General features: G+C 36.0%; 2 protein-coding genes across 5 annotated transcripts; both read left to right on the plus strand.

Moving 5' to 3' along the window:
- The first annotated feature begins 7013 nt into the window (after positions 1-7013).
- LOC136225898 (probable sodium/metabolite cotransporter BASS4, chloroplastic) lies at positions 7014-33638 on the plus strand. Of its 3 annotated transcripts, none has more exons than XM_066014055.1 (14): positions 7014-7297; positions 7425-7530; positions 7653-7760; positions 7870-7937; positions 8684-8762; positions 10958-11016; positions 23018-23086; positions 25444-25557; positions 26698-26743; positions 27681-27748; positions 32631-32716; positions 32854-32983; positions 33151-33252; positions 33342-33638. In XM_066014055.1, exons 1-14 carry the CDS (start codon positions 7118-7120, stop codon positions 33414-33416), a joined length of 1290 nt encoding a protein of 429 aa, XP_065870127.1. In that variant the 5' UTR covers positions 7014-7117; the 3' UTR covers positions 33417-33638. The 3 variants fall into 3 exon arrangements, with proteins under 3 accessions (XP_065870127.1, XP_065870128.1, XP_065870129.1); XM_066014056.1 differs by having other exon boundaries at positions 7015-7297; positions 26698-26719; XM_066014057.1 differs by lacking the exons at positions 26698-26743; positions 27681-27748 and having other exon boundaries at positions 7015-7297.
- A 19307-nt stretch (positions 33639-52945) lies between these two features.
- LOC136227639 (uncharacterized) lies at positions 52946-56856 on the plus strand. Of its 2 annotated transcripts, none has more exons than XM_066016351.1 (4): positions 52946-53103; positions 55481-55753; positions 55836-56312; positions 56407-56856. In XM_066016351.1, exons 2-4 carry the CDS (start codon positions 55493-55495, stop codon positions 56704-56706), a joined length of 1038 nt encoding a protein of 345 aa, XP_065872423.1. In that variant the 5' UTR covers positions 52946-53103; positions 55481-55492; the 3' UTR covers positions 56707-56856. The 2 variants fall into 2 exon arrangements, with proteins under 2 accessions (XP_065872423.1, XP_065872424.1); XM_066016352.1 differs by lacking the exon at positions 52946-53103 and adding an exon at positions 53206-53310.
- Positions 56857-72089: the final 15233 nt, after the last annotated feature.

Genomic DNA, 72089 nt, shown 5'->3' on the forward strand with positions numbered 1-72089 from the left:
CTTTTAGGTACCCAATTCTTTTTGGGTCCTTGCTTGTTAGGTTCAACAGGTAAAGCATCATATTTCATTTTATGATGACATACTTGGACAGTATGTCCATTCTTTCCACAGAAGTCACAACTGACCTTCCGTTTAGGATGTCTCACTGACTGGTCAGCACCCCAGTGCTGAGCATGCCAGCACACCTTTGTGGTGTGTCCTTTCTTCCCACAGAAGTCACACTGGACATTCCGCTGAGGATTCCATCTCTGCTGACTAGTACTACGGTACTCAGTGTTCAGAGGAATATTTCTTTTATTCGGAACCTTAAGTTGGTTCTGAATTGATGTGACATCCTTTCTCAGTTTCTTAGAATCTGATTGGACCTCAGAGACAAACTTTTGCATAATTTCTACATTACTATGCAAAATTGAGGTGTCCTGGAGAATATATCGAAGGTCACTCAGTTTGACCTCCTCAACCTCGTCACATCGCCTGCTGAATGCTCTAACCTTTTTATTACACTTTTTGACAAGTGTGTAGAGGTCACTCAGGGCATTAACCATTTCATTTCTGAGCAAGGGTAGTGATAATACCTCAGTTGAGTGTTCCTCATCGTCAGATGCAATGGAGGGGCCAGCGTGTTCAGAAACACATGGCTCAGCAAGTTCGTCAGCCATGAAACAAATCTTTGCTGACTCAGTGGCATCAGCTTCTGATGAAGAAGACTCATCACTGTCGCTCCAAGTTGCCACCATTGCCTTCTTGTTGTTCTTTCTTTCTTTCCTCAGCGTGGGACATCTTGACTTGATATGGCCAGTTTGATGACATTCAAAGCATGTAATGGGCTTTGAGCTGCCCTTCTTGTACTTGCTGTCGCTGGACTCAGCTTTGTACTTATCAAACTTCTTGTAAGGCTTCTTAGAATATTTGTCATTCTTTCTGAACAGCCTTTTCATCTTTCTAGTGAACATAGCCATTTCTTCATCGTCTGTTGAGCTCCCATCAGTGGAGTCAGCTTTCATGATAAGAGACTTTTGCTTCTTGTCTTCAGACTTTTCCTTCACCTCGAAGTTCTTCATTGATATCTCGTGGGTCAGCAGCGAGCCAATGAGTTCATCATACTTGTAGGTGGTTAAGTCTTGAGCTTCATCAACAGCAGTTTTCTTTGCTTGCCAGCTTTTAGGAAGACTCCTAAGAATCTTCTTGACTTGCTCTTCCTCAATGAAGATCTTTCCAAGTCTCTTGAGCTCGTTGATTATGTTTGTGAACCTTGCGTTCATGTCAGAGATTCCTTCATCATCATTCATTTCAAACAGCTCGTACAACCCCATGTGCTGGTTGAGCTTGGATTCCTTCATAGGTGACCTCCAGCTTCTTCCAAATCTCCTGCGCTGACTCACAACCTGAAATCTTGTTGTATTCTGCAGCATCTAAAGCACAGTGAAGCATGTTTATAGCCGAAGCATGATTTTGCAGCTTCTTGAGATCATCCTCTGTCCATCTAGTCTCAGCTTTGACAACCGTTTGGCCATCAATAGTTTCAACAGGAACAAATGGGCCTTGGACTATAGATAGCCATGCACTCATATTTGTTGCCTGAATGAAATTTTTCATTCTATTCTTCCAAAAGGTATAGTTAGACCCGAAGAATAGAGGAGGCCGAGTTATGGACAGACCCTCAGGTAAAATCTGATTGTCAGATTTCCTGGGAGAAACCGAGTGCTGTTCTCAGCCATAGTGGGGATCAGCTCAAGGTAGTTAAACCTTGCACAGTGAGCTTTTAAGCTCTGATACCACTTGTTGGTCCCTTATAACGTGACAAGTTAGTTCCAAGGGGGGGATATGAACTATTTAAAATTTTGTCCGTTAAGGCTGACTTCTTTTCTTATGAAAAGGTTTACACAGCGTCACTAAGTAGATTCAAGACACAAGCTTAGTCAACTTGTGACTAAGTCTGCTTCTTTAATTGAGTCAGGAAATAGCACTTAGAGTCTATTCCTGAACTCAGCTTCTTAGTAGACTTAACTCAGCGTGAGTTCTTTACTTAGTCAGTTTTATAGCAAGCAATATATATTAAAGGAGTTTAAGGGTTAGAAAGATATTACTCAGCAGACTTATCCTGGTTCAGCCTCTCCGCCTACGTCCAGTCCCCGGAACTCGTTCCGAGCTTTTTGAATTCTCTACTGAGCTCTTTAAAGGTAGAGCATGAAACCTTTTACAGATAGAAGTTGAGTATAACAAGAGTACCTTCCTCTATACCTCTACTTACTCCTATATCTACGCTGAGTACTATAACCGAGTACTCAGCCTCCCCTTTCTATTCTTCTAGAAATGATAAAGTGTTTGTCCTAAACAACAATTGCTAAGACACTTTAGATGATTGAAAATCACTCTAGACTTTTACACAATAATATGAAAATTGGTGTAAGGTATTTGCTTTGCTTTTCTCACAGAAACTTCAAGTATGAATTTGGTCAGCGTTTCGACTAATTGAAGATCTGCATCGATTGAAGCAAATGGATGGCCTTTATATAGTGACACTTGAGGCACCTGGTCATTTCTAATTTCGAAATAACCGTTGGAGGGAAACGGCTTCCTGTCGTTGTCACTCTAGGCGTGCTCAACGTCGTTGGCCAATAGGATTCATGCATCTTCTGTCCACGGTAACTTTTCGTCCTTGAAACAGAATGTTTCGACATTTAAGGCAAAGTCCACGAGACAGCTTCCTGCGCCTTCTGAACTTTACCCAAAGTAGAATTACTTTGTCTGGAAGTTGATCGTTGTCTGCCGCTGTCCAGACTGCATTGTCGTCCAACTCAGCAGCTTCCACTTGAAGCTTTTGCTTCAAAGGCTTCTCGATCCTTCTTTCGCTGAGTCGTTGTTTTACTTGATACGACTTCGTTTTGAACTCTTTGGCCGAATGGTCTTGATGTGTTGACTTGGGCTTGACTTTCACTTTAAGGGCCTTTGGGCTTTTTAATCTTAATGTCTTGTAAACAATTAAACTCAACATTGAACAAACACATTAGTGTAACAAATCAAAGCATTTAAATTTAATGTGTTAGAATATTTTTATCGTTACTTAAATAATTTTGTCAAATCAAAATCATGTGGAAAGGTGTTTCAACACTTTGGACATCTCATTTACCGATGGATTTGATCCTAATTAGGGATGGAACTTGCCCAGGAAAAATATCTCCACATGGCAGGCAGAGAGAGGAGTGAGAGAGAGAAATGGTAGAGAGAGAAGGATTGAAGGAAGAAGATGAGGGTAATTTAGTAAATTTATAAGGGATAAGGCTATTTTAGTAATTCTATAAAGAGTGGGTCTCATTTTTTTAATGCTATAATAAAAAATGATGATGTGGCAACTTTGACCAGCGTTGACCGGTCATAAAAACCGGTTGTACACTTTAGTGTGAGGTCACCTGAAGTTCGTACAGTTTAGTGTGACAAAATTTTGGTTGTACACCAAAGTGTGATTTAGGGTAAAAGTTGTACACCACATATGTAATTTACCCAATTAATCAGGTTGAATTAATTCAAATAAATATATACGGCTAGTAGTAGTAAGAACCTAACGGGTCGCATATGAGACTTGGAACCGGAGGACGAAATTGTAATTTAGAGGGACTTATCTATATGGGCCGAAATTTATAATTAAATAGGGATTAGATAATTTAATTAATAATTGTAATTGGATTATAATTGTAAATTAAATTATATGATTATGTGATAATGTTAATTAGAAGTTTTAATGTGATTACAACTCTAATTAATTATCCTTAACTTAAATTAATATCTAATTGGATTAGAATTATTATCTAATTATATTAGGATATGATTAAGATAATAATAAGTATTTATTTAATTATCTAATTAGTAATCCTATTCCGAATTGGATTCTAATAAATTAATTAAACTAATACAACTAGGGTTAAGATTTGAGGAGACTATAAATAGCCCTTCACCCTAGGAATTTTGGCCGACACAAAAGATTGGAGGCTAGAAGTTCTTCCGAGATCATCACGTCTTAATTACTCTTTCGTTTACTCTCTCTTTGATCTAAATAGCCCCTCACCCTAGGAATTTTGGCCGACACAAAAGATTGGAGGCTAGAAGTTCTTCCGAGATCATCACGTCTTAATTACTCTTTCGTTTACTCTCTCTTTGATCTGGTGTCGATTCCTTTAAAGGCAATCAATTTAGATTGCTATTCATTGGTTGATTACTAATCGTTTTTTTCTTTTCTGTTGTCATCATTGTTTGTGATACATGGATTAAGAGTTATGGGCACTTCGTTTGCAACTGTAGATAGATCATCAATAAAGGTATTTCGCTCCATCCCTCTTTATATGAAATAACGATTAACGGATCTTGGGAAAAGGAAAATAGATAAAATAGATAAAATTTTATAATTCCGATATGCCTAGACTTGTTTATTTTCCCTTCAGCATATCCAGTGCCGGTTTTCAGAATGAAAGTCACGCAATCCTCAAAATTATGGATGGTAAGTGAGTGAAGAGCGCGAAAGACCCGCGGTGTGATGGACATGTCAAGACCATTCACAAAGTAGGCGTCACAAAGCATGTCCATCCACCCATTAGGGTGCAGCTGGCCAATGGGGATATCATACGATCTCAGAATATCCCCAATAACTTTTGGTAGCGGATACTCAATACTGATATCTATGTGGCTGGTGTATATGGTAAAGTAACCCCTAGACGGATGTGCCGCACGATGTTCTGGCCTCGGGAACATACACTCTAATTTTCTCAGCCAAGGATGAATCCCTTTCAGGACATCAATCATTGCCTGAGTAACAGTGGAGGGTCAACTCCATTTTAGGAATTTTTATACTTTGATTTTTAGGTACTGAGGAACTGGCCTCTTCCTCTTCCCTAGAAACATGAAGATTTATGGGCTTAATAAAAAGATTTTTGGGTTCAATGGGGGGATTATCAGACTCAGTAGAAGAAGAACTAAAGGAAATGGGCTCTAATTCGTGGGTGCATTCGTTACTCATTCTAGAAAAGAAAAACCCAGAAAACAATTTTACCAAAAAAAGAAAGATGCAAAAACGAAAAAGAGAGTAAAAGTAGAAGAAATTTACATGAAAGCAGTTGATGGTTGCCTGGAGAGAAAAAAGCAAGCAAGAATGGAGGAGGGAATTTCCAGAAGAAAGCGTAAAGAAGAAGAAGGGGAAAGACCCCTTATAAAAGAATCGACGTCTCCAAAGCTCCTGCATCGAGACATTGCAATTGACGTGGCAACCTCAGGTTGGTATGAGAAAATGCACCCAGCAGGTAATAAATGCCCTACGATATGATGGGAAGCTAGAAGGTCCTAAAGGACATATTTATCCTTTTTAGGGGGGCTTCTGATAACATCCAAAAATTACCTTTAGGGACAATCTTAAGAAATCCATAGACACAAGGACCAAATGGCATAAAGGTACAACTTTGAAGCGATGTCCGCCAAAGTCAAGACATGACGTATATCAAAAGCTGATCTCAGTAGTGGATCTTGCTACATAGATACGCCACGTAGGATCCGACATAATATAAAGGGTTTATATCCGCCATTCAAGGTAGATACGCCTGCGCCGCCATGCAAACGTTTTTCTAGAAAACGGTGATAATCAAGTGACATTAATCAGTCCATTGTAACAATCGAACATAAAGGATGTATACTTAATACATTAAAAGGCATTAAATGCAAGACTGTTCATTCCCCACTCCGATTGTTATGGAAATCATGTATAAATACCCCCACCTAGAGGTATTCAAGGTACACATTCTAATTCCCTATTTTGTGCTTATAGTTTATTCTCAGAATTATTGCTAACTTAAGTATCAGAGTATCTCCGGCTAAACCCAACGACGCCTTGCGGGGAAGAGCTCTTGTTGAAGATTTTGCGCAAGTTGTCACTACTCTTTATTACTTTTGTCCTTAAAATCACACATCTTTTTATAGTTCGGTAAAAAAGGATGCCTTAGCCAGGCTAAATAACAAAATTAAAAAAAATAAAATATAATGCTTCAAAAAAATAAAATAAAGGGCTAATTACAAATCTAGCCCAATTAAGAGGGACCATTTACATATCTAACCCACCTTGCTTCTATCTTACCAAATTAAGCACTTTCAACCACTTTGGACAAAATTACCCTTAGTTCTATTCAATCTTCTTCTTCTTCTTCTTCTTCTTCTTCTTCTTCTTCTTCTTCTTCTTCTTCTTCTTCTTCTTCTTCTTCTTCTTCTTCTTCAATTTCTGATACCCATCATTAGCGATTTTTGAGATTATTGACGTATTATGTTCACTTTCCCGTAGAAATGATATGTTTTTAGCTTATACGCATGCTTTTCTCATTGTTATTGACTCTTTCTTCATCTGTAATGGTATGGTTTCAATTTCCTTTATTTTCCATAATTTTTCTCAATTTTCCTCCATTGTTGTCGCATTTCGTCGCAAATGCAACAATTCTTGTCGCATTTTCGCATTTCATCACAAATGCGACAAGAGTTGTCGCATCTGCGACAAGAGTTATCAGATTTGCGGCGAAATGCGGCAACTGTTGTCGCATTTGTGTCGAAATGCGACAAATTTCGTCACAAATGCGACAACAATGGAGGAAAATGGAGAAAAATTGTGGAAAATAGAGGAAATTGAAACGATACCATTGCAGATGAAGAAAGAGGCAAGACCAATGAGAAAAGCAGACGTATAAGCTAAAAACATACAATTTCTACGGGAAATTGAATATAATACGTCAATAATCTAAAAAATTGCTAACGATTGGTATGAGGAGGAAGAAGAAGATTGAATAGAACTAAGGGTAATTTTGTCCAAAGTGGTTGAAAGTGCCTAATTTGATAAGATAGAAGCAATGTGAGTTAGATATGTAAATAACCTCTCTTAGTTGGGCTAGATTTGTAATTAGCTCTAAAATAAAAGACCAATTGCCAAAGACTGTACACCTTTTTTTTTGAAAGAACAAATACTGTACACCTAAACATTAATAAATTGGTAAAAGGAAAAAGCTATAAACGACTTTGCTCCTTCTAGTTTCCCTGCTTCCAGTCTGACTGTTAGTTTTGAGCACAGGGAATCAGAGATTTCCCCAATTTGCTTTCAATGTCGGGAATTAGTCAGACCCTATTCTTCACATCTCCCTCACCTCAATGGCTGTCATCACGGAACTTAACCCCAACTTTTCAGCCTATTTACAGCCCCTACTCTGCCCGCTCCATCTCCTTCAGTTGCACCACTGCTTCAATTCCCATTAGAATCAGAGCTTGCAACCCGCCTCATCAGGTTCTCCCTTTTTTCTATTTCTCTATTCATATCCACCAATTTTGTTCTTACTTATGGGTGTTCTACTCTGATTTGTTGCAACTGTCATCTCGGATTTTTGTTTTGATGTATGCTTGTTGAATTATAGGTAAATGGCAGTGGAAGTGGTGCTGCTAAAGGTTCGAGTTTGTCTAAGGGGTTGAATTGGGGAAAACCGCTGTTGAATTTTGTGGACACTAATTTCCTTCCACTAGGTAATGGTGTTTGTTCATGGGTGTTAGTTAACACACACACACACACATATATATATATATATATAAAGTCTGCAGCTGAACCAACTTATCTCTTGATTTGGATCTATTGTTTTTGTTTGCAGCTCTTATTGGTGGAGTGGCCGTAGGACTTGCAAATCCCACTTTTGGTTGTCTTGCTGATAAATATTCTCTTTCAAAAGTTAGCACATTTGGGATATTTTTCATCTCAGGTCAGAAAATCAAGTGGTTTCCTGTATTGAGGTTTTGAGTTGCTATGCAGTACAACTTTTACATTGTAGTACTTATTATTTCCTTTGTAATTCATGGTACATTATACAGGTTTGACATTGAGAAATGGCGAAATTGGTGCTGCGGTAAAAGCTTGGCTTGTGGGAGTTTTTGGGCTTGTATGACCTTGAATTTCTTTGTGCCATATGCATTTCGTAGGTTCAATCTCCACCTATTATTTGTCCCTTGTCTAAAATTCTTGTTTAGTTTTTTTTTTCTATTTGATTGACAATTCTTGTACTTTACACGAGTTGAACATTTATTTAAGAATACTCAAACTTTGAACTTCCTCCATATAAGGAGAGATGCCCTTGCCACCAGGAGGCAACTAGATGGGCTATTTCACTATATATTTGTTCATGCCTTTGTGTAGAACTAGTTGAGATACTTGTTACGAAAGGATCCATATGATAGAATAGATTCGGTAGGAGAGTAGGAACATTCGTCCTTTGATTTTCTTGAACTTTTGTATAAGTGTTTTCCTAGAAACCTAACTATTATTATGAGCAGCAGGGGAAGCTGCACTTCCTTCTTTAACATGAATGTTTTCTTTTCTTTTTTCATCCAAAAGGATAAAAATTCCAAAACTAAGGAAAATGGTTTATTAGTAAAAAGTGGAGGCCTTTTTATAAAACGAGAAATGGGCGAGCTACTGATCCACAGAGACAGAGTTGTGTTGTGTGTATTTTTTGTGCCTTAAGCTCCTCTTTTGAGTAATAATTGTGAAAGCATTTCGATTTTTCGTGGCAATTACTTGCATCTTTGAATCATCATCTTAGATGTTCTATGATTTATTTCTGTCACTTAGAGTGCTGTTATTTTTATTGTAGTTTGGATTGCTGATCATAATCTTGTTGAAATGCAGTGCTCCATCCTATTGTTCACACCATACATTTCAAAGATAATATTGCAAGTTCAGCTTCAGCCTCAGGAATTCATAACAGGTTTTGCAGTTGGAAATGTTTGCATAAATATGTATTTGATTTTTTTTTGGTTCTTAGGACTGCAATTTTCTTAATTTTGTTTTGTGAAATTAGTTTGGCTTCTTTCATTAATGATTGATTTAATTATAATTATATTTATCAATTATTATTTAAGCATATAAGCACTGAACGTTTATCTTTGAAGTGAAATAGATCTGCTGACTTTTTAGGTTCAGTTCAGTGTTATATGATATCTACTTATATTTGTGGTTAGTTGTCTGCAGAGACAAGCTTTCAAAATGTCTAACTGAATTAACACTCTAAAGTTAAAAACATATTTGTATGCACAACTAAAACTAAGGGTCTTATAATTTGATATATTCCCAACTATGGTTTGGGATTTGGAACTGGAGAACCTTCTTTGCTGTTGTCAGTATCTCCATTAGACATGAATAATGTGGATCTTATTCTTAATCACACGTGCCTAGCATCATTTCAAGCTTTCATCTGAATTATCACCTATTTGTCGGGCTCTTATATTGAGATGGTAGAACAAAGGAACTTTTTCCTTTTAACGTAGCTTTATCCGCTGATTGAGAATCCATTTTACCTATGAAGCACGGAAACGTTCTTCAGCCAATGTTTCAGCATTTCCACAAGATTTGGGAAACGGAAACGCCCGGAAACGGAAACGAAACGTTTCCGGGCACGTTTCTGTAATTACGTAAAATTTGAAACCCGTTTCCAGACCGTGAACATGTTTCTCTGTCAAAACTCAAACGGTTAGTACCTATGTCGATTCTGAGGAAAAGCAAAACTGAAATTGGTTCATGTATTAACATCTTCTTAATACTCAAATGCAAACTCTGATTTCTTTTCTTTGATTTCTTCTTCGTCTTCTTGTCTGTTGATTTCTTCTTCTTCTTCGACTGGTCTGGAAAATCAGAAGACCAAAGCTCAAATTGAAGTTCTTTCTTCTTGTTGGTTTATTTTCAATTTTTCTGTTTTTTTTGTGTCTTCTTGAATGCTTGGTGGGATGCTTCTGGAATGTTATAGTTGGACCTTTTATGTTGTTGATGAATGTAATTAAGCTGTATTCTTTATTCTTTTTTTATTTTTTATTTTTTTAACATAAAGAATTTAGTTTTAAAGACCATCATGATAAATGTTAAACTTTTTGTATTCATGTAAAAAAATTGTACATTTTTTTATAATACATTTTTTTCCTTGAATTTGAAATAATTGATTGTTTCCTATATTTTTATGTTTTATCAATAATTATTTTATGTATCTATAATTTATAATTTTTTTTATGTTTATTATATTTTTTAATATTTATAAATATGCCTCTATATTTCTAATATTTACACGTTTCCCCCCACGTTTCCGTTTCCTATGTTTTTTAGAAATTCCATTTCCCTGTTTCCGTTTCCGTGCATCATAGCATTTTACATTTATGATGCTAAAAGTTTCACTCTTAGTAGGTTTATTTTAAAGTTCTATGGTTTTATGCTATGTTCCTGACCTGGTCAGGCTGTCTTAAAAATAACCTCTTCTTTCATTAATAGATGGATGAATAGGCCATGTTTTTGTTGTTGTGCCGCCGTCACAAATAGGTTTGGCAATAGTGTTGTTTTATTTTATTTATTTAGGGAGTAATGCTTTACAGCAGTAGCTGTGGGTTTAGTTTCTCTATTTAGGCAATTGTATTTTATTTTAATTAGTCTTTCTAGATGTAGTTCCTAATTAGGACTCTTCGTTATTGTAATCGATTTGTCTCCTGTAAGAGGCATGTTCTTCCAATAAAATTAATCATGAGTTTTCCAGTAAAAATAAGAGAATAGGGAGGTGATCTCTTACAGATCACCATTGAGTCTCAAAAATAGGTTACTCGAAGAACAAGAAAAGCAAGGGAAATCAAACATTTTCTTATGAAAAGACTTGTGATGACTGATGAAATCCTGTTTGCGGGCCCATAATAGTTTTCATAGCACGTGTTTGTCTGGCTGTATAAGTGGTGCATATGCACTTTTATTTCTGGGTGCATGCAGATATAAGTATGGGTAAAATTCATAAATTCGCAAGTTAGGCTGTTGGAATATACTATTCCCTAGTTCTGAGGTTGGAATATTGAAGATGTTGGGTCTTTTGAAACAACAATTAGTTAGTTTTTGGCTTTGTAGTACACTGCCTAATATTGTCAATGTTTCTTACAGGACTGGCTTTGTTTTGCTGCATGCCAACTACTTTGTCCAGTGGGGTGGCACTAACTCAGGTTCGTTAGCTTCAAAACTCTTAGTAGTTGCTTATTTAATTAATGTTACCATAGAGAAGATGAGAGAATTGTACACTTTCTATTATGAACAATGCATATATATACATGTGTGTAGATAGAGGTATGCTAAACCAGGAAAGCAATAAAATGATTTTAATGCAATCCTTATGATCAAGGGATCTGATTTCTTTTATCAAGAATTGCTAGTTGTACAATCTTGTAACACTCCCTCTCAAGCTGGAGAACATATATTAATCATGCCCAGCTTGGTACAAATATAGTTGGCCTAATTCCCTGGTAATGCTTTTGTGAACACATCTATTAATTGGCTTCCTGTTCTGACATGTGGAGTTTCGAATGTACCATCTTATAGCTTTTCTCGGCTAAAATGACAATCAACTTTTATGTGCTTGGTTCTTTCATTAAATACATGGTTATTGGCAAAATAAACAACTACTTCTGTTATGTGCCCGCAAATAGGATCTCGTCACAGGTCTTTTCACCGGGAAATTCCCTCGATTTCCCTTGCTGCTCTTGGTAGAACCTATTTTGAAAACTCAGTAGCGATTTGTAAGAGATCGCTTAACTCCCTGTATTGGTTTCTTATTTAAAATTCTCGAAAATCCCCTTTTACAGAGGTACAGTGATTCTTGATCAATAAGGTATCCTTTCCCAACTAGGATTCTACCCAAAATAGGATTCTAACTGATAAATACTAAAGACATTCCTAAATAATAAAACTCCTAAATAACAAAACACCTTTAAATAATAATAAAAACAAGTAAATCTGCCTAATTAATAAAAGACTCCTAAATAATAAAGACTCTTAAGTAATAAAAATCCATAAATAATAGAACATAAAACCAACGATCACTTACTTTTCCAAGATACGAGGTTGCCACCAACAAATACACAATAACCTATAGGTCTATATACAAGATCTCTCGCATAATTGACATCTTTGAAACTTTCTACGTGTGATAGTCATGTTGTTGATAAAAGATATCACGTCTAGAGATAACATGAACTAGCTTACAACACTCCCCTGAAAGACAATATGAGGACAAATAATTGTAAGGTAGCCCAACTTCTTAAGAATTCTTCTATACTTTTTTAGGATTCTAACTAAGTCATCATCTTCGGCTTTCAACTTCACATTGGTACCATAGGCGCATCACAAGTCTTTCTCTTAATTAAACCAACATCATTTAATAAGTATAGATGATGTGCAAGGTGTGTTTGAAAAAAATACTTGGAGGAGGGTGACAAGGCATTATAATAGACAACAGAAGAAATTGGGTAAGTATATGTGCGTTTACCTTTAGGAAGAGCATAGGAAGGTTAAGGCTAATGTCAACCATCCAGACTCCCATTGTTGCATACATGCCCTTTTTCTCACCCCAATTTCTCTTTCAGCTACCAAAGTCTTCAAATCCAATTTATCATTTTTGTTTCTACCCAAATTTTCCACTTCTTGTGACGCAGCTAGCACAACGGTGTCAACCGCTAAAATATCTCATCCTTGTGGTGCCACTTGCAAATTAACCCAAATTCCATTAGTTTCTATCCTCTGAGCATCAAAATTTGGAAGAGATTTCTTCCTTGGGCTTAATTCAGTAACATGGTGGTTTTTACTCAAGTAGCTTCCGTTCGCCTGAGTCTCAATTATCAGAACCACCGCAGCATCTGGTCCGTCTTTTCTCAGTGTTGAACTGTACTTAATAAATGGATAATCCTCAGAAATATTGAAGGACCCAGTTTCGTCTCCCTTGGGTTCAAAATGCCCAATTCTTTTAATGATTTTAAAATATTGACCAGTGTCGCTGTAGAGAGATTTTGAAAAGGTTGACACGTCTTGCTGCGGCTGCGGGAGTACCTACAACTCACGAATTGATGGCTCACATTCTACATTGAAGTCTGTTTCAATGGGAATAAACACATGAAGATTATCTTCATGTCAAAGGTGTATGGAAGTAATGGGTGTCTTCGTCCCATTCGTTATCGCTTCCCCTGGCTCATCTTGCACTTCCGGTTTCAATGGAACCAATGGAACTAAGGAGTCTAGCTCTTCCGTCATATTTTATTGATCCTCCCTAACCTTGACAACTGTATCCATATTTATTTCCATGGCAGTGCTCCCTTCATTGACCATTACATCTCCGTTGCTTGAGGGTTTGGTGTGAGTGATAATCGTTAAATCCTCATCCCGAGTTTCCAGACCTCCAAAACTTTCCATGAAATCCTACTTAAGTCGGGACCAAGTTAAATGAGGATTAGATCCAAGTGAATGGTAGGCCAATATTATGCCGTATCTTTCATGCACTTCTTGATTAGAGAGAATCTACTTACTGAAAGTGTTTGATGAACCCTAAAGTATGTTTCGATTTTTCTTAACCGTTCTTGTGGATTCTTGCTAGAGAAATTTGGCAACTTCATTTGCACTTCTCTAGAGGATTTCGTGTGGCTAGAAGAGTTTCATCTTCTACATAGCGTTTCCCTTGCTGTTTAACCCAATTCATCATGAAAGTTCGAAACACCTCCTGTTTAAATTTCTCCTTGACATCTGTAATTCTTGAATCTGCTCTTCATGAACATCAAATCGAGCTTGGGTGAGTGTTGCCATCGAAAAATCAATGTTTCCCATTCAATAGATCCGGCAGGTCGGACCAATGATGAAACCTCAACAGTGGCTCACCGAACACAATAAATAAACACTCAAACAAGAAAGTATGGAATAGTAGACTTGTATTGATGAACTAGAAAGTAATGGAAAACATAAATCTGTGTGGAAGCACAGCCCATGGAATGATCCCTTTCTCCTAGCAGAAATCTAAGAGACCCAAAATACCCAAAATGAAATATCCAAAAAGCTCCCTCTCTCCTTTCATAAAGCAACTATATATACTACTCACACTAACCCCTAATATCTTTTATTCCTTTATTACCCTTAATTCCCATAAAGTATTATCTGTCACATTCTATATCAGTAGATACGATAAATATCCTTTAGCATTATCGCTCCTCAAAATCCAAATGGATTTGTTAAATTGGGTTTTAATTTCATGTAAAGCACAGAATCTAGTAAATAATTCTGAAGGAAACTTCGTAGGATAAAGCTAATTAGCTCGAGAATAGTCATCTACAAATGCCATAAATTAACGAAAAGCGCAGATTTTGATAAAATAGGACAAGGACCCCATACATCAGTATTTACCAAATAAAAAGAAGACTAGACACATTTATTCATTCTAGGAGAATAAGCGACTTTATGGTGTTTAGCAAATTGGTAAGCTTGACACTCTAAAGTAGATTCTTGTTTAAGATCAGGACAAAACTTTTGTAAAAGAGATGGATGACCAAATTTGTAGCGAATGTCACATACAAAAGGAGTAAGAAATTAGGGGACTAATTTGGATATTATCCGAATAGTCTGCAGTTATTAATTATTCTGTTTTGTTATTTTTCTGCTGTAATTATGTTATTGCTTTTGTATGCATTTTCCCTAAAAGGCTAGAAAGGTAGTGAGTTAGCTATTTTGTTGCTTAGTGCAAGCTGTAAAGGTTGTGTAACAGATTTTGTCTTTACTCTATATAGAGAAGGACATTTCTGCAGTGGGGGATCATCTTGAAAATTAATGAAATCATTCCTTTCTCCTCTTCCCTTCTCTCTCCTATTTTCTATTTTTCTTCCTATCTCATCTCCCTAAATTCCTTCTAATTCTTAAGCCAAAACTTAGGTTTCGACATTGGTATCAGAGATTCTTTCCTCCAGCCTTTACCTGTATGGTAAATAACGCAGAAAAGAAAACACGAGCAGCCATTAAAGCACAGAACGCAGCTATGGGAGGTTTGGAACAGCAGTTCAAGGCTATGCAGACCCAACTCAAGGGTGTAACTGAGTCCACTGCAGCCCAGATACAAGTTCTGCAAACCCAGATGCTGGACATAAAAACATCTCAACAGCAGCAATGGGTAGCTGTACATCACGAACAAGCCGAATCTCGACATATTCAAGAGCAAGCTCATCAAGAGCAAGTTCAAATGCAGCAAACGTTGGTAGAACTCAGTAAGTCAGTTTCTACTATAGCCAAACTTATCCAAACCCCACAAACTTCCTCCCATTCTTCATCTTCTGGTACACTCAATACTAGCAAGGGCATCTTACAAACACCTCAAACCCACTTAATCACCCACGAACCACCACCCAACAAGATGCTACCAAAATGTGATTTACCTTCTTTTGAAGGAACTGATGTTGAGAACTGGGTCAGTAAGTGCCAGAAGTATTTCCAGCTTTTTGAAGTTGTTCCTGAGAAGAAGAAGGACTTGGCAGGTCTTTATTTGCAAGGGAAGGCTGATTCCTGGTACAAAAATTGGAACCAAGTTAATCCAGAGGCTAGTTGGGAAGAATTCATTGAAGAATTAACTAAAAGGTTCCAAGATACGGAGATCAAAGATGTAGTGGGGGAAATGGCGAATCTCAAACAAACTTCTACAGTTTTGCAATACCAGGAAGAGTTTGAAACTCTAAAACTGAAAATGGAAAAAAGGTTCCCTACCATTATTTCCTCTTTCTATGTGAGTAGCTTCATTTCAGGGCTTAAGCCTGAAATTAGATCCACTATTAGTCCTGACCAACATTCTGAGATCTATTCTGCCATTAAAGCAGCTAAACTGGAAGAAGTCCACATCAAGGAATTGATTGAGGCAATTAAACCCAAAACCCAATTTAAACCTTCACCATCTACAAAACCTTGGAACCCTACACCATTAGCTACCTATAAACCCTGAAGTTCTTCCAATACTTCAACTGCTATTGTAGCTAAACCTCCCGAATCCAAACCAGTTACTAGTGTCCAGACTTATAGAAGGACTCCTGGGGCGTGTTATAAGTGCGGTGAAAGGTACTTTCCAGGGCATCAATGCACTGCAAAGAAATTAAATGTCATTAACCTGGAGACAGATGTAGATGAGGCAGGTGAAATCCAGGAGATAGAAGAGGGACAAGGTAGTGAAGAAGCCACCCCTGAGGCCCTAGAGCCTATTTCACTATAGTGAATGCTTTAGACGGAGGAATCACTCACAACACCATTAGATTGAAAGGGGTGGTCAACAAACGAGCAATCATGATTCTGATTGACTCGGGCAGCACCCACAGCTTTGTGGACCAACGACTAGCAGTGGAAGCTAAATTACCCCTGCTTCAAGTCAAGCCTGCTGCTGTAGCGGTTGCTGATGGGAGACAATTGATTGTAAGTACAAAGTGTGATAGTTTTTTATGGTCTATAAAGAATTCTAAGTTCCAATTTCCTGTTAGGGTGTTAGAATTGGGGGATTATGATCTAATACTTAGGGTTGACTGGATGAGAAATCATACCCCTGTTACCTTTGACTTTGAGGCTAATAAGCTTATTATTCAGAAAAATCAGCAACCTTTAGAACTGCATGGACGTACTGGTGAGGTGAAACTCAAAGCTATATCCCTTAAGTCAGTAAATCAACTAGTGTCAAAGGGTTGGAAGGGAGTTACCTCAAGACTATTTTTAATATCTATTCATGAAACAGAAACAAATCCTTCCCCTGAACTCAACCTCCCTACTGTCCCTGGACCCTATCAAACACTCATACGCACTTACAAAGACTTATTCCTTCCACCTACTACATTACCTCCTCAAAGATCCCATGATCATGCCATTCCCCTTAAACCAGGCACTGAGCCAATCAATGTCCAGGCTTACGGGTACTCCCATCACCAAAAAAATGAGATTGAAAAACTCGTAACTGAAATGATGAACAATGGTGTTATCCAACCTAGCCATAGCCCTTATGCATCTCCTGTTCTCTTGGTTAAGAAGAAGGAGGGCACTTGGAGATTCTGTGTTGACTACAGAGAATTAAACAAAGCCACAATCAAACACAAATTTCCTATACCAGTTATCCAATAGCTAATAGATGAATTACAAGGGGCTAAAGTATTTTCTAAGATTGATTTGAGAGCGGGGTACCATCAAATTAGAATGAAGCCTGAGGATATTCCTAAAACCGCCTTTAGGACACACACAGGACATTATGACTTCTTAGTCATGCCTTTTGGCCTCACAAATGCCCCAGCCACCTTTCAATCCCTAATGAACACAATATTTGCTCCTTATCTAAGGAAATGTGTCCTTGTTTTCTTTGATGATATTTTGGTCTATAGTGATAGTGAATCAGATCACCTGGTGCATCTTGAACTAGTTTTTCAGCTCCTCAAACGACATCAATTGTATGCAAAGGGCTCTAAATGTGATTTTGGGGTCTCTCATGTAGCCTATTTGGGACACATCATCTCTGCTGAAGGAGTGGCAACAGACCCTGCTAAGATTGCTGTAATGCAAGACTGGCCAATTCCAAGATCTCTTAAGCAACTAAGGGGTTTCTTAGGTCTTACTGGCTACTACAGAAGGTTCATTAAGGGGTATGGAACTATAAGTAGACCCTTGACTGATTTACTCAAGAAAGATAACTTTCACTGGAATCCTGATGCACAGGAAGCATTTCTCAAGTTAAAGATTCTCATGACCCAAGCACCTGTCTTTGCCTTGCCAGATTTCACAAGGCCTTTTGTGATTGAGTGTGATGCTAGTGGAACTGGGATTGGGGCTGTACTAATGCAACAGGGCAAGCCTCTGTGTTACTTATCTAAAATGCTAAGCCCTAGGAATAAAAGGTTGTCTGCATATGAGAGGGAGCTCCTTGCCATCTTACAGGCTTGCACTACTTGGAGACACTACTTAGAAAATGCAGTGTTCATCATCAAGACTGATCATGAGAGCATTAAGCACTTATTGGAGCAGAAGCTACACAGTTATTTACAACATAAGGGCATCTCTAAGCTGCTTGGTTTAGACTATACTATTCAGTACAAGAAGGGAAGTGAAAACAGGGTTGCAGATGCCCTATCTAGACAACATGAAGACAGGCCAGTTGAGGAATCAAATTTGATGGCCATCACTATGGTGCTTCCCACATGGCTAGAGGAGGTTATAAATTCTTGTAAAAGGGATTCCCAAGCAGAATCACTGATTCAACAGTTGTCAGGGTTTACTTACTCTAATGTATGTTGGACTCAGGTATCACTCTAAATTGTATGTTGGAACTGCTACTGATCTTAGGGACAAGATAATTGCGGAAAGCCACAATTCTCCCATTGGAGGGCACTCTGGCATCAAAGGGACCTTGACCAGAGTCCAACATCATTTCTATTGGCCTCAATTGTCTAAAACAGTCACCACTTGGGTATCAAACTGTGACACCTGCTTGCGTTGCAAAGTGGATCATTCAGCCTATCCAGGCCTCCTCCAACCACTGCCCATACCAGCAGGAGCTTGGCAAGATATATCTATGGACTTTATAGAGAAACTACTTAAGTCTTGTGGTTATGATACAATTTTGGTAGTGGTGGATAGGTTCTCTAAGGGAGGACACTTTCTTAAGTTATCTCATCCCTTCACTGCAGCAACAGTGGCTCAAGTATTCTTTGATAACATCTTTAAGCTACATGGCATGCCCTGATCCATTGTCTTTGACAGAGAGAGGATTTTCACTAGCATTTTTTGGAAGGAATTGATTACACTACTTGGCACCAAACTACAATTTAGCAGTGCCTACCATCCACAGTCAGATGGTCAATCTGAAAGGCTTAATCAGTGTTTAGAAAATTACCTCAGGGGCATGTGTTTCCTCAAACCTAAGGCCTGGTCTAAGTGGCTAAGTCTAGTAGAGTACTGGTATAACTCTTCTTACCACAGTTCAATCAAAATGTCTCCATTTCAAGCTCTTTATGGAGTCACTCCTCAACTTCCAATTCTGCCTCAAACACATTCGAATGTAGCTGCAGTCTCAGATTTACTTAATGCAAGGAAGTAATGAATGCACACCTACATCAATGCCTAACTTCAACTCAAAACAGGATGAAACAAAATGCAAATTTGCATCGTACTGATAGAGAGTTTGTGGTAGGGGACTGGGTATTTCTTAAATTTCAACCTTACAGACTAGTCTCAGTAGCCCTATGCAGTTCTATGAAGCTCAGTGCTCGTTATTTTGGGCCTTTTCAAATCCTCGAACGAGTTGGGAAGGTTGCATATAAACTTCAGCTACCTACTACTTGCAGAATACACAATGTATTTCATATCTCTCTCCTCAAGAAAAGGCTCCCTGCCATTGTTACCCCTCTCACTACTCTTCCTCCAACAGTTGATGGGGAATTTATCATTCAACCACTCAAGGTCCTTAACACCAGAAATGCTATCATCAATGATCAAGCTATTCCTCAACTCCTTATTCAATGGGAAGGAATGCCTCTCATAGACACTACTTGGGAAGACAAAGCTACAGTTGCAGCACAGTTTCCCGCCTTTTTTCATTCTTGGGGACAAGAATGCATTAAAGGAGAGGGTATTGTGACATACAAAAGGAGTAAGAAGTTAGGGGACTAATTTGGATATCATCCGAATAGTCTGCAGTTATCAATTATTCTGTTTTGTTATTTTTCTGCTGTAATTCTGTTACTGCTTTTGTATGCATTTTCCCTAAAAGGCTAGAAAGGTAGTGAGTTAGCTATTTTGTTGCTTAGTGCCAGCTGTAAAGGTTGTGTAACAGATTTTGTCTTTACTCTATATAGAGAAGGACATTTCTGCAGTGGGGGATCATCTTGAAAATTAATGAAATCATTCCTTTCTCCTCTTCCTTTCTCCTCTTCCCTTCTCTCTCATATTTTTTCTATCTTCTTCCTCTTCCCTTCTCTCTCCTATTTTCTATTTTTCTTCCTATCTCATCTCCCTAAATTCCTTCTAATTCTTAAGCCAAAACTTAGGTTTTGACAGTGAAGTTGTGGAAGAGTCGAGCTTGTGTAGGCAATTGATGGTGGCATTAGTTCATAAATCAAAACAAGTATTTACAAGCCATTCACCAGACACCCTCTAGTAATAATTTGCTTTGTCCCAAGATCCTGAAAAACACAATAATGGGGATAGGAAACAACACAACAATCAAGAATTTTGGTAAGTTTGCTAACAAATAAGAAGTTAAATGGAAATTGGAATAAACATAAAAGATATGATTATAGGAGCGTGTTTGTTGGGTATGCTGTCCATGTCCAATTACATAAGCTTTAGATCTATTGGCTAAAGTAACAATAGGAAATTGGTAGAAGATTCAAAAGAAGAAAGAATACTCCATGTTGTCAGTCATATGATCAGTAGCATTTGAGTCAACAACCCAATTACAAAATGAGGTGGATAACAAGGCAACATGATTACTTGTATTAGCCAAGATGTGTTTTGATCACACGTGCCAGTTAGTTGACGAGAACGAGCATACTCATCAGTTGAGATGGTGACAGGAGGTGAGGATGACTGAGGAAGTGGTAGGATGCCATCTTGATTAGCCCTGTGTGAGTACTTTGGAACCTTACTATGCAATTTCCAACATAGTTGTTAAATGTGCGCCTAAGGCTCCAAGCTCACAAGACATTAGGTTGAGCGCCATAGCACTCCCATAGGCGCGCACTGTTGCCAAGGTGTTGGCAAGGCATGCCTTTGTGCGCTTGGCTGTGGAGGGAGAGAATTTGTGTCGCTGACACGACTTGATTTCACGGTTTTATATGATGGTTCATGTTAGCCGACCCCGAATCATTTCGGGACTAAGGCTTTGTTGTTGTTGTTGTTGTTGTTTAATCTTCATAATTGGATTAGATATATCTAGTGTCCAAAATCAACAACAAAAAAAGAAAGACTTTGAAGAGAAACAGATACACGACGGAAAATTGACTTTGTAGATGAGGATGATGAGAATGAAGAGGATCCGATCTGATGATGTTGGGGATGAGGACCGTGATAGTGATGAGTGATAGTGATGGTTGATTTTTTTTTTTTTTTTTAAAGTTGTGCGCAATGCACTTACATTAAAGAAAGGAAGATTACATTAAAGAGAAAGGAAAAAACCCCACAACCCACCCCACCCATGTGATTCGAACCCATGACCTATACAGTCATAGGTAAGCTCTCAACCAACAGGCTAAGAGCTTCACCACGAGTGATGGTTGATGAATTTTGAGGCTTTTGATGAGAAAGGGCTATTAGTTAACTTAAGATTTACTATTTAGTTGAACACTTAACTTTAAAAATATGATGTTTATTGCATGTAGAGTGTATGACGAAATATATTATCATGAATTAGTATTTATTGCATTTTGATTTTATAATTTATCATTTCTTATATTTTGAATATCATCATTTATGATTTTATATATTATTACTCTCGGATCCCCTTGTGCCTTAGTGCATTATGTAACTATATTTCCAACAATTCTTCTTGATATGCCCCTTGGCCCAACAATGATGACATGTATGGGGGTGCTACGGTTCACAACAACTGAACCACTGTTGTTTCCACTCTTGGCACTACAATCAGCATTTGAGACATTACTAACCAACGCCACGGTCATTGGACAACATGCGAGAAGTCATGTCACCATCTGTATAAACTTGAAGCAAACAAGCATAGACTTTTGTAGATGAAGTGTCCCACTAGTTAACAATTGTGTTCGTGCCACGTCATATTCAGGACCCGACCCAGCTAAGAAACATTGAAACCACAGTTTGCTCCCTTTGTTCTTGCATTTGCTTTATGTCAGCAACAATAGGAGACGTAGCCCGCTCTTCTTCAAAAGCTCGTTTCACTTCAATATAATTTTGAAACAAAGAGCGCCTTTTTTGTTTCGCTCAATAAATCTTTAACAGTTAAGTATGAATTGGGATATTTCTTGTTTGCAAGCATTAAAAAATTCCAAATATTCCCATAGTTCTTTGATGGTGTAACAATGAGTCACAATATGATCAAGACTGGGGTCTAGGTTGTTCTGTATTTGATTAAACAATTTATAATCCTTCATTGACCATTACTTTCGAACATCAACATTAGTCTTAGGTGGTAGATTATTAGTTTTTTTTTTTCCTTTTTTGATAAAGGCAGATTATTAGTTAAATGATCCTCCAAATCAACACTAGTAAAAAGTTTACGAACAATCCTCTGTATTGTGCATAATTCTTATTGCCAATTAATTTCCCATCCGTAATTTCAGATAAGCCTAAGGTGATTTTAGTAACAATTTTTTTCACTATCTCCCATTTTAAACAGTCTCAAATTCCCAATAGTTCAATAATCTGATGCAACAAGAAGGCAAACACAAAGCCACTACCAACACAAGCCCACACAAAGTAACAGATCATGATAAAGGAAAGGAGAAGGATGCTAACTTCAATAGCAGAACTAGTGAATAACAGATCCAGAGACAAGCACGTCAGAGAGGACTGTCAACCCACACCAACACGAATCATAAGGACCTAGACTCAATTGGCCAGATAATCAGACAGGGTCTGATGACGCTGGAGAAAGAAGCCTCTTTGGAGGATGTCTGAAATTGTGGCAGCACATGGGAGTCACGTTGAGAATCTGATGACTGGATTCCAAAGGATGGTTGATTGTCCCCCTGGGAACCTTCTAAGAGAGGAGGTGAAACAAAATATACACTTCAAAAATTGTCCCCACAAACAAAAATCCTAAGTACTGCCCCTCTAAGGCAGATAAGGAAAAAAAAATCAAGACAGAAACCTAGAAACTTGACTAGGCTCTGTTACTATGTTAACATGGAGAAATTGAGAAAACTGTATATTTTATATTATGAACAAGACAAGACACATATATACATGAGAAGGTATGCTAAACTATGAAACCGATGAAATGATTTTTAATGTAATCCCTATGATCAAGGGATCTGATTCCTTTGATCAAGAAACACTAGCTGTACAATTCTATAAAAGTTAATAAGAATACTTAATAGTGAAATGTAAGTTCAGTATAATTTCTTTACTTTTCCCTTTTCTTGTAATATTTTTTTAACTGTGTTCCAGCAAATGAGATGTCATGATAATTCTGGCTATTGTTCCTCCAATATGCAGCTTGCTGGAGGAAATTCTGCACTTGCTCTAGCAATGACAGTTGTGTCAAATCTTTTAGGAATCTTGCTTGTAAGTTTGTGGAAAAGAGTACACTTGGTAGCTTTTCAATTTAGCACTGGATTTATACATCAATTCAAACTGTTAAAGTTATAATTGCACTGCGAACATCTTATTATGCATTCTGCTGCTACAGGATCTGCATTCACATCAGCATTTATAAATGTAATTGTTCATGGCAAATTGGTTTAGGTGTTATGGAACTCTGACATGTAAATTAATTTCTTGACCATTCATTCTGACCAGCCACCTCAGTAATTATTAAGTTTGAAAGTAACGTATTATGATCTGATTCATACCGCCTTTAATGTTGCTAATATGATTGTTTCATTGGGATACTGGGAGAAAGCTAGCGTTCACTATGAAGTCAATAAAAGGATCTTGCTTCAGCTACACTTGCAAATATTAGGTTTTCGTTGAATTCTTTTGTAGTTTATATTTCATTAACTCCTACTTTTGTAGGCAGATTGCACTTTATTGCAGTGAGATTGTGCCATTGTTTGGCTTGGTATTACCTCTATTCAGATTTATCTGTTCAAATTTCAGTTCATAATGTGCTAGAGAATTTGAATCTTGGGAATTTGGTTTTCTACACCCGAATTGCCAAATTGGTATTGATGTAAGTTATGGAAATCATGCTACAGCTAGTTTCTTAACATAGGCAGTTATGAATATGTATTATTCATGATAAACTTTAGAGCGTGGATGGCAGTGATATCACCAATCTTACTTTAAGGAAGTTTATTTGCAAGTTTTCCGTTCAATAATGTTAATCTTATTCATTTTTTCGGGAGACTTGTGGTTGATCGCCTGCTGCATTCATATATGGATAACATTTCCCCCTTCATTGTCGTTATAATCCATATCACCCCTGAAGTTAATAGTTTTATGTTTTGATTTGGGAGAGAAGGAGGCTAAGAGTGGGTGATTTAGATTTATAACGATAGGTGGAATCAGTAATGAAGATGTCCACGAAAAGCTAGGCATGACTTCTATTGAGGATAAATAAGAGAATGATGTTTAAGGTTGACTGGACATGTTTAATGTTGTGTTAAAGATTGCATTTTAGCAAAAAGGATTAGTTAGTATTATAACAGCTAATAAGCTGACATGGGTTGTATCTAGTAGTATGAAAATATCATTGTAATACTCAGTTAATGAATAACAGAAACATTTTTTGAGATCTCTTATTTTAATCCTATTCTAGATGCTGTCCCTTGTATGGTCCCATATTCATATGTAAATGTGAGAAAATAGAGTTAACTGCAGTTAATGAAGGATGAGGAAGATTGAGATAGAGACAGTTAATAAAAATGACCTCCAAGTGCTAGAACCCTCAAAAATCATACTTTTAATATTGGAAAAGTGTAATCCATATGGCTGACTCCAGCAAGTCTATTCAGGCTTGGTTGTGGTTGTTCTGGTTAGGGAAATTGTTTTGGATATTTTTTTTGTTATCTTAACGAGACTATAGTGCAATTGTATGCTTAATTCTTTCATGTGCTCGGTTACACTTTTTTCCCTCAGTTTCATCAGCTCTTTTGCACTCCCGTGGTCCTATGAATAAAGGCCTGCTTTCCCTTTTGGATGTCCCATAGATTGGGCTGATTTTTTTAATTAAATTTATCCTATCAATTTTCCAATATTTTCTTATTTAACAATGGTTTAAATTTTAAAGTGATTGGAAAACTTTATTCATGAAAAGTGAAATGCATTTTTAAGACCCTGAACCTTTTGTGTTCTATTGATTGAGTTCTTATATTTATATTTCTTTTTTGAATTGATCCCTTGATTTAATCGAGTCCTTTTGAAGCATGTTAGTTTACTTTTTTATTATTTATTTATTTTTATATTGTTGCAATTGGGTTTGCATCCTTGTACCATTATATGATTATGTACATGGTCTGAAGTATACAAGGGCTCAATGAAATTAGAAATATAGGTTTAAGTGCTCAATTTTTAAAAAATAAAAGTATATGACCTCTATAGATTAATTTTAGAAAGTTTAGGACCTAAAATATGCATTTTGCTTTCATCAAATTGCTCTGTTAATATGAAGGTATATTAGGAAAATAAAATAAATTTTGTTGTTTCAAACAAATAGCTAAATTTCCTTAAATATGCATGCAACTAGAATAATGCCTTTATTTGTGGGATGGAGGAAGCTATATCATAGAAAAGAGGCCAAATAAGGTATTATTTGCTATCTGTCATTGTCATGGTGATTTTGGCTGGCTCATTCTATTTCTCTCTCTTATCAATGCACTCGTTGACACTTTTCCCTCATGTTAGTGTGAGTTCTTTGGTATTTCAATGCTTTTCCCTCAATTTTTATCTTCACTGAAGTCAAAAGCTGTGTCATTTTTCAGGTTCCTTTCTCTATCTCCAGATTCATAGGTGCAGATGTTGGTGTATCTGTTCCAACTAAGCAACTGTTGCAAAGTCTTGTTCTCACACTTTTAATACCCCTTATCCTGGGAAAGGTAACATTCTGGAAACTTTTTTGGGACCTGCTTATAGGATATGTTATCCAACAAACGTCTAACTAAACTTTCTAACTCTATAAATAACTATGGGATCCCAATGTCTAGGTTGAAGAAAAAAGAATGATGGAAATATTTTGAGACTGGATTTGAAAGTGGATGTGTATAAATTTTTTTAAGTTGAGACTTAGGCTCATGGATGCACATAATTAAAATGGAACTTTCAAAACATTAGTAAATTAATAAATTGTAATTGAAGTTGAAAGAAGCAACTATTAGCTCAATTCATGTGGCATGCCAATAGATCACACATGCCTGAAATCCGAAAATGTAACTGGATATGTGAAAGTAAGACAGTTAAGTTATTGGATCAATGAATCACACAAAGATGAAAGAATATCAGTATCACTATGTCTACCAAGTACCAACTCCATAAGGTCTCAAACTTCAAACATGATCTCCCTCATTTTACATATGATCTTTTATTCCATAACAACCTGCCCATTACTCTTTATAATCCAAACACCAAACTGAAACATCCCACAAGTCAAACCTCATCCTTTGACTAGCTGCTTGCTGGATTCATGAATAGTAACTGATGGATAATCTAGCCCAAGTTAAAATTGGAACCACATTATGCTCTCTTTCACACGTAAGCATCTACTTGTCAACTGAAATTATGTGACGATACTCATATCATATTTATTGATTCAGACCGACCAATAACTGAACTCACTCGCTAAGATGTCAAGCCAAACAACTTTGCATCAAAAACTGCAATTTTCAGTTTGGTAGATATCATGTCATTTGGTTTCTGTGGTTGCTGTTGGCCCTTGAACACCCATCAAAGATTGCCTTTCTCTAACATAAACCTCTAGAGTCCCTGTAGAGGTTTATGAGAAAGCATTAGAAATTTAATGCTGAACGCTTCCTTATTAGTGGTTGCTTACCAACTCACTGTCTTACTTATTCATGCTTCCAATCATTTTATGTTTTTTCTTGGGCAAATTATGTATATTTGCAATTAGCCTGTGCTGTTTGAATGGTTTATTATTTATATATATATATATATATATATATATATATATATATATATATATATATATATATATTTGATGAATAGTGGCTTTTAATCTACAGGTTTTTCGAGAATCCTCCAAAGGTCAGTTTCTTATCGGGTTTATTAGTTAATAAGCTTGTTGCCCTCTTTTGCATTTAAATTGAACATGCGGCTCTCTTGATTCACTTAACCTAGAAGTAACACTATTTTGTAAAGGAAAAAGTGAATTCTCATTTTTGTGGAGCAATGAATTTAATTTTAGGTGTTTGACAATATATTATCAGAAACTTAAAGGATTTGACCTAGGGAAATTGGCAGGAAGATGATGCCATTTTGTGTGCTCATAGTTGTTCAATATGTTGGGTTGGTTTGGAAAATACTGGAACAGTTATGCTGTCATGTTCATGGATTATAATTCTACTTCTAGCTTCACTAAAGGTTTTTGCTTTTGGGATTATTGGGTATCTCTAGCTTATATTTAGCTTTATATAGAGCATTATTTTCATGAATTATGAAAATCTATTTTCATTGTTGCTTTAAGCAGTGCAGAATTCCTTACTTCCTACTCCCTCAGTTACATTATATAAGTCATTCTAGGGTGTTCCACACAAATTAAGAAATACAATTAATATAAAGTCAAATTAATGAATTTATATTGGTTAACTAAAAAAATTCTCTCTCATGTAATGGTTGGGGGAATAAGCCTTGGAATATTAAAAAACACATTTTCAGAAAATTTCTCTTAGAAATATCTGGGCTCCAGTTCAGGAAGGAAATGGATTGGAAGAAACATCTATCTGGTATTCAACATTCATTCCTGAATGGGAGAGAAGTTAGAAAGCCCTATCATTCAGCGTTCATTTGTGTAAAATGTTGCTCTTAGTTCACTTTTAAGCTTTCCCAAGTGCATCATATTATAGCTTGGTGAATTTTCACTTAAACTTTTTTTTTGAAGAATCTGCTGTCATCATCTATATTGAAATGGCAAGTTGGTAACTATTAAAAACAATTTACAACACCGATGGAGATCTCATATTCAGTGCTGGTTAAATTTGCATTTCAGGCTTAGCGGACTTTGTTGATCAGAATCGTAAACTTTTCTCCAAGATAAGCACAATCTTTCTCAGTTTAGTAAGACTCACACCTCAAATTGCATTTTCCTTGAACTTTGTCACTATCAGTTCAATTTCGTGCACTCTTCCTTGATGTGTTTGATGCTATTGTGAATACTAGGAATATCTTCTAGAATTAGATGTAAAAAATGTATTGCAGAGTATACCACTAGAGTGAGGCTAGTCAGTGTTTCGGCTGAAGACACAGAACTTAAAGATTAAAACATTTAGCTGGACACGAAAGAGATTTTCTGTAGTTTAACCCTGCTACATGTTTCACAGTTATTGTTTTAAAACTGCAGTATTGCCAATGGTGATGCTGACAAGTACAGCATGTACACTTCTCTAAATCATTTCTTAATGTGTCAATGAATTATTTTGCAGCCTTTTGGAATTGGGATTGACCAAGCAGATTTTATAAATCTTATTGCATGTTCTCTTGTCTTCAATAGCAACATTACTTTGTACCTCATACTTTATATGCATTCAATTTTCCATGACTGAGTACACCATTGAGAATTGGACTAACTTGTTAGCTTCAATAAAAAAATTCTGAGCTGTCCCTCTAAGTATAGAGTTGAAACTAGTCATCAATTTTACCTCTTACAATTGAAATAAGCTGTATATAATATTTTGTTCATGTTTGTGGAGTAAGTCACAGTTTCATGGCCTGGAGCTTTTTCTGTATATCGAGACATGAAAGAATTCATGGATTCATTTCTTTATGCTTACTTCATTCAAAGAAATGCTTAATAGATGGCTCAGAGTTTTGCAAGTAACGAAGGGTTAACTTCTGATGTTTCAATTCATTTAAGGTCAGAAAATGGCAGGATAAAATTTCTTCAAGATTCAAGGCCGAGGATCATATAACTGTTACTAACATCTTCATCTTTTATCCCTTGCAACCTGTAAGATTAGGAATTTCTGGTAGTAGTAATTAGGGAAGAATTGAATAGGGAAGAGATGGATAGAAGAAAAGAGAAGAACAGAGATTAGAAGAAGAGAATCACAGAGTTTAGAGAAGAGAGGAAGAAGGAAAGAGAAAGCAAGATTTCATTAATTTTCATCTGATAATTGATATGTTCCCAAGGAAGAGACTAAATAGGGAAAAGCTATTCTGACGTGGCAGCAGTTATCATAGCACACAGATGTGCTATTTTACAGCTACTGTGTAACAAACTCCTAATAGGAAATAACCACTAAATAAGCAATAACAAGCAAATAATAACACAATTAACTCCCAATTAATAGCTAAATAATTACCTATGATTTCCCTATCATAATCAATTGAGCAAACATCTATTCCCTCCTGACCTTTCTTCTTACTATCAGATGCTGTCTTCTTCTCCATCTTATTATTAATTGGAAATCCATACTTCTCCTTATCTACTATTTGTTGCTTTGATACTTCCTTAGTTGCTATAACATATGCTACCAGAGCTACATCAAAATTTGCCAATTCAATAGGGTCTTTTCTCGGGTGCCTCCATGATAAATGAAGAAAGCCATATTGGCTTCGTTCGCAACTTTATTTTTTAATTCCCTCGCCATAAAATTAATTCTGTGTTTTTTTATGCTCCTGTCCATGGCCCGGTAATACACAATAACACCATGATATAGATTATAGTAACTACCAATTATTAATACTCCCAAGGGCATGTCAATTGTACTTAGAATGCCAGTTATACATATTTCCTCCTCCAATTTATGTATCACCGCGACTTCCTTCCCTTCTTCCTCCATGTTTACTATGTATAGCTTCTTTGGAGAATAGCCAAGGTTTTTCTGTTGGACCATAGATTAGTTTCAGGTAGGATTTTCAGTTTGTTTGGGGTGCTTTGGGTCCAAACTGGAGTGGTGATGGGAGATCTAAAGGTCGGCTTAGGTTTTTGAGTTGTTGCAAGTGTTGGGCCGATTTCAGCAGAAATTTTGGTGTAGTAATGGTTTGGGGCCATTGCTTTGGAGTAAGGGGAGATCTAAACGTAGGATTGGGCTTAGGAGCCTCAATCACATCATTGAGAGGGATATCCTGAAAGTTAGCTTGCTTAAAAAGATCTATGGATGGGTATGAACTTGATTCAAACTTTATTTTCATGTTTCGACCTGTTAATGAAATAAGAGTCGGTATTTTCTGGGTTTACCTTCTTCGTTTGAAGCTCAAGAACCTCCATAGTAGTTGTCTACTTCAGTTGATGCAGCTGCTCAACGATCTCTATAGTTTTTCCTTGCAATTTGAAATCTGTCAGCCCCAATTTCTGCTCAGACTTTTCATCAAACACTTCGGGTGCAACTGAAGAAGGATCTGAAACTCCTCGAAATTCTCGAATCGATTGAATCAAGTTTGAGAAGGATTTGCAGATTTGTTCATAATTTTCTTTATTGCTTCTTGCGAAGCGGTTCCCATTGTTCGTCAAACCTTTGCTGCCGCTCGCGCTCCCTGTGGTACCGTTCCATTTGTTGTTCAAAAATCTTCCATGGCCGGAGGAAAGACGATCTCTGATACCAATGTAACGATTAGGAATTTCTGGTAGTAGTAATTAGGGCAGCATTGAATTAGGGAAGAGAAGGATAGAAGAAAAGAGAAGAACAGAGATTAGAAGAAGAGAATCACAGAGAAGAGAGGAGAAGGAAAGAGAAAGCAAGATTTCATTAATTTTCATCTGATAGTCGATACGTTCATAAGGAAGAAACTAAATAGGGAAAAGCTACACTGACGTGGCAGCAGTTACCATAGCACACAGATATGCTATTTTATAGCTATTGTGTAACAAACTCCTAATAGGAATTAACCACTAAATAAGCAATAACAATCAAATAATAAGACAACTAACTCCTAATTAATAGCTAAATAATTCCCTATGATTTCTCTTAATAGTCGTGACACAACCTCAGTTGAAAGGCTTAAAGAGTTAGGCAGATCATTGCCTTGTTTCTTCAGTTAAGTTGCTGCTGGAAGGGCTGACCTGAGTGTGGGACAGCTTTCTACATTTTTTTTTTGCATTTCACTTGGCACTTGTAGAAGTGCTCTTGAGTTGCTCTGTTTCAGACTTTTGCATGGAAAGTTTGAGGAACTAAGAAACAGACAAAGTTCATTATCAAGATACTTGAACAAATGAACTATAGTGATTGTTATACTAGGTGCTCTCAAGGTGATGACCTCAAATCACCTATGGAGCTAGGCACCAACTGTAGATGCTTGTCCGAGGTAAGTGAGGTCCTACTTAAAAATTTGTAAAAAACATGTCTTGAAGTTTCATAAAGTAAACATGGATTTCTATACTTCATAATTATCATCATGTTCATGTCTCACGACCCAATTAAAAAGTATAAAGCCAGTGAACTTGTTTCTTTGATTTTCTTCTCCAAGTAAAATCTTCTGCAATCAATCTTCGTTTTTCTGCTTATAAAGCTGTTTCTTTCTTGTATTTTCTATTTCTTATTAGCTAAGTGTCTGCAGTCTCTTTCCTTTTAAAGAGACAAACATCTTTTCTTTTTCCCTTAATCTTCTGAAATTTTGCTGGCTACCTATTCCACTGCTATCCTTAATTATATAGTGATTTGTTTTGGAAACTAAATTTGGTTTTCGAAACTAAATTATTAAAAACGGTATTGTTACTTTAAATTATATATCCCCTTTCCAAAGTAGTATTAAAAGTTTAACATTATCACATTTAATGAAGAAATAGTATATGTATCTCTAAAAAGAGTCAGGAAACAAAAAAGGCATGCCTTTTTGTGTGTGTGTCTAGCGCCTAGGCTGAGGTGCTTGCCTAGGGGGTTGTGAGGTGCTGGTGCATTGCCTTTTTGACAACATTGGAATTATGTACTATACAAATTAGCAAGTGTTTTAAGAACAATGATAATTTCAATCTTTCAGATAAAAAAGGAACAAAAGAATTGGCTATTTCTAGGTCACATAGAATAAAAAGTTCTATGATTACATTGCTTCTACATATGAAGCCATTCAAATTAACACATCATTCAAATAAATCTTCAATTTCAAATAAATATGTATAGAACAGAATAAGAAATGAATGCATCAGTCATGACGTATCGATCTATAGAATTGCTATTCACACTCCTAATAGTTTATGGAAAAAAGTAGAAAAGTAAATATTGTAGTTTTGTATTTTTGCAACAGGGGGAACGTTGTTTTTTTTATGACTAAACAATACCCCTTTAGATGTACCATTAGTAAAATCTGGCAAACTCTCTCAATACCATTAGTTTATTTTGATGTAGCTTTGACTTTTGCACTTCTGTAAGATGGAGGATTTTTTTTTACTTTTTTTTCTTGTGTGTGTGGATAAAGTAGTACTCTGTAGTTTGTGCTGTGTCTGTTTAGATAAATGGTGTCAAGAATTTTTACTAGATTTTGTTGAGGCACAAACTAGATTTTTTTTTTTTTTTTTTTTTTTGTTACAAACTAACCATATTCCTTGCAAAATTAATAATCCACATGTTTTATTGTTCTGTAATGTTCCTTGTTTTATATCATTATCATCATAACTTTTAGTTTATTATTAGGCCATAAAATCATCTTGGCTTCCCTGTGATCTGATATTTGGAATTTCATTGATTTGATAAATTACAAATCATGATTGGAGAGCTTCACTAATTTTTCACTATAGTCGTTTCTTTTGTTTCAGATATACAAGTTCATTGTTTACCTAAAAAAATGAAAACTAATTAGTTAACTATATTTCTTTCTGCACTTGTTGCTTGAATGTGTATGGCGCCATTCTTAATTACTGGTTAATGAAGGCTGTTGTAATCTTGTTAAATGTTATAGTTGTAGAAAATCATTTGGTATTCTGAACATCTTCTTTTTCTTAACCCCTCACCAATATGTTTATTCTTTGTAAGATTGTGTTTGATATAAAGCTAGTATGTTTGATCAGGTTCCATGGATACAAGTAAGCAGATCAAGGTCACTGCTGTTAATGGTTAAGCCTGCAGTTTTCCTTGTGGCAATTGGCATGGGAGTGTATGTTTACCAGACTAAACCTTTTCATGCTTACATTTGCTGCTTGCATATTATTGTTTTCCTTGGTTGCTACTGATTTTTCCATGCTTCAGTGTAGTAACATCTATTAACAAAAAGAATATGTACATGAACTGCAGATGCCTTCATCTCATCCTGCTTACATTTAATGCTGTTGCTATACGGATGCTCGCATCTATATCTGGTGGCGACCAATCAGTGTTTGCTAAGAAAGAAAATTCAGTCGCATTTATCCTTGTTTCTAGCCAGGTAAATAAATTGATTGAACCTCAACATCAAAAAATGCAAAAAGTTTCTCATGTTGTTCAATACATACCTCTGGAAATCGATTTGTGTATTGCAATTGAATGATTGAAGAGAATATATAGGTTGAGTATATTTCTCACTATGATTCGCTTATGGACATGTTTGTGTAGAAAACGCTTCCTGTAATGGCAGCAGTGGTGGAGCAGCTTGGTGGTGCATTTGGTGAATCTGGTTTGCTGATTCTTCCTTGTGTTGCTGCTCACTTGAATCAGGTTTTCATATTTGAGATGCTTTTTTCTTTTTGGTCATTTATTTTTATTTTTTCTTCTCGACCTGATCTGACCTGGAAAGAAAAATACAGATCATCATAGACTCTTTTCTTGTCAATTTCTGGCTTCGGAAGGACGTTGCATCTGAAAATGTCAAGTTACTGTGAGTAATGGGCACTTGGACAAGGATTGCTTAACCGGAGTAGAGCAACTGTACTTCTCCTAGAGATCATGCATGTAATGTGTTACAGGTGCAGCACTTCTTGAATCTGGTGAGTCAAGTTTGCAATAAACATGGCTGAGCTCGTTTGTATGTGCATTTTCCTTCATCTCTTACCTGTATATACACCTGGTGTTCTTATCTTTAAATGGATCAAATTATCTGTAAATTAGTCTTGGTATGGGGTACGTCAGGTGATATGATATTGATTCACAATTCACAAACTAATGGCACATTGGTTTTCTATTGCATCTCAATTTTTTCAATTCATATGAGGAATGACCGTCCGAATTATATTATGTTGTGCAGCAATTTACTAATGCCAGCAGTGGGATTTGAAATAGTGGAGGGTTTGGAGGGGTTAATAAATGAAGGGTTTAAAAACAATCCTTATTTGGAAGGATGGGTTTCCTGCTAAAATGTGTGTTTCGACGGGTTTAAACCATTCCCTTTAAAACCTTCCCATTCTCTTTAATAACTCCATTCACTCCATCCGAGATGAAGCATTTCTCCAAGGACGAGTTCAACATCTCTTAAATATTGAAAGCCAGAAATTTGATTGCTTGTAGTTTATGCATCTGCTGCTTTTGCACTACTTTTACATTAAGGAGTTAAGAAACTCATCCCAAAATATACTTTCAGGAAGGAAAATTGAGATATGTAACATACACCTCTAACGCTCAAATCATTTAGAGCATGAACCAAAGAGATGTTAGGAGCCACATCATTGACGATAACATCATTGCTAGCATACCAAATAAGCCAAATAGCAGATATAATTGTCAATGTCCATAAGGCACTGGTCTGAGGTCCGAATTGTGCTCCATTGCTTTGGAAAATAAATGCGGCAAAGAATGTTGTTAATGAACCCGATGACCAAAGAGGCTTGTAATGGCCTTCCAAATGGCGATCGCAAAATAACATTCTAACATGATATCAAGGATAAAGGGTCTCCTTGTCTAACATCGTGAGAACAAAGAAAATAACCATGAGCATCCCTATTGATCATAATTAAGATTCTTGCTGAAGAGAATATTTAGGATCCAGTCGCGAAAAAGTAATGAAAACCCGAATGCTTCAAGCTTCGCCAGAATAAAATTCCAATCCATCATGTCAAATGCTTTTCTAACATCAATTTTTCAAGCCATGTTACCTCCGAAGCAAGGGTTATTCAAGACATTATTACCCTTCTAGGCAGCCACAATACAATGAATGAATGTTTCGGTTCTTAATAAAGTTGAACTGATTTTATGCGGTGATTTGAGCTGCGATGGAAGCAAGTTTCTCAGCAAGAATTTTAGTGATCACCTTGAAAACGAAATTTCCAAAATGATGGGGAGGTAATGGTCGATGGCATTAGCATAAAGACTTTTGGGAATCAGCACCATCAAGTTGGAATTCATACCAGGGTGCATAAATCCAGTGTTGAAAATTTTGTTTTACCACAGTACAGACATGAGAGGATACCACATCCCAAAATGATTTATAGAATATTCCACAAAACCCGTTAGGCTCAGGCGCACTAGAGTGATCCATAGAAAACACGGTGCGTTTAATGTCATCGATCGAAGGACAAGCTGTGAAGTGAGAAATGTCATTATCCGAGACCAGTGTAAGAATATATTCTTTGATAACATCAAGTCTGCCTTGAGAATGAAAAAGTTCAGAATAAAACCCAATAATATGACTGCTTATGTCATCGGGATTGTTCGTTAATTCCATGTTAATCATAAGAGAAGCAATCACCTGCTCGAAGCTAAATAGTACGACTTTTGTCCCAGAGAAAAATTTCTTTGCGGGGTAATTGTTCCTCCAAATCCACATGAACAGTAAGCTCCTGATAATGCAACTCATCATTCATGCCGTCAGCTTCAATATTTGCTTGAACTGATGCCAGCTTCAATTCTGCACTTTGAATATTCACATTTAAGTGACCAAATTTATCTGATTCCAGACCCGCAGATCAGCTCTCAATCAACGAAGCTTAGCGCTAAGAAATTGCATTGGGGGAAGTGATGAACAAGGGGTTGTCCAAGAACGCACAAAGACCTTCTTGTGTTAACCACATGGCTTGAAAATGGAAATGAGAAACTTGGGAATCATCCCCTTTCGAACAATTAAGAAGCAACCAGCGATGATCGGACCTATGTCGAGCTAAGGCCGTGCAACTGATCCTGTCCCAGATATCCAAAAAATCAGGAGAGGCAATGCTTTTGTCAAGCCTGGAATCTGCTCAAGCAGAACCACCGCAACCATTTGTCCATGTGCAGCAAAAAAACGGAGGTAGTGATTTCATTAAAATCCCCTTGCTCAATAAATTCTCTAAAGTCCTTACAAGGGCCTACAGCAGGCGAGCTGTCTGTTTTCTCATGAGCACCAATAATTGCATTAAAATCACCAATAACTATGAAATTACGCGGACAGCTACCAACATGATGACTAGTAATAATATCAGCCCAAAGCAAAAAACGGCCATTGGACCAAACACTTGCATACACAAAGCAAAGACGATGTACCTGTAAGTGTTGTATGCCCTAGGCCATTCCTTTTGTATATTATACAGTGTGAATTTTGTATCCAAATGGCAGTTAATAAAATATGTATTCATGTGTAATTATTTGTATTGTTTAATTACTTAATGAATATACATATTAGTCCAAAGATTATTTACAAAGAGATAATATTATTAAGAGTTAATAATAATGAGATATATTTCTTTGGTAAAATAATAATCTTAAATGTTCATAGTCGGTGGATAATGAATTGGACACTCATCTATCCTTAGACTATCACCTCTGTTTATTTTCTCGATTAGTATGAGATATTAATCAGAAACAGAAAATCTCATTCTGTTTGATATGTTGATATCAGAATAAATATGTGGACATTCGAAGAGGCGAATGGTCGAACTGTGACGTTAGATAATAATTGCACAAAGGTTTACTCCTAGCCAACATAATTATTATCTAGGTCATAATAGTGCATATAGTCCTTTGACTTGAGGAAACTTAGTTGTTCTTGCGCAGGTGATTATAGTTTGTTCCTGCTTTGTACTGGGATCTTAATTCTGGTAATCCGGCAGTGAATCGCTATAGTTAGTTGTGTAGTGTAACAAGAATTTGCTAAGAGAGGATTCATTACTCTAAGTAAATAGAGATAAATCCTAAGATAGTTATTGATTAGTTTTTTGATGAAATGAGTTCCTGGCCAGGACAATAAGACTCATCTGATGAGATAAGTATCAAGGAATGGTTCCTTGATGAGAGTCTTATTTTATCAAAGACTTAATCAATATTTCTTAGTATCTTGACAATTAGAGCTTGACACTTTGTGGCTCTAGTCAAGATCGAGATTTTTAATGAAAGGACTTTAGTGCATAGAAATTATGATCGATGGTTCATAATTAGTTTAATTATAAGTTTACTTCAAGTAACTTCATTCTTTAATTGGGACGTCATGGCGCAGTGTGTTAGCTGGAGATCATGACCTTTAGAGGACTATAAGTATATATAAGTTACGCTCATATAGGATACACTTGTAGTACAAGGAATTGGATTCCTAACATAATTAATAAGTGTTATTATTATGCCTCTAATGCCAGTTAAAGATGAACCTAGAAAGTCACACACATACAAGTTGTTTGTATCAAGCTTTAGTTAAATTGATTAATTAAAAGTGTTTTAATTAATTAATTGACACAATTGAATATGTCAATGGGATTGACAAAACATTCTAACACTGTTTGATATTCAATTGAGGAAATTATAAATTATTATTCTTGCTCAATTTAAGTTGATGTCCGAATACAATAGTCAAGTGTTGACTGTTGGAATTTAGAGGTGTTTTAAATTAGCTCTTCTAAGATATTATTAAAGGATATAATAGTAATTAATTAAGTTGTTAATTAATTATTATTATATATATTATAAATTAATAATAATAATATAATAATTATTATATTAATTTATTATTATTATTATATTAATTTATTTTATATATATATATATAAATAACATGCACTAGGACACGTAGTGTCCTAGTACATGGTTTGTTTCAATCCACAATGGATTGAAACAAGTTCTGCATATATATATGAAAAGATATATATATGCAAAACTAACGAAATAATAATAAAAGAGATACGATTTTTGCGGTTCAGAAAAATCGGATCCGGAATCAGTTTTCGATTTTGAGCAAGATTAATCAGTTTCTTCGAGGCTTGATCTAATCGACTTAGTGGACTGACTAGAGGCTTCACCACTAGAGAAGTTTTAATACCGGATTGGAATCTACAAGAGGTATTTATTCCGATCTCGTAGTATAAATATCAATTTGATTATTAAAGAACTTAATGATCTTGGTTAAGGATTTGATGTCAGACATCGGATGTTTGACTGTTTATCAGAGTGATTGGATCACACTAATTGTTTTTTTGGGGAAATTTTTTGAAATTCGTTCCTAAATACCAACACGTTTCCGCTTCAAATCCTTCAAGTGGTATCAGAGCCATCTAAGTTCTTTTATAGTTAATTGATGTTGTGTTCTCTTGATTGATATAATTATGGATTGTTGGGGTTTTGCTTTTATTATTTTGCTCTTGTTGTAATTTTGGAGCAAAATTGAAGAAAAGGCAAAATTGACAGATTGTAGAATTTATGGCGTGGGCATGCTTTAGGCAATTTTTAGTTGTCTAGTTTGTATATTGTCTAACAACAACAACAACAAAGCATTAGTCCCGAAATGATTCGGGGTCGGCTAACATGAACCATCATATAAAACCGTGAAAATCAAGTCGTGTCAGCGACACAGATTCGCTCCCTCCACTCCGTCCTATCCACTACCATATTTTCCTCAATTCCCAATAAACTCATATCACTCTCGATCACCCTCCTCCAAGTTTGCTTAGGTCTTCCCCTACCCCTCACCACTATATCCCTTTGCCACTCTTCGGTTCTCCTAACCGGCGCATCAAGCGCTCTACGTCTCACATGGCCAAACCACCTTAGTCGGTTTTCTCTCATTTTATTCTCAATAGATGTGAGGGTCACTTGGTGGCCTTTACAGCCGGTCCCAAGCCCGGACAAAGGAGGAGGGTTGCGGTAGGTTTGTGGCGGCCAGCGTAAAACTTAGCCACATCTTATGACATGAGTTTGTATATTGTCTGCTGTTATAAAATTGAAATGTGATTAAAATTATATATTGGCCTTAAATGTAAGTGTTACATTTAGGAACAATTGAGGGTCAATTGTACGAAAATGGCCAATTGTGTAATAAAATCAATTTTGATTTTACTACATAAATATATGTAATTTTATTAATTACATGTTCAATTTTATCCAATCCATAATTATACCAATAAGATTAGATGAATGCTAAGATAGGAATACACCAAAAGGCATGTTATTGGATAATGTGCAAACATTAACTAATAAATTGAATTAAGTGTTAATTCAAGATAAATTTCTTTTTATGCAAAATTGCATGTTAGAAATTTAAATTGGTTAATGTGCAAAGTGAGACCTTAAGTTAAATTTAATTTAACTGCAAGACCGAAAATCTTCCAAATAAATATTAAATCCGATAAAGATACAAGAATTGTATCGAGGCTCTCCACTTGTGCATTAATACACAATGGTTTGTGTGATTAGTGTGAAAGTTAATTCCCATTGAATTAATTTGTGGGTTACATTAGGCAATTAACATTGTAAGAATGCTAATGTGAAGCTGAACAATGTTAATTCGGGCTTAATATAATCTGCTGATATAGTGGGTTGGATTTATCTAGTGTTGAAATCCAAGAACGTCAAAGGGAAACTGAGGATTAAAACACTAGGAGCTAGAAAAGTATTAAATTGAATTTCACAGCATAGTGCAAGGTGATTGACAAGTGTTGTTAACTTATGATTTTATTAGTTATCCCAAGAATACCAATGTGAAGTTGAGGGAGAACCTAATAGAATTTATAAGAATTCGATTTACCCACTAGTAATTCATTCCAAAGAATTATCGTTTCCTATTTGGAAGTATAGGATTCGCCAAATTAGTGGGAAACCATTATGATAAAAGTCCATGTCATATTGGTTCGTTTAATTCACCTTAAATATATAACTGACTATCAATCTATATTTTCTGCAGTTATTCTTTGATTCCAAACATGTTATCAACACCTCTCCAATCGATATTAGACCGTAATAGGCTCACAGGGCCGAATTATGTGGACTGGCTGAGAAACCTTAAGGTTGTGTTAACTCAGCAACACTTGTTATATGTAATTCTAAAGCCTAAGCCTGAATCTCCTAAAGAGAATGCAGAAAAGGCTTTACATGAGGCATATAACAAATGGGTAGATGATGATACCCAGGTCAAATGCTATGTTATTGCTTCTATGGATAATGAATTACAGAAGCATTATGAGAATATAGCAACATCTTATGAAATCTTATCGGGCTTAAAAGACATGTATGGTGAGACCAGCAGTACTATGAGATATAAGATATCAAGTAAGCTCTTTAGGATGAAGATGAAAGAAAGCCAGAATGTTTCTGATCATGTTGGAGAAATGATCCATTTAATCCAATCTTTAAAAAATTTGGATTTTACAATGGCTCATGAACTCCAAATTGATCTTGTGCTTTCTTCGCTCCCACGTTCATATGGAGGTTTTGTTTCAAACTTCCAGTTAAACAAAGTTGAGTGTACTTTGGCTCAGTTGCTGCAGAATCTGGTTGTTCACCAACAAAATGTGGTGGACCAAGATAAAAAGAAAGATGACGTTGTAATAGTGGCTGCATCTTCTTTTAAAAGGAAGGGTAAGACCCAACCTAAAAAGAAGAAAAAGAAAGTTCAAAAGACCACTAATACAAGTCCATCATTTGTGAGGCCAAAAGCCTCAACACAACTTAAGGGTGCTGCTAAGCAAGGATGTTTCCAATGTGGAATGGAAGATCACTTTAAGAGAAATTGCCCAATCTTTCTGAAAAGTTTAGAGAAGGGTAAGGGTGCAGCTTCTGCATCAGGTATTTCTCTTAATAATTATTTAAATGTTGATTTAAATAATGATCTTTCTTATAACTCATCTAATGCCTGGATTTTAGACACTGGAGCAACTTCTCATATTTGTTCCTATGTTCAGGATCTGGCAAATAGAAGGTTGTTGGAAGATGGTGAAGTGGAACTCACACTGGGAAATGGTGCAAGGGTTGCAGCCAGGGCAGTGGGAGATATTTCACTTATGTTAGACCATCATGTTTTGTTATTGAAAGATGTATTGTATATACCAGGAGCATATAAAAATGTAATATCTGTATCTAGTTTGACAAAAAGGAATTATGAATTCCGATTTTGTAATAAAGCTTGTACAGTATATTTTGATAATGTGATTATCGGTTCTGGTGTTTTACATCGTGGTTTATTTTATGTTGATAAAAATATACCAAATAACAAAAATGAAAATAAGCAAGTTTTGCTTGGCAACCTAAAAGAGATGAATAATAATTCCACTGATAAACAATCAGAATTTAATTCAAAATATTTATGGCATCTCCGTCTAGGACATATTTCTAGTAATAGACTCACTAAGTTGGATAAGATGGGAATTTTAACAAATTTAAATTCTCAATCCGATTATTCAACATGTGAATCATGTTTACAAGGAAAAATGACTAGAAAACCATTTGTGGGACAAATGAAGAGAGCCAATGAAATATTAGAATTAATACATTCTGATGTTTGCGGGCCATTTAGTGAAATAGCTCGTGGAGGTTATCACTACTTTGTAACCTTTATTGATGATAAATCAAGATATGGTTATTTGTATTTAATGAAATACAAATATGAAGTTTTTGAAAAGTTCAAAGAATTCAAAGCTGAAGTAGAAAATCAAATTGGGAAAAATATTAAATCACTAAGGTCAGACCGAGGTGGTGAATATATGAGTACTGAATTTGATGATTTCCTCAAAGAAAATGGAATTATCTCTGAACTCACTCCTCCTTACACACCACAACTCAATGGAGTGTCTGAAAGGAGGAATCGAACTTTGTTGGACATGGTTCGATCGATGATTAGTTACACTGATTTGCCTTTCTCATTCTGGGGATATGCAATTGAGACAACACTTTACATTCTCAACCGTGTTCCTTCTAAATCTGTTTCTACCACACCATATGAAATATGGGCTGGAAGGGTACCAATTTTGAATCATGTTAAAATTTGGGGTTGCCCTGCTTATATAAAAAACAGAAAACAGAAAAATTAGAGGAACGGTCTACTAAAGGCCGATTTGTTGGATATCCTAAATCGAAAGGATCTATGGGTTATTATTTCTATCTCCCTGATGAACAAATTGTTATTATCAGTAGGGATGCCATTTTTCTTGAGAAAGAGTTTCTGCAAGAAGGTGGTAAAGGTAGAAAGATTTTATTGGATGAAGAATCATCTAATAAAGAAATCCAACATGCTGAACCAATACAAATTGATCAGCCAGATGATCCTACCAAAACAACAGATATCATCACTCCAACTCTTAGGAGATATGAAAGGGTTTCACATCCTCCTGATAGGTATGGTTTAATTACTGACCACGAACAAGAGTTATTTGTTTTTGGTAGTACTGACCATCCTGATGATCCAGTTACTTATGAAGAAGCAGTATGTGATACTGACTCTTCTAAGTGGTTAGAAGCTATGCAAAGTGAGATTGATTCCATGTATAAGAATGAAGTTTGGGAACTTGTTACCCCACCTGAAGGAATAGTTCCTATAGGTTGTAAGTGGGTATTCAAACGCAAACTGAATTTTGAAGGAATTGTGGATACTTATAAAGCAAGGCTTGTGGCAAAAGGTTATCGCCAACGGGAGGGAATTGATTTTGAAGAAACATTCTTTCCTGTAGCTATGTTTAAAAGTATTCGAATAATCTTATCTATTGCAACACACTTTGATTTTGAGATTTGGCAAATGGATGTTAAAACTGCATTTCTCAATGGATTTCTTGAAGAAGAAATCTACATGGAACAACCGAAGGGTTTTATATCCAAGGAAAGTTCTTAAGTGTGTAAGCTTAAGAGATCCATTTATGGACTTAAGCAAGCTTCAAGGAGTTGGAATAAAAGATTTGATGAAGCCATACAGAGTTATGAGTTTGTAAAAAATCTTGATGAGCCATGTGTTTACAAGAAGGTTAGTGGGAGAGCTATCACTTTCCTTGTCTTGTATGTTGATGATATTCTGTTAATTGGGAATGACATTGGTATGCTAACTAATGTTAAGGTCAGGTTATCCTCTACCTTCTCTATGAAAGATTTGGGAGAAGCCGCCTATATTCTTGGAATTAAGCTTTATAGGAATAGAGCTAAAAGAATATTAGGGCTATCTCAAAAACTCTATTTGGAGAAAATTCTAAAGAGATTTAGAATGGAAGACTCCAAAAGAGGATTGATACCTGTTAGACATGGTTTGCAACTCTCCACGGAGAAATCACCTAAGACTCCAACGGAGAGAGCAGAAATGGCCAAAATTCCTTATGCTTCTGCTATAGGAAGTCTAATGTATGCTATGTTGTGTACAAGGCCAGACATTGCATTTGCTGTTAGTCTAACAAGCAGATATCAATCAAATCCAGGTATTGTCCACTGGATTGCTGTTAAGGCTATCTTTAAGTACTTGAGAAAAACTAAAGATATGATCTTAACATATGGAGGAGGTGATCTGTTAATTGAAGGCTTTACAGATTCTAACTTTCAATCAGATAATGAGAAGCTTATATCCACTTCAGGATATGTGTTTACATGTAATGGAGCTGCAGTTGTTTGGAAGAGTTCTAAACAAGATACTCTAGCTGATTCCACTACTGAGGCTGAATATATTGCTGCCTCAAGTGCCGCTAAAGAAGCAGTGTGGTTGAAGAACTTTATCACCGAACTTGGTGTGGTTCCTTCTATTGTTAATCCAATCCCTTTGTATTGTGATAACAATGGAGCGATTGCACAATCCAAGGAACCGAGGTCTCACAAGAACTTCAAACACGTGCTTAGGCGGTATCACTTAATCAGAGAGATTGTTGGACGAGGAGATATCTCGGTGCAGAAAATAGCATCAGCTGATAATCCAGCTGATCCATTTACTAAGCCAATGACTCAGTCACAGTTAGACCGTCATCTTGAGAAGATAGGTCTTAAATATTGTACTGAATGGCTCTAGTGCTGGTGGGAGATTGTAAGTGTTGTATGCCCTAGGCCATTCCTTTTGTATATTATACAGTGTGAATTTTGTATCCAAATGGCAGTTAATAAAATATGTATTCATGTGTAATTATTTGTATTGTTTAATTACTTAATGAATATACATATTAGTCCAAAGATTATTTACAAAGAGATAATATTATTAAGAGTTAATAATAATGAGATATATTTCTTTGGTAAAATAATAATCTTAAATGTTCATAGTCGGTGGATAATGAATTGGACACTCATCTATCCTTAGACTATCACCTCTGTTTATTTTCTCGATTAGTATGAGATATTAATCAGAAACAGAAAATCTCATTCTGTTTGATATGTTGATATCAGAATAAATATGTGGACATTCGAAGAGGCGAATGGTCGAACTGTGACGTTAGATAATAATTGCACAAAGGTTTACTCCTAGTCAACATAATTATTATCTAGGTCATAATAGTGTATATAGTCCTTTGACTTGAGGAAACTTAGTTGTTCTTGCGCAGGTGATTATAGTTTGTTCCTGCTTTGTACTGGGATCTTAATTCTGGTAATCCGGCAGTGAATCGCTATAGTTAGTTGTGTAGTGTAACAAGAGTTTGCTAAGAGAGGATCATTACTTTAAGTAAATAGAGATAAATCCTAAGATAGTTATTGATTAGTTTTTTGATGGAATGAGTTCCTGGCCAGGACAATAAGACTCATCTGATGAGATAAGTATCAAGGAATGGTTCCTTGATGAGAGTCTTATTTTATCAAAGACTTAATCAATATTTCTTAGTATCTTGACAATTAGAGCTTGACACTTTGTGGCTCTAGTCAAGATCGAGATTTTTAATGAAAGGACTTTAGTGCATAGAAATTATGATCGATGGTTCAAATTAGTTTAATTATAAGTTTACTTCAAGTAACTTCATTCTTTAATTGGGACGTCATGGCGCAGTGTGTTAGCTGGAGATCATGACCTTTAGAGGACTATAAGTATATATAAGTTACGCTCATATAGGATACACTTGTAGTACAAGGAATTGGATTCCTAACATAATTAATAAGTGTTATTATTATGCCTCTAATGCCAGTTAAAGATGAACCTAGAAAGTCACACACATACAAGTTGTTGTATCAAGCTTTAGTTAAATTGATTAATTAAAAGTGTTTTAATTAATTAATTGACACAATTGAATATGTCAATGGGATTGACAAAACATTCTAACACTGTTTGATATTCAATTGAGGAAATTATAAATTATTATTCTTGCTCAATTTAAGTTGATGTCCGAATACAATAGTCAAGTGTTGACTGTTGGAATTTAGAGGTGTTTTAAATTAGCCCCTCTAAGATATTATTAAAGGATATAATAGTAATTAATTAAGTTATTAATTAATTATTATATATATTATAAATTAATAATAATAATATAATAATTATTATATTAATTTATTATTATTATATTAATTTATTTTATATATATATATATATATATATATATAACATGCACTGGGATACGTAGTGTCCTAGTACATGGTTTGTTTCGATCCACAATGGATTGAAACAAGTTCTGCATATATATATGAAAAGATATATATATGCAAAACTAACAAAATAATAATAAAAGAGATACGATTTTTGCGGTTCAGAAAAATCGGATCCGGAACCAGTTTTCGATTTTGAGCAAGATTAATCAGTTTCTTCGAGGCTTGCTCTAATCGACTTAGTGGACTGACTAGAGGCTTCACCACTAGAGAAGTTTTAATACCGGATTGGAATCTACAAGAGGTATTTATTCCGATCTCGTAGTATAAATATCAATTTGATTATTAAAGAACTTAATGATCTTGGTTAAGGATTTGATGTCAGACATCGGATGTTTGACTGTTTATCAGAGTGATTGGATCACACTGATTGTTTTTTTGGAGAAATTTTTTGAAATTCGTTCCTACATACCAACACGTTTCCGCTTCAAATCCTTCAGTACTACAAAATATCCACCATAACACATTGCTCGTGAGAAAAGCATGTCTTTAATGTTGGTAGCTAACAGACGGATGTCCAAAGAGTTCTGAAAAGAGATTGGAATAGAGGAAAAAAAGGCCATTGGTTCAGCGATACAAACAATATCTGGAGTGAACTTTTTACAGTAATTATGTAGTACACTTTGGGTCTTCGAGTTTACGAGACCTCAATAATTCCAAAAAAGGACATTCATTGATAACGAAGCGGCGGTCTGCTTGCTCTTTTAGCTCGAGTATCAATCCTCTTCTCTGCTAAATTATGTTTCCTTCTTTGATACATTGTTTGCCAACCCGCCACATTATTCCCTTGTTGAGTTTCACAAGGAAACAGATTTGCCAAAGAGCGGGTGGGATTCCATACTTTAGCATTCAAATGTTCCTTGAAGCAGATGCCTTTAGAAGTATTTTCAGCTTCTACAATTGGTTCCATGGCCAGCTGATCCATGATCTCCTTAGACTCGTCAAAGTCACATTGATCAGCCCAAGAGGTTCTATTTTCTGGAGGAGTAACCGCAATCATTGGAGCCTTCCCATTATTCCTTAAGTTAGTAAGGGGGATGATTGGAGAAGCAGTCTGAATTTCTACTGCTGATGTATGTAAAACCATCTGAAGTTCCCTGTTATTGTGAATTGCCACATTCTACCATTGTCGTTTAGTCTATTCAGAGGAAGGAACAACTTTTCGCTGCAAAGTTTAGCGAACCTTAGAGCAGCCCCTTTCTGGATGATGTTGATCATTGGTTGTCTTATGCTCTTTCATTTTTTCTGATTGTTTTTCATTCCGTCTGTAGTGAGCCGTTGAGTGCTCTACAGGTTTGCAAATTGAGTGCAGATCATGAAGGCTCTCATATTCAAGGTTAACGCAAATTGTGAAATTGTCCATATCAACCCAGATTTCTATTTGTAACTTCTGAGATATATCTATATCAACTAAGATTCTAGAAAAGTGCCCCAACTCCCCCTCAGTTGTGCTTTTATCTAGCCCAAACCTCTACTGATGTAGATTTATGAACTCCAGGGTCAAATCTAGGTGTCCATGCTGTGAAACGCATTATTCCGAGCTCTAAGACTAGTGCCTCATGACCCTAAACCATTTGTAATTCTTCCTCAGAGGGCCGTGATAAAATCCTCATCAACGATATAAAGTTTCCAGGCCATATTGCGATTCCATATTTTGTTGAGTTTGAGTTTCAAATCTGTATGTTTCCAAGGAGTTTCACCCCGAGCCAATGTAATCCGCCCAATAATTGAAATATTTGTATTCATTCAGTCGTTCATCATAAAGGTTTGTGGTATCTTGACGATGAAGCAGCCGCCAACATCAGAGATGACTAATCAATTAGGGTGTTTAGATTGCACATGATAAGTCCTCTTATTGTTCCCTTTCAATGCTTCGATGAATGTTTCAGAGGCCTTAGTACCGATTGGATCCGCAACAATTTTATTAGGGTTCAGTTCACAAAGCGTTAGGGTTTGATGGCTGCGGTGCAGAGTGCATGTTCTTGGGATGGGGATTAATAGCATTTATTCAGGGAAAAGATCACTTACGTTCATCATGAAGTCTATAGCAGGAATTAAAATGCAACTCAAGGCTGCCAGATCGAAGGAAGAAGGAACCCTAGGGAGAAGAGGTTCATCACTTCCTTTTCTCCCCAAACAAAATATATCAAAATATTATAAATTGATATTAAAAATATTATTATAGTATAATTGTTATTAATATTGTAAATATTTTATTAGATTAGAAGGATAAATGAATAAAAATATTATTTTTCTTATCATTTTTAAAAAAAGTTGATTCAATTCTAGTTAAACCTTACTTAAAAAAAAAATGAAAGAATGCTTTATTAAGGTTCGAACTGGAGAATAGAAAGAATAAAGGGTGGTGTAACAGACCTCCACTCACCACAATCAGATACAGAAGCAGACACTCTAGCTAAACTATGAGCTACCTGGTTCGCTGATCTTTTAATGAATGTTAACAATAGAAGAGATATATCCCGTGCAAGGGATTTATAGTCTTTAATGATCAACCCAAAAGGGGACTCTATCAAGTTAAGGGCTTCTGCTAGTAGGGGATCCGGTGCACCTGTAATAATTCCGTTTTTAGCACATATGAAGACATTGGTCGAATCCCGAACCACGAAACCAAAATCGAGTCTATTATTACTAAATAAGGTTGCATCGAAGTTTAATTTGAGGGTTCCTTGGGACGGGAGAGACCACCTCACCACTGCTTTAGCGTTCGTGGGGAAGGAAACGCATCTTGCCTGTGCCGACCTCCATTTTGACAGCAAGGCAGTTGCATACTGTATAAAATACTAGGATCCTCGCTCGCATTCCTCCAAACGATATTATTTCTATTATTCCATAACGACCAGCTGACCATTGCCGACTTTACTAACACCTATTCATCACCACGATGATCTAGAAGTTGCCAGAATGGGGAGAAGTTTCTGACCACGGGACTTAGGTCTCCACATCTTGCGAAATTCCACGTACGACGAGCATTCACACACAGCAGTAGAGAATGAAATAAATCCTCCTCATCGGATTGACATATTGGGCAGGAACTATCAATTTGAAGACGAAGTTGACGGAGTCGAACACAAGTTGGGATCCAATTGTTCAAGGCTTGCCATAGAAAGGTTCTCACCTTTGGGGGCATAGCTAGACGCCACAACCTTGACCAAACATCAACCGGAATTGTCCCAGTTCCCAAATTTAATTCTCCAACCAAATTTAATTCTCCGAAATTCAAATCAATATTTGCAATTAATAATTATAATTTTATTATATTTATTAATAAAGTGACATAAAAAGAACACGAGAGAATATAACAATAATTTTCAATATCCGTGTCATTTCGTGTCGTTTTCGGGTTCACATATCAACACTAACCCAACCCAAAAATTAGCGTGTCAGTTTCGTGTCAACCCAAAAATGACCCATTACCTATTAAGCTCAACACTAACACTAAAAATCCGTGTCGTGTAATCGGATCGTGTGTCATTTTGCCACCTCTAAATTGTTTCACCCATATTTTAATTTGCACCAATTTCATAATTGATCTACTTAATTTAGCCTAAATTGATAAAATTAATGGAGTTGGGGGGCAATTTTTAATTTGGCATGGATTTGGTATTATTTTGCTAATTGTAACTTTCTTTTATCAAAATGTGTGAGAAATTAGAAGTATTGGATCGATTTGGTAATTTACCAATTATTCTGGCTGAATTGGATAATTAACCAATTATATCAATGATGGAGCTGCACAAAAATCGTGGAAGTTGGAAAATGAGGTAGTGGAGCTGAAACATGGGTTAGTGGGGGAAAGCCGTTACGAAACTTCCTTACTGAGCAGTTACAGAACTTCCTTGTTGAAACGTGGAACTTTCTTGCTGGGCAGTTTCCAACATATTTTTTACAGCAACAAAAACAGTTAGTGGATGAGAGCAGTTACAGAACTTATTAGAACTTCTTTGCTGAAACGTTGAACTTACTTGATGAACAGTCAGGGGCGTCTCCAGCGTTTTGGAAGCCCTAGGCAGTTTTTGTATTTTTTCTAAGTTTAAATTTAATATTATTTTAAAAATAATAAATAGCAAATAGAAAAATCAGTATATTATTAACTACCATTCAAATCATATATTAATCTTAACGATTAAAATCAAATAATAATAAACTAAAGCTAAGAAATTATTCTTCTTTCTTGTATATATATATATATATAACCAAGTTTCTGCTCGCTAGTAACGAGAGAAGCAAATAGACAATAAAGTACTAATTCTTAAAAATAATCTTGACTGGTTGAACTTGGACCTAACCGCAAGATTATGTGGAGAGAAAGAGAAGAATTTACCTTGGTGGTTAGAGATTGGTTGGGTCGTATCTTTATTATGAATTACAAGGCTTAAACCACTATTTGGCCTTTGATTATCCAAAATTTTATCATTTGGTTCTCGATTTATCCAAAATTTTATCATTTGGCCCATGATATATCCCAATTGGTAAAATTTCACATAATTTGGATGAAAACTTAATAGAATTTTTATTCTATTGACACATGACGATATTTTGACAATTAGACTTGATAGATTTTAGTTTAGGGATATGTTTTTCTTGTTTTAAACAAATTAATTATTTCCGTATAAGAAAAACTACGTAACAAATAAATTATAAAACGTGTGATGTGTTAAGTCTATATGTTAAAATATCACCACATATCAAAGAAATAACGATAAATTGGGTGCAATTTTACCAATTGGAATAAATTAAAGGCCAAATAAGATTAAGTAATAGATCAGTGGCCGAATAATAAAATTTTAAATAAATCAGAGTAAATGACACTTTAAATCAAATGAAATACTTTATAAAATTTACGAATTTATAAATTACTTCAAATTTGATAAGAAAACAATAGATTGTAATTTATCACCAGGTATAAAGTCCATTTGGACCCCTAAACTATATAGTCAAAACCAATTAGCACCCATTCTCCTTAAATCATCAAATGGGTCCCTAACCTTTAACAAAACCAGCAATTAAACCTAACCCTTCTCTAAAAAACATAGTAAACCAGATCCTGAAATTGATTCAGTCATGAAGGTCCCCAAATCCTTTCTGGATCTCCGAAGATGGATTGCAACAATCCAAAGCTACACAACGGAGGATTTGCCTTCGTATCACAAGCGAAAACAGCATCGGATTACGCTGAAACTTGGTTTCTCCAAGCCAATAAACTAAAACAGAGCATGTTTGGTGCTTTGTTCCCAAAACCATAACAAGCCATGTAAATGTAAATGAAATGGAAAGAAACAAACAAAAGAATAGGCAAGTTTAGTTTGAGAACATAAGTGAAAGGAATAATATATGTACATATATTATCGAAAATGTGAAAAAGAAGAAATTATTTGATAATAGTACTGGATAATTCAAGGGGAAGGAAGAAAGGACAAGAATAATGGGAATAAAAATTATAGATACAAGTTGATCTGTAGAAGTAGAGAAATGTATTGGAGAATCTACTAATTCAAGAATGAGAAATGAATGAATATATAAATGAGTAGGAGTTGGTGATACATTTTAATCTATTTGTAAAATTATGGTGAAATGTTGGTTAAAGAAATAGATGTGTTTTTCCATGGATGAAATTTCCAGAGGATTGGATAGCTCTACCACTTCCATGGATGAACTCATGCTGATTCTTTGGTTTACTATATTCTTCAGAGAAGGGGTTGGGTTTAATTGCTGGTTTTGGTAAAGGTCAGTAGACCTGGATATGGGCCGGGCTCAGGCCAGACCTGTCGGGCTTTTAATAAAGCATGACGAGTCCAAACCCAGCCCAATCCGTAAGAAATTTAGTCGGGTTCGGACTGGACTCGGGCCTATGATATAAATCCCAAGCCCACCCGTCCAAGTCCATCTGTATATTAAAAAAAAATACAATTAAATTTAAAATGTTTATAAAAATATATTTATGTTTATACTTATATATTATAATTTATAATTTATATAAATCACGTATCACAGAAACTTTTTTTTTTGTTTAACCATGTATCACATAAACTTTATTTTATATTTATGTTTATAAAAATATATTATAATTTAAATTTATATATATATATATAGAGAGAGAGAGTATATCGGACCGGGCCGATGTAAAATGCGTAAAGCCCAAGCCCATCCAGTTTTTGGCGGGCTTATATGGGCTTGGGACGGACTGGGTCTAACAGTATTTTCATGTGTCCAAGCCCGGCTAAATGGATCGGGCGGGCTCGTCGGCCCATGCCTAAAAGTCAGGGACTCATTTGATGATTTAAGGAGAATAGTGGGCTAATTGGGTTTGACTGTATAGTTTAGGGGCTCACTGAGCAAGCGGTGTAATTAGCTTTGACTATAAAAAATATACAAAATGAGACTGTTGCTTTAATCTTTGTAATTAGAAATATATGAGGCCTCAGCCGGCCTAGGGAACTCCCCCTAGAGCCGGCCCGGTGAACAGTTACCTATTTATTTTTACAACATAAAATAAATACAAGTTTTGACAATAGGAAAAGGCAGTGGCGAATACAAGATTATTTGGTTGGGGGTCGATTTTACACGTGCGTTCGGAAATTTTTTTTTTTTGCTAAATCGAACTTGCTTAATTTTATATATATATATGTGTGTGTGTGTTATAATTTGAATGGTCAATAACCAATTTTAACTATTAATGTACAATTTCTCAAAATTAAGCTAGATTTCGTTTAATAGTACTAACATGTAAAAAAATTAGATTTAGGGAGGGCTAAACATGTAAAAGAATTGAAAAAAAATTGATTTTAGATGGTCTATCAGGCAACAAAATTAATAATTTGGATTTAAGGAGGTCATAAGAGGCAAAAAAAAATAATAGAAATTTGGATTTATTAAGGCCTAACATACCAAAAAAAATTAGAAATTTGTATTTAGAAAGGGCTAACAGACCAAAGGAAATTAGAATTTTGGATTTATAGAGGCCTAACAGGCAAAAAAAAAAATAGAAATTTGGATTTAGAGAGTACCTAATAGGTTCAAAATATTGAAATTTTGAATTTTGGACAAACCTAATACGTAATGAGATAAATTTAATAAAAATAAGAAATTAATTTTTTTAATTGAAAAGATATAATAAAAATAAGTTAAAAGTGTTATGAAAATAAATAAATAAATTAATAATGGTAGCATAGTTTTATAATTATTAAAAAATAAAATTTAAATAAATAAACACTTTCTAAAATAAATTGAGATTGGGAGAAATTGAACCTAATACCTTTTAAAAAAAAGCAAATGTTTTTAACTATCTCTTCCACCTTTAAACAATGAAATATCACTACAATATAGAGTCTATATAGACTAATATTAGGAGAGGCCAAAACTACTTGTACCAATGACTTATAAATTTTAGAAAAATTCTCAGAAGAGTTACCTACTTTTTTTTATAATTTTATGTTTTTAATGTATAAAATGGTTTAATTTGATAGGTGACACACACAAAAAAGAGAATTTTTTTGAAAAAAAATAAAGGTTATTAATAAAAGAGATAAATATTATTTCAGTCCATGTTTTAGAAATTTAATACAAATTAATAGTATGATTTGACTAAATATGCCTATTATTTAAAAATAGAGGGGTTTCATCAAAAATAAAAAATAAAAAAATAGAGGGGTTTTGATTAAATGTGCCTATTATTTGAAAAGGGACGGAGGGTAGTCATTATATAGTGTTGATTGTTGTTGAAAAAGGAAAAAGTAGAAAATATTCCTCAACTACCCCAATGGAGAAATGTCTCCGATTTCACATAGAAAGATGGTATCTGCTTTTTGTTTCCTTCATCTCTCTAACTGAGATTTCAAAAAAGCTGCAAACCTTTCCATCTTCCAGGTTCTCTCTCTCTCTCTATCTACTACTTTAATTTAATTTTGTCTTCTTTTTGGTCCAATTTCGCAGATTCAAAATTTGTAGGAAGCAAAATTGATTGGGTTTGTTTAGAGTGTAGAGAAACAAAATTCATTTAAGCGTGGTGGTGCGCCGCCCACCTCTATCACCGGAGACGTGCGAGCCACCTTCATTTTTATGTTTATGTTTATGGTAAACCTGCTCAACAAGAATAGCGTTATTAACAGTGTTGGATTGGATCTACTCTTTATTTCTTCAATTTTGTCATTCCAGCCCATCAACTTTTAAAATGGGACATAAAAGTTTCTCATCATTGATATTTACTAACATAAACGTTTTTTAACTTTTGACAATTCTAGTAGCAACTAACCCTCTGTTATAGAGTTTTTTTCTTTCTTTTTTTTTTTTTTTTTTGAATCAAGAGTTATTTTCTATTATCAACTCAAAAAAAAGAGTTATTTTCTATTATAGAAAGATATTTTAAATAATTTAATTTTCAAGTTTTTGGTTTTGAGACTGTTTAATTCTTGTTTGGTTAGAAAGTCAAAAATGTCTGTTTAACTGTGATTTTAGAAAATAATAAAACGGCGATTTTATACTTTAATTCCTGAATTTTCTATTTTGAGGTTCCTATAATTTTAAAATTCAAAGTACATAAAGAAAGTGCCAAAATTGAAAGTGACGTGTGTAATTTATTCTAGAATATTATGGTATTAAATAAAAGAAAAGGATATTATAGTAGTATTTTTCTTTGATAGAAGGACTTAACAATCGAGAAAAGCAAAAATTAGAGATAGGGGTTCAGGTCCTTCAGGCCGTTAGAACCATCATGACCACGAGTGGTTTTGGTAGACCTGGCAATTATCGTGTTCGAGTCGTGTTCGTGTCGTGTCATTTCGGGTTCGTGTCAAAAAGAGTAAACCCAAACCCAACCCAAAAACTTTCGTGTCAAAGTCGTGTTAACCTATTCGGGTTAGTGTCGATTTCGTGTCGTGTTTTCGGGTTACATGTAATTTTGTTATGCGTATATATTAATAATAACTCTTAAAAATATAAGAAGATTTGGTACTGTTTTTAAACATTTTATATCATTTTTAGATTAGTATGCTAACAATAATTATCGAAAAGTTCGATAATATCATGTTAGAGGGTTATGTAATGTGTTTATAACAATTTAGAAAATTCAAATTAATATTTGCAATTAATAATTATAATTTTATTATCTTTATTAATAAAGTGACATAAAAAAACATGAGAGAATATAACAATAATTTTCAATATCCGTGTCATTTCGTGTCGTTTTCGGGTTCACATATCAACACTAACCCAACCCAAAAATTAGCGTGTCAGTTTCATGTCAACCCAAAAATGACCCATTACCTATTAAGCTCAACACTAACACTAAAAATCCGTGTCGTGTTCGTGTCGTGTAATCGGGTCGTGTGTCATTTTGCCACCTCTAGGTTTTGGTCTCTCTGTTTCCACAAAATTTAAGGTTTCAATGATTTTGGTCTTTCTGTTTCAAAAAATTTTAGTTCGGATGTTATATTAGTACTCTAAAATTAGTTCATGTCCCGTTAAGTTCTCTCTAAATTCAAAAATTTCAATTCTTTTTGGGCCTATTAGGCCATCTCCTCTCTAAGTCTAAATTTCTAATTTTTGTTGGCATAATTAAATCTAAATTTCTAATTTTTTTCACCTATAAGGTCATTTCTAAATCCGATTTTTTTCTATTAGACACCGATTTAAAAAAAAAAAAATTACACATCACATGTAAAATCGGCTCCCCAATCGAACAATTTTATATATATTATTAAAATAAATAGAAGCAAGTGTATTTATCTTTTACATATATACAGAACGAAGTCTATTTATCTTATTATTAAGAAAAGGAAAATAATGAAATTAAAGTGTTGAGCCAATTATAGTTGTAAGTTTTTATTAAATTATAAGAATATTAGAGGAGTATGAATTAGAAATTGTAATTCATAAATGTATATATAAAAGTATGAAAATAAAATCAATTTACGTGAAGTATAAGTGAAAGATGTGTTAGTTGGAAAGTAGTCCGGAATTATCACTTTATGTCCGGAATTATCACTTTATGTAAATAATTGATGACCCACACCACATTCATGCTTTACAGCTTGTATACCTATGTATCCTATATTAAGAAAGTGAGAGCATATAATTAAGGAGAAACCTTGAATCGAAACAAAATGAGTCTTAAATTACTTTTCAACCCCTAACTCAATATTCATATTAAAATGCAGATATCATATTATTAAGTTTAATTAACTATTGTTGATGATTTCAAAAAAAAAAAAACTATTGTTGATTAAACAAATTAAATGTTTTGCAGAGATAGATATAGATGTTGAGGGAAGTTGTGGTAGTTTTGTTGGTTGGATTAGTAGCATGGGCATATCAGGCCTGTTACCCTCCCCCTCCCAAAATATGCGGAACTCTGGGCGGCCCTGCTATCACTGCTCCCAGAATTAAGCTTAGGGATGGAAGGCATTTGGCCTACTCGGAAACTGGTGTATCTAAACAAACTGCCAAATATAAAATTATATATATTCATGGCTTTTCCTCTTCCAGACATGCTATTTCTACCTTGACTAACAACTCTCAGGTACTTACTTTTAACTTCTTGATTATATTTGCTCACTTCACTTCACTTTAATTCTATTAAGTTCCTCTTTTACAAATTGCAGGGACTGATTGAGGAGTTGGGTTTGTATCTTGTGTCTTTTGATCGGCCTGGTTACGGAGAAAGTGATCCGGATTCCAAACGAACTCCTAAGAGCCTTGCTCTTGATGTAGAGGAGCTTGCTGATCATTTAGGATTAGGATCCAAATTTTATGTGATGGGTTTTTCTATGGGAGGCCAAGCAGTTTGGGGCGTCCTTAACTACATTCCTCATAGGCTAGCAGGAGCTGCGTTGATTGCACCTGTTGTTAACTACTGGTGGCCTGGCTTTCCAGCAAACTTGTCTAAAGAAGCCTACTATATGCAACTTCCGCAGGACCAATGGACACTACGCATTTCACATTATACTCCGTGTCTAACCTACTTATGGAACACACAGAAGTTGTTTCCTGCATCAGCAGTTGCAGCCAGAAAGCCTCAAGTTTACTCTCAACAAGATCTTCACATTCTTTCTTTAGCTGCTGGAACCCAAATAATCAATGTACTACCTTCTTCCTATACCAGAAATTAAGCTACTTTCATTTGTTGTTTAAAGTTTTAGTTGTTGAGTTTTAGTTTTATGCATTGAAATGCAGGCAGAGGCAACCCAACAAGGAGAATTCGAATCGCTGCATCGCGATCTGATGATAGGATTTGGAAGTTGGGAATTCGACCCTATGGATCTTCAAAATCCATTTGGTAATAATAATGAAGGCTCAGTTCATCTTTGGCATGGAGATGAAGACAAGATGGTTCCAGTCACTTTACAACGTTATATTGCACAAAAACTTCCATGGATTCACTACCATGAGCTGCCTGGTGCTGGTCATTTGTTTCCCTATATTCCATTCAGGATTGAAGCTGTTCTCAAGGCTCTTTTGCTTAGGGACAACTAATTTATATCTGCTATAATTATTTATGTTGTACAAATTCCCACGCCACTTTAGTAACCAAACATTTTATTTAAACTACTTGCCGCTGGGTTTGATCCATATGTGAATTTAATGAAATGCTTAGGGTTTTAAGCCCACTTCATGGTGTATAAAGATGAGAGTGCGGATTGGAAATAAAACACTTGTTAAAGTGGTCTATATAGGATGTTGGTGTGCAACAAGGGTGTCTAGTTTTATGAAAAGGTGAGGACTTATATGGAGCTTGGTTCACCTTGACCACTATAGACACTTGCGTCGCTGTTAGGCTGGGTAGGGTGGTGTGGTGTGAACCACTTCTTTTTCTCAACCACGTTTTCCCTCTTGATTTTGCTCATTGAATATTATTCTCGGTTTTTAAAACTTTATCTAACGTTTTAAAGATAAAAAGACACATAATAATTTTATTTTGAATTACTTCTCTCTCGTTCCAACGAAAATTGAGCAATTATGAATAGTGCAATCAGAATTGTATGTACATTGTTCAACTGTACTGTTTTCTCCTAGAGGCTATTGGTTGATAGTCTCTCTGCACAATCTCGAGGCTAATAGTATAAAAATTTTCGAAAAACGATGTTAGAGATGTCGGAAAAATGTATTTTAAAGAAAAGAAATAAAACAATTTTCTCTATCCTTTCTTTCATTTTATTTACCAATTTGACACCTTACTCTTTTTAATTATCATCAAAACTACGTAGTTTTGTTATGTCACACAATAAGCTCATTGTCACAACTTAAACCCTTGTCACGCTGGATCTCACCCCTATATATATATATATATATAGGAGAGGGCTCTTGTGAGAACCCTTTCCTAGGTGAGACCACCCAAAACTACGTAGTTTTGGGTAGAAAAATAAAATAAAAAACGCTGCTGCTTGGGGGAGTCGAACCTGGGTCTCTATGTTTGCACTCCACACAACTTACCACTGAGCCAATTACTTTCCTTGTAATTTATAGGGGTGAGCAAAATAACTGGTAACCGATTACCAAACCGATAACCGAACCGAAATTTTAGTTTGGTTCGGTTATTTTAACATTCTAATTCGGTTCGGTTTTAATTTTAGTTTTATTTGGTAATCGGTTATCGGTTCGGTTATTGAAAAAAAAATATCGGTGTAACCGATAACCGAACCGAACCTCATATATACATATTTAAAATATAATTTTATCTTTATATATATATATAAATAAAAAGTTTAACCCTAAAAAATACACTTTTATCTTTGTATACATATATTTTGGTTTAGTAGCCTTTAATTTATTCAATTGTAACTTTTGTACAAGGATATTATTTGAAAACTAATTAAATAAAAATGTACAAAAATTTAAATATTTTGAGTTTTCGGTTATTCGGTCGGTAACCGAACCGAACCGAAAATTTTCGGTTAAATCAAATTTGGTTACCAAATTTATTTGGTTCGGTTCGGTTATGAAAATAGAACAAATTTCGGTTCGGTTAACCGATAGTTCGATTCGGTTAGTAACCGAACCGAACCGATGCTCACCCCTAGTAATTTATGTCGCGCGCTGATTAATATATCATTACTCTTTTAGCTTCTATTGTTTAATTTTGATGCATGCATTTATTAATATCGATTAAATATGCATAATAATAAATTATTAATAGAAAAAAAAAGAAATGTGCCTAATAATGAATTATTAATAGAAAAAAAATCTAAGAACATGTTCTAATTTCTTATTTATTTAATTCATCTAGCTTCTATTGTTTAATATTTGACGCATTCACTTATTAATATCGATTAAATGTGCATTATAATGAATTATTAATAGAAAAAAAAGAAACGTGCATAATAATGAATTATTAATAGAAAAAAATCCAAGAACATGCTCTAATTTCTTATTTATTTAATTCGTCCATATTTTTTGTAATTTATGTTTTAAAATGTTAAGGACGATGTTCTAAATATTATTACATGTGTTCTTAACTTTATAATTTGTGTTCTAAAAATTAAGTATAATGTCTAAAAAAACAGTAAATATATGGATCATTTTTGCATTTGTTCTATAATATAATTTATAACTAATATTCTAAATAACATAACGTATGTTCTAAAAAACATAACGTATGTTCTAAAGTTTATAGTTTGTGCTCCAAAAATTAAGTATAATGTTCTAAAAAAAATCAGTAGATATCTGGATTGTTTTTTCATTTGTTCCAAAAATATAATTTATAACTCATGTTCGAAAAAACATAACACATGTTCTAAAATACATAATGTATGTTCTAAAAAACATAACGCATGTTCTAAAGTTTGTAGTTTGTGTTTCAAAAATTAAGTATAATGTTCTAAAAAAATCAGTAGATATTTGGATCGTTTTTTCATTTGTTCCAAAAATATAATTTATAAATCATGTTCGAAAAAACATAACACATGTTCTAAAAAACATAATGTATGTTCTAAAAAATATGTCGTACGTTCTAAACTTCATAGTTCGTGTTTTAAAAGTTAAAATATATGTTGTTTCAAAAAAAAAGTTAAATTATATGTTATAACGTATGTTTAAAAAAATATATTTTCTTATATAACATAAATTACAAAATATAAAGAAATTAAATAAATAAGAAATTGTAGCATGTTCTTGAATTTTTTTCTATTAATAATTCATTATTATGCACATTTCTTTTTTTTATAATGTTCTAAAAAAATCAGTAGATATCTGGATCGTTTTTTCATTTGTTCTATAATATAATTTATAATTCATGTTCGAAAAAATATAACACGTGTTCTAAAAAACATAACGTATGTTCTAAAAAATATGTCGTACGTTCTAAACTTCATAGTTCGTGTTTTAAAAGTTAAAATATACGTTATAACGTATGTTTTAAAAAATATATTTTCTTATATAACATAAATTACAAAAATATAAAGGAATTAAAGAAATAAGAAATTAGAGCATATTCTTAGATTTTTTTCTATTAATAATTCATTATTATGCACATTTCTTTTTTTTCTATTAATAATTCATTATTATGCACATTTCTTTTTTTTCTATTAATAATTCATTATTATGCATATTTAATCGATATTAATAAGTGCATGCGTCAAATATTAAACAATGGAAGCTAAAAGGACTGTGGTACATTAAGCAGCGCGCGATATTATAAACAAAAAAAGTAATTGGCTCAGTGGTAAGTAATATGGAGTGTGGATGAAGAGACCCAGGTTTGAATCCCCTAAGTAGTAGTGTTTTTTATTTTATTTTTCTACTCAAAACTACGTAGTTTTGGGTGGTTCTCACCTAGGGAAGGGTTCTCACTTGATCCCTCCCCTATATATATATAAATTTTAAATGGATAAAATTTGTATACTAAGGCTCGGTTAATTGGATGAATTTTAGTAATACTAAATTCAAGTCCATCGGTGAGAGATTTTCGACTAGTACGTGTTTGACATGTAGAAAATCTATTTTAAAAGTCTAAAATAAAATTTCAAATGCAAATTATAATTATATAAAGGATAATAGATATATAAGAGGTAAATAAAATTTAACTTAATTAGGAATTAATCAAATTAGATTTGAATGTTGTGGTAATTGAGATCAACCTTATTGATAGCTATGGTAATTGAGATCAACCTTATTGGTAGATCAGATAGGTGGTGGGTAGACACTGGTGCCTCTCTACATATCTGTTATGATCGAGTTATATTCAAAACGTATATTATTGTCACCAAGGATAAGAAAGTGTTGTTGGGTGATTTCCACACTGTTGGGGATTAATCATCGAAAATCTATAAAGCGTAGCGACATGCTACCGTTGAATTTCCTATAATACAGTTAAGATCGTATCAGACTGCCACAGAGTGAAATTCAAAATAAAATTAAAAACATAGATTAGGAACTTACAGGTGATGTCTCTTCTAGCGACGGCTGCAAGAATCCACAAGTCGGATGAATCTCCTTAATCACGTGCACCAACTGTATAGGAACTGAACCGATGCTAGCCATAATCAATTCAGAATGTCAAGAACGCGAAGAACACAATCCAGGGACTAGGGAGCCGAAATTATATAATTAGAGGCTAGGTTAATTAGCTTCTTTAACCTAATGAATGTAAACCTGCACCAATTAGGTTTAGGTTAAGTGGCTACTATCTAATTAGTCCCTCATTGGTCTCTAACCATAAATATAACCCTACGGATTATATTTAATTCAATTATGTCCAAATAGGTCTAATTCAATTACTCACTTTAAGTGTTTAATATCTAACTAGTATCTCCTTGATCCATAATCATAAATATAACCCTACATATTATATTTAATTCAATTAGGATCAAATAGGCCTAATTAAATTACCCACATATATAATTAAGGCCCATAGAATTAAATTGCATTATGGTTCAATTAATAATTTATCCTATATAATCTAATTAATCAATTGATTAATTAATTACATTTGGAAACTTAATTAATTAACCATAACCAAATTAAATAGGGAAAATTATAAAATTTGATCAAATGGAAGACTCATTTACATATTTAACCCATTTACCCAACCTACTACATATCTAGACTATTTTGTGTGACTTTTCCAAAATACCCCAACCTTTTCATCTTCCCCCTTCCTCTTTCTCTTTCTTGGCGCACGACGATTTCTCTTCCTTAGGAGATTCCTAGACCTTTGATCTTCCTCTTTTCCTTTATAATGCGAAATATGCACCATTTTGTTCATCGCCATGCCTTTCTCTTCTTCCTCTCTTTATTTATTGATTCTTCATCTTCCTGTTGCTAGAAAATTAAGCCATGGTTCTTCATCTTCATGTTTCTGCTCGTCTCTTGATTTATTTCTTCTTGTGCGGATTGAAGAAATTGTTATTCTACGTTATTTTCATCGTTTTTCTGCGCTTATCATATGGTTATTGACGATTTTAATGGTAAAAGGCGGAAAAAATGTAAGTAATCTATTGTTTTCTCTTTATTTTTCCAGAAAATCACTTCACGTAATCTGGTTTTCTGAAGGTCTGTGAGGAGAAAGAGCCAGAAACAGACGATTTTACTTCGTGAAAACGGATTATGCGAAGTCTGCGAAGAGAAAAGTTTATGATTTTTCCCTTTGCAGACTTCGCGTAATCTGTTTTCGCGAAGTACAATCGTCACATTTCTCCTGGCAAGCTTCACGAAATCCTCTTTTCGCGAAGTAAAATCATCATCTTCCTTGCACATTTCTCTTCGCAGACTTCACGAGATCCTCTTTTCGTGAAGCCAAATCGTCCTTTTTCTTCCTAACACGATTAAATTTTTCTAAAGGTGGTTGAATACATAACATCCCTTTCAAGAAGGCAGTGTACTGGGATGCAGAGGATGAATTTTTCTTGGATTCTATTCTGATACAGGGAGAAATTTTCGTCAAGATTCACTACATTGACTTTGAAATGATTTGAATGTTGTTATTGTGGCAATCTTGTTGTAAATTTTGATACTGTTATGATTTTAATGTTGTTATTGTGACAATCTTGTTGTAAATTTTGATAATGTTATGATTTTAATGTTAGAATCCCTTATTGTTATACATTTTTTTGTTACCACTTCGCAGATTTCGCAATATGCAAAGTCTGCGACGATAAAAATGCTTAAAAACACGTCTTTATATTCGCAGACTTCGCATATTGTGAAATCTGCTTATTAAAATCATCTACTGAACCAAACATTATCTTCGCAGATTGCGAATTCTGCGAAGTCAGACGGGAGGGAGAAAGACGAAAGGTTAAAAAATTTCTAAGTGTTATATATATATATTAAGGGTATTTTAGGAAAATCACACAAAAATAGTCTAGATATGTAGTAGGTTGAGTAAATGGATCTCCCATTTGACCCAATTTTGTAATTTCCCAATTAAATATCAAATTGATTAACTTGTTAAATAACAAATAATCAATTTATCCATTTGTTAACATATTCCATTCTGATTAAATACATAACATGTATTTAAGATTATTCATTTATTCAATTCCATGAGTTGTGTGTGCACGATCCTAAGGGTCTGTCCTCAACCAGACATGGGCCTAAAGCCCAATGACCATAAGTGGGTAGCAAACCATTAAGGCCCTTGGCCGATACGAATTATTTCAGCCCTCGCTAGAAGACAGATGAAACCCAGTATATGATCTCTCAATATCTCTTACCATTTGCATATCCATATTATAAACTAGAGACATGGTGGCTATCATTCTCTATGCGGTTTATTATATTTCTTGATCTAAAGTGAATTGATGAATCAGATAAGTAAACTACTTATCAGGGTATGGCCATACACTTTCTCAATTCTAGTTATCAAGTGGCCGGTGATATCGACTCACCGTTTGGTGAGTGGTAATCCCTTCACTTCATCTATCCGTAATAACGTGTTCAACGATCCACCCAATATACCCATATTTGGCATCCTGTTAGGTGTATATCAAAGTGAACGGCATCCCACGTCATTTATTATAATGAAATAGGTCTAGAGATAATAGAGTTCTACACTTTGAAAGATCAATGACATGTCCACCATGAATCTTTCTAGAGCAATCGGTCTAGTCCCACATTGAGCTACATCAATGCATACATGTATCCATATCCGAATATACAAGTGTGTGCTTCCTACACAACTACACAGATACTGGATGCATAGAAATTTAGTTATATTCGTTCCCACGAATAGAACAGGTCTCAGACGTTTTATGATTATCAATCAATGGATACTCCATACATGTTTCATAGCACACGATATAAATATTATGAATTATTGTCTTTATTCATATAACACATATACAATGTATTTAAACAATATACAAAATGTCTAATACATATTCCAGAACCAATGCCTACGAATTAGGGCATACCAACACACACCACTATGATCTAGTGTTCGTAAAAAGCTTTACACTAGGTCATAATGTGTGCATGCAGGTTTAAAGTCAAAGCAATTATATTTCTTTAGAATCTTCTCAATGTAGTGAGATTGATCTAAAGAAATTCCATTTTCAAACCTAGTTATCTTGATGCCAAGTATAACATTTGTGTCTCTTGGATCTTTCATGTCAAATTTTTCACATAGGATAGATTTCAAAGTATTCACGACGTTGAATATTAGATCCAAAAATCAGCAAGTCATCAACATATAAACATATAATAGTGCAAACGCCATTTTCATTTTTATAATAGATGCATTTATCACTTTTATTCAACTTGAAACAATTTGAAATAATCAGATTATCAAAATTTTCATGACATTGCTTAGGTGCTTGTCTTAAACCATACAAGGACTTATCTAATTTACACACTTGATGGGTTTGATCGAAAATTACAAAGCCCTCAGGTTGATCCATATAGACATCTTCCTCTAATTCACCATTCAAAAAGGTAGTTTTGACATCCATTTAGTGCACACCATGATTGTGTAAAGAAGCAATAGCAATCAAAACACGAATATATGTAATTCTAGTGACAGGTGAATATGTGTGAAAGAAATCTACATTCTTTCTTTGTATAAAGCCTTTAGCTACAAGGTGTGCTTTATACTTATCAACTGAACCATTAGGTTTTAGGTTTTTTTAGAACCCATTTGCAACCTGGTGGCAAGTCTACTAAGTGTCAAGTTCTGTTTGACTCTAGAGAGTCCATTTCATCATTAATGGCTTTTTGCCATAAATTAACATCTAAAGAGGTTAGGGCTTCTTGGAGGGTAAGTGGATCCTCCTTTATTATGAATGCATAAAATTCAGGCCCAAAGTCTTTAGAGACTCTAGGTCTTTTACTTATTCTACGTTTAGATTCCCCACTCTTATTATGCACTATAGGCCTAACAGCAAACATGTTACTAGATGAAGCACCTCCATTATTTCTCAATTTAAAGGAAATATATCTTTGTAAAAATCAACATCATTTGATTCTAAAATAACATGTGCATTCAAATCATAGAACTTATATATTTTACTATTCACATCATACCCAATAAACACACATTCATAAGCCCTATTAGTAAGTTTAACTCTCTTAAGGTTAGGAATTCTAACATAAGCCAAACATCCCTAAGTTTTAAAGTAGGATAAGTTTGGTGGTCTATTTTTGAAAATCTCATAAGGAGAAACTTTGCCTTTTGACTTAGGAACTCTATTAAGCACATAGCAAACAATCAACAAAATTTCTCCCCACCAATGGGAAGCAGCACCTGAACTAAGCATAATAACAATCATAGACTTTGTCAGTGTCATATTCTTGCTTTTAGTCTTTCCATTCATTTCAGGTGAATATGGTGCAATGGTTTCATATATGACTCTATGTGAGTTATAAAAATCAATAAACATGCTAGAATCATATTATATGCCTCTATCACTATGAAGCCTCTTACCTTTTCCTATTGCATTGATTTTCTATTTCAATAACAAATAATTTAAACATGGCAAGAGCATCACTTTTATTTTTCATCAGATACACATAGGTTTGAGTTGGAGTTTAATTTGATGCCTATGGATGATATGATGAAGAATTTTTCTTTTTTGTTAAATGTAATAAGGACATGGTAGCTTATATCAAAGAACTTTACACCGATATCAAATAAACAATAAGGATTGGTTTTTCCAGACAATTTGTTCTATTACAATATATTTTGCTCTATTTTTTACTCATTTTTCCATTTATATATACAAATCCTTTCAATTGAATAACCATAAAAGCACACTTATATAAAAGTTTATAATGACTGATGTCGACCAAAATGCACAATCATGCAATACAGGATGTAGTATGACAATAGAACGATTTTGCAACAATGATACTACAACAAAAGTAAAGTTTAAAGGAAACTATCAATTTTGGGTTTATTAATACAGAGATGTGAACTCCATTACCATGGAAAAATACTTCATTTGATATGCATCCTGATAACATAGAGATATTATCCTAAGGACTAAAAGGGATATTCACCTCAAGAACGCCGCGCATTGATCCCCGAAGGGGAGCCGGCAGGCGGATCTCCATGGATCTACTCGGAGAGATCCGCTGGCGGACCTATGAGGCGAATCTCTTCATTGACCTGATTCGCCACTGTAACGGCTGGTCGCCGACTCGGCCATAAAGATCATTAATAAGTTATCAATTAGCTAACCGCCAGGTTAAAGATAACTTGTAACCGCCATTAATGAAGCATTAATGGAGGCTTTCTAGTTGCCTGAAGGTTACGACTTCCTAGCTATATATAGCCTGATTCCCTAGGCTATCGAGGTACACATTCTCACAACCTTTGTCAATTCAGTTTGTTTCCTTGATTCACTTTACTGACTTTGGCATCGGAGCTTCCCCCCGTCGAACCCAACGACGCCCCCACAGGGACGGATGTTGATCAGAATTTCACTACTTGTTATCAATTGGTGCGGTGAACGTGGAATCCTTAATCAAACAAAGGGTTTTTCGTTCACATTAAGAAACTATGACAACTGGAGATCAGAATCCCTCTTCAGGGATTGAAACACCATTAGTTACACCATCTAGTGCTGGTCGCGCAGATTCAACTACTCCTGCAACGCACGTCGAAAGTAGTATGAACCCTGATGCTTTCATCAACATGTGTGCACAAGCAATCGGAGAGCGGTTTGGACCCGAGACGGGGAATCACCTGCGGTCGTTCATGACCCTCCCTCCACATTGGAGCATGGCGTCCACATCGACTATATCATCCTGGCCCTTGTTAAACTTTGGACCGGGTGCCCAGAGTTCCTCCTTTCTCCAAGCTCACAGCACGGATTCCATGGTAACTACTACGGCGGCAGCTGGAGACCGACAAATCAATAGAGAGTTATTCCCTGGTGGCGCAGAAGGAAGTCAAAGGAATGATTCAACCCTTCCGGGCAGATCTACGGGTCCTGGATTAAATCTAGGCGGATTCGATATCCCAAGGCACCCACGGACGAATCTCTCCCTTGGCGCATCCGAGGGGCGAACGCACAAAAAGCGTAGAAGGGAGAAAAGTAGGCGGTCCAAATCACCCTCGCCTCGACGACCAAGATCCTCACGTCGGGGCAGATCGCCCCCATCTACTGGTCGTAGACGGAGTAAAAGGCCAGCAGAGACGCCCCATTCGAGCGGACCACCACCCCTGCCACCCTCAGAAACTGTTGGACACATCCCGTCGGGAAGCCATGGAGGAGGTAGTGGGCAAGCTCCCCCGGGAGGGGGAGGCGGAGGAGGTAGTAGCGGAGGAGGAGGCGGACGCGAAAGTGGAGGAAGGCGTTCGCCATCAGATCCATCATCTGGGTCAAGTTCTTCTTCTTCTCCAAGCACATCTCCACGAAGGGGTCGCCCAAGGGCGGATCCGGAGAATTTCGATGATAGAGTCAGAGCTCTGGTGCTCCGTATGAATGAGGAAAATGCCAGGCATAATCCGTTCGCCAATAGAGATTCGCCTTTCGCAGCTTGAATTGAGGCAGAGGAAACTGATAGAGCTTTTAAAATACCTAATCTCGCTATCTATACAGGTGTTGACAATCCGGAAGCTCACGTCAGAAAATACCGGATCCTGCTCAAACTCAACCGTGCCACCGAGCCTGTGCTCTGCAAAATGTTTATCACCACACTAGGAGGTCCAGCCTACGGGTGGTTTTAGTCTTTACCTCCGGGCTCAATAAACAGTTTTGATCAATTGAGCAGGGAATTTTGTGCTAAATTCGCCGGTTGTATTCCTTCAGTGGTTAAGTCCGGAAAGCTTTTTGAGTTAAAGCAGAAGGCGAATGAATCCCTTCGGGAGTACGTAGACACTTTTAACCAATTGTGCATACAAATCGTTGATGTGGATATCTCCGTAGCAGTGGAATGTTTTGTGAGAAACACCACTTGTAAAAGCTTGCAAGAAGATCTAATTCGAAAGAAACCCACCAGCATGGCAGAATTGATGGAACGTTGTAAAGACTTTATCGAGGTGGATGACATTCGCCGAGGATCACTGTCATCGCCCAAAAGGGACAAGGGCGAATCTCGCCATCAAGATAGAGACAAAGACAAACATCAGGATTCTTCCTCTAGAAAGCAGGCAAAGGGGTTCTAAGAACAAATCAACGTTTGTCACCTCTTTCACACCTCTCAACCCTTCTAAAAGTGAAGTCCTTATGTGGATCAAGAACAGTCAACACAAACGGAGCATTTCATACCCCGAACCAAAAGGGGGGAGTACACCAATACTGGTAAAAATCCTAAAAATTATTGTAAATATCACAGGAAAAATGGCTATGACACTGATGCATGTTGGGAGTTAGCTCGGGAAATTGAGCGTCTCATTGAGAGAGGCAAGTTGGATCGGTTCATCCAAGGTGATGGCAAGAAAGGAGATGGCGATAAATCCAAAGAGGACCCAAAGAAGAAGGGAAAGGGTACCATTAACATCATAGCAGGCGGACCTGGATACCAACCAATGCTAAAAAAGGCAAAGACCATCGCTCTTGATAGAACATCGTTAAATCGCCCCTTTGCCGATGTAGGTCCTGAAATCTCTCCCCATGCGGACGCATTGGTCGTCACTATGATGGTGGAAGGCTGGGAGATGAAAAGAGTGATGGTTGATACTGGGAGTTCGTGCAATATCATCACTAGAGGAGCTTTCGCCAAACTCATGATTGATCCAGTCCAGGTAGAGCCAACTGTGGTCGATATCCTAGGGGTGACGGGACACACTATCCAAACAAAAGGCCAAGTCACTCTGGATTGCGAGCTTACAGACGATGATCAGGTCTGGAAAGGTGATCTGGAATTTTCTGTCTTGGATGGTCAGTTAGCTTACAATATCATCCTTGGACGGCCCTTTATCTCCGAAGTTGCAGCCTTTATCTCCATACGCCACTTAACGCTTTACATCCCCACGGCCAAGGGAGGTGTAATGATCAGAGGTAGCCAAAAGGTGGCCCAGGAGACATATTCGGCATCACTAATGATTCGCCCCCAATCTAAGGAAGAGGATAAGGAAGAGCTCGTCACAATGGCCTTGGGTGAGACAGAAATGTACCTTATGGCGGATGAAAAGCAGGTGCGAATGGCTAAAGGGCTCAAGGGCGAAATTAAAAATGCAATCACTCAGGTACTCCGTGAGGCGGAGGATGTCTTCGCATGGAAGGATGAGATTCTCCCCGGAATCAGTCCAGACGTGATCACTCACAAGCTCAACATTGATAAAGATGCAGTTCCTGTGGCTCAGAAGCGGAGAAACCATGGCCCCGAAAGACAGAAGGTGATAGAAGAAGAGATCACCAAGCTCCAGCGGGCGGACGCCATTGAAGAGGTGTTTTATACTCAGTGGCCGGCGAACGTCGTTCTAGTAAAGAAGGCGGGCGGATTTTACCGCATGTGTATTGACTTTACGGATCTCAACAAAGCTTGTCCCAAAGACAACTATCCTCTGCCATGTATTGACATGCTTGTGGACGGAACCGTCGGTCACGCCATGTACTCCTTTACAGATGTGAAGTCAAGTTACCATCAAATCCCCATGGAGCCCTCAGATAGAATCAAGACCTCGTTCGTAACACACCAAGCCACTTATTGCTTCAAAGTTATGCCCTTTGGGCTCAAAAACGCAGGTGCAACTTATCAGAGGATGATGAACAAGATATTCGCAGATAGTAAAGGGGATAACTATTCTGTCTATGTAGATGACATGATCATCAAAAGCACGACTATAGAAAGGCATGCAGATGATATAAAGGAGGTACTGGACGTACTTCGATGCCACAACATTAAGCTGAACCCAGAGAAATGTACTTTTGGGGCGACGTATGGAAAATTCTTAGGGTTCATGATCAGCGAAAAAGGAGTTAGCCCAAATCCTGACAAGGTTAAGGCTGTCCTAGAAATGCAAGCACCATGGAACATCAGAGAAGTACAACGCCTTAATGGGCGGATCATAGCCTTGGGCAGGTTTATCTCTTGTTCAGCTCATAGATGTCAGCCCTTTTACGAGGTCATCAAGAAGCAAAAGGCGTTCGAGTGGAATGAGGATTGTGTAAAGGCCTTCGAAGGAATCAAGCGGTTCCTCATGGAGCCGCCCATGATGAGTCGGCCAATGAAAGGTGAGGACCTTTACATGTATGTATCGGTTACGGATAAAGCTGTGTGCACGGTCATGATACGAGAGGAGGATGGCCAGCAGTTTCCGATTTATTATGTGAGAAAGGTTCTGAAAGACGCCGAAACCAGATATTCTAAGCTTGATAAAATGGCGCTGGCTGTTGTCACCACGGCAATCCGCCGTAGGCCATATTTCCAGGCGCATACTGTGGTGGTTCAAATGAATATACCGATGAGAAAGGTGTTGCAGAAGCCAGACACTTCTGGAAGGTTGATGGAATGGGCAATCCGCCTTGGCGAATTCGATGTGAGATATGAAAGCAGGTCAGCTTTAAAGAGTCAGGTCCTGGCAGACTTTGTGAATGAATTCACTGATGAAGGGATAGATCATCCCAAGCCTCCAGTAGAGGAGTGGACAATGTACACCGATGGCGCCTCCTCAGCGGATGGAGCTGGCGTAGGCGTTGTGATCAAAGGTCCCCAATACATAAAGTTACGGTACGCAGCAAAATTAAATTTCCATGCAACTAATAATGCTGCTGAATATGAAGCTCTGATATTGGGATTACGCCTACTCAAAGAAATCACTCCTGAGCGGATTGTGATCTATAGTGACTCTAAGCTAATGGTCAACCAAGTAATCAAGAATTACGAAGTGAAAGATGATGTTTTGGCCAAATACGTAGCAGAAGTCAAAAAATTGCTAGATCACCTTGAGGCTAAGGAAACCAAATGGGAACCGATTCACGTACCAAGGGAGTCCAACACAGAGGTGGATCATTTGGCCAAAATGGCCTCTTGTGAGGAGAACTGGACAGATCTAGATTGTCCCTTCGAAGTTAAGATAGCTCCAGCCTTCGCTTCAGAGGAAGTATCCCTACTCACAACGGTAGAGGATGATTGGAGATCGGTCATTCGCCAATATCTGCTATGTGGAACTTTACATGAGGATAAGGAAGAGGCACAGCGGATAGTTAGAAGAGCAGCTTATTTCTCCATAATCAATGACGACCTCTACAGAAAATCTTTTAGCCATCCTTGGTTGAAGTGCATTCTGCCGGAAGAGGGACAACAAATCCTCAAGGAGCTACACGAGGGATCATGTGGGGCTCATGAAGCATCTGCCACTATCTTGAAGAAATCCAGGTTAGCGGGTTTCTACTGGCCCACGGCCGAATTGGATGCCTAAAAACTGGTAGAATCTTGTCATAGTTGCCAGATTCATGCGAATGAATCACATACTGCCAAACATCTCCAGAGGCCCATCATAGAAGGACGACCATTCGCCCTCTGGGGAATAGACATTGTTGGCTCATTTCCTCCAACTCGCCGACAGAGGAGGTACGTGGTAGTGGCAGTGGATCATTTCACTAAGTGGGTAGAAGCCGAAGCTGTCTCCTCCATCACTGCAGAACAAATGGTGGAATTCGTCAAAGACAACATCGTGGGAAGATACGGTGTTCCGCATATCATCATCACCGATAATGGAACACAATTCAACTGTAGCGAATTCAAAACTTTCTGTGAAGGGTTGGGCATCCTGAACAAATTTGCCTCTGTTTATTATCCCCAATCCAACGGGATGACCGAAGTCACGAATCGGACGGTCGTAAAAGGGATAAAGAAGAGATTGGGAGAGCATGATAAAAAGTGGGCGGATCAGCCGACAAGTGTTTTATGGGCTTATCGCACCACTCCTAGGACGGCCACAGGAGAAACACCATTCGCCCTATCTCATGGTGTAGAGGCTGTGATCCCGGTTGAAATACAGGTCCCAAGTGATAGAGTGGCCTTTTATTACGAAGAGGACAACTCCAAAAGGCTAAGGGAAAGTCTGGATCAAGTAGGCGATCGAAGAGACCAAGCCTATGTACGCATGGCGGCGTATAAACAACGGATCGTCGCTTACCATGATAAAAATGCCAAGCTTGTGGATCTGAATGTGGGTGACCTTGTGCTCCGAAAGGCCGACAAAATCCAGTCTCGAGAAGGCAAGGGCAAGTTAGGGCTCAACTGGACGGGTCCATATCAGATAGTGGAGAAGATTGGATTCGCCACATTTAAAATTCAGGACATGGAGGGCAACACATTGCCGCGCACATGGAACCTCCAAAATCTCCGCAAATATTTTGTCAGAAAATGAAGTGTACACACGGTCTTGAGTACTCTTTTTCCTTTAGTAAGCTTTTTCCCACGTGGTTTTTCTTACTAAAGGTTTTAACGAGGCTCACTTATAAGACCTGCTTACTGTAATAAAGCATTTCTCCCATTAATAAACATCATTTGTTCTATTATCTGTGTTC

This window comes from Euphorbia lathyris, chromosome 4, assembly GCF_963576675.1.
Source record: "Euphorbia lathyris chromosome 4, ddEupLath1.1, whole genome shotgun sequence".
Classification (NCBI taxonomy): Eukaryota; Viridiplantae; Streptophyta; class Magnoliopsida; order Malpighiales; family Euphorbiaceae; genus Euphorbia; species Euphorbia lathyris.

Coding starts and splice junctions, on each gene's coding strand:
- LOC136225898 (XM_066014055.1), top strand. CDS start 7,118: ATGTCGGGAATTAGTCAGACCCTATTCTTCACATCTCCCTCACCTCAA. Junction 7,938..8,683: donor TTGTGGGAGTTTTTGGGCTT/GTATGACCTTGA, acceptor GTTGAAATGCAG/TGCTCCATCCTATTGTTCAC. Junction 25,558..26,697: donor TACCCCTTATCCTGGGAAAG/GTAACATTCTGG, acceptor TTTAATCTACAG/GTTTTTCGAGAATCCTCCAA.
- LOC136227639 (XM_066016351.1), top strand. CDS start 55,493: ATGTTGAGGGAAGTTGTGGTAGTTTTGTTGGTTGGATTAGTAGCATGG. Junction 55,754..55,835: donor CCTTGACTAACAACTCTCAG/GTACTTACTTTT, acceptor TACAAATTGCAG/GGACTGATTGAGGAGTTGGG. Junction 56,313..56,406: donor CTGGAACCCAAATAATCAAT/GTACTACCTTCT, acceptor ATTGAAATGCAG/GCAGAGGCAACCCAACAAGG.